The 72,089-nt window shown below is 40.3% G+C and overlaps 1 protein-coding gene across 1 annotated transcript; it reads right to left on the reverse strand.

Annotated features, from left to right (window-relative positions):
- Positions 1 to 23,322: 23,322 nt before the first annotated feature.
- On the reverse strand, positions 23,323 to 33,243 carry C2H3orf85 (chromosome 2 C3orf85 homolog). The gene is given in 5 exon segments (XM_034059931.1): positions 23,323 to 23,373; positions 23,375 to 23,409; positions 25,174 to 25,252; positions 25,458 to 25,606; positions 33,195 to 33,243. Coding segments are annotated over 5 exon segments (363 nt in total).
- Between the last annotated feature and the right edge of the window lie 38,846 nt (positions 33,244 to 72,089).

The following is a 72,089-nucleotide window of genomic DNA, read 5'->3' on the forward strand; positions in this document are numbered from 1 at the left end:
ACAGAATCCCAAGGGTTGGAAGGGACCTCGAAAGATCATCTAGTCCAACCCCCCTGCAAGAGCAGGGTAACCTAGAGTACATCACACAGGAACTTGTTCAGGCAGGCCTTGAATATCTCCAACGTAGGAGACTCCATAACCCCCCTGGGCAACCTGTTCCAGTTAACTTTACCATAAAATCGTGCCTTCTTCTGTAGTGTCTTCAGTTTTTAATGAAGATCAACTGTGACAAAACTACATGGAGTAATGTAAGTACCAGAGAGAAATCACTTCTTAAAAGCAAAAAGCTTTTAAAAATGTCACGAAAGGACTGGGGGAGCCATGAGTGTATTTCCTTCCCTAACATTTTGGCCCTGCTCTGTGAAACCTTCTACTATCAGCAGGCAATGAAACATTGCAATTGACATCTACATCTGGCATTTGTCTCTATTAATGGTTAATGCAGCAACTGTGTTCTCTTGGCTTAGTCTCCACCTGTCAGTTACTGTTTAGGAGAAAATAAAGTAGGGAGAACCCAAATAAGTTTATCCTTTATTTTGATGCAGGTTTCCAGTGAAATCTACAGGCAAGGGCCAAGTCTGCATCATTTAGAAAACAATTACATTGTGGCCCTGCTTGTCTCAACTCCGTAAGATCTTCTGTTCCATCTACCCATCTGTTATGGAAATTTTCTGTCCATCGTTTCATATCTGAAGCTAGAAATCCATTTTCAAACTTGCCCCATCCTTCAGTGATTATGGAAAGCCTGTGGCATAGGTGTGTTTTCAAATAGAGAATGTACTTCTATGTCTCTGAAAGGAAAATGCTGCTGAAAGCCAGAGCCTGAAGAGTGTTTGTATTTGCTATGGGAACAGCTCCATGGCAGAGATTTAGTGAAGCAGTAAATCTGAAAGGTGTTCCCTCTGTGTGTTCTTTTTCCACCCTCAGAGGAATGTCCTGCAGGCTGCAGGCAGTGGCCCTAGCGTGGACATAATTGGTCTCAGATTTCCCAACTCCTCCTAACTCAGAGACACTCTACTACATCCTCAGGGATAGCCTGCGGCATGGGCAAGTTCAAGAACTTTATCCTGAAAACTCATGTCTTTTTTCTTGCATTGAGCAGGAATGACTGCAATTTAAGAAGGCAAAGCAAAAGTATCACACTAGTTAGCTTTTAAACACGTTGATGTCAGAGGTTATCCAAATCTTCCTTTTAGTATGTTAGGTTTGCAGACTCCGTGTCTACTTATTGTAGCTCCCTCAGCTGCTAGATTTGGATGCAGTAACCCAGCTCCATAGATATTTGGGCAATCAGCCCCACCATACAGTGGAAACCTGGGCCTAGTTCTTCCAAGGGAGCTGGGACGTGCTCAGGTCCTCTTCCATGGCTGAGACTTGTGATGATCCAATGAAAGGTGATAGTTTGCTTTTCCACCATGGCAAGTTAAAATACCTCTGAAAGCACAGGATGCAATAAAAGAAATAACAAGACTAAAGTCTGGGACAACACTGTTGCTGAGTAGAAAGTCAAGAGAGTTGTTATAGCAACAGATAAAGGAGATCTTTTTTTAATCTGAACCTTAGAAAGCTAATGTAGCTGTAACTGTAAGAAAGTCTAAATGGTACCTTTCAGGCTTATGTGCATTTGCTGTGCCTGCACATTTCAAGCTGACCAAACGTGAGTGCCTTTATATTGCCGTCACAGGCCCAAGCGTTTAGGATCTATTGAGGACCTAAGCACATGCTGCCCATGGATCGCTTTAATCAGGACATGTGGCTCTTGGATTAGAGCCGTTTGCACAGTGTTCTGGAGCACACATGGACCACGCTTGTATGTGCCCATGAGGTGCTGTACGTGCCCTGATTGAATTTACTTTTGGTGAAATACATCCCTCTTGTTTTGCTGTAGTCATTGCAAGCAAATGAGTTTTTACTTAGTTATTACAAGAGTAGGAGTTTTCCAGCTCACACAAAACCAGGGGAAGGGATTAGAAACAGCCACAAACAAGGCCTAGATGAATACATGTACTGCTTGAAGCCAATCAGTTATTTGACTTCAGGTTCTTCTTTCTGTAAACATGTACCTTGGCAACGTATCTTTCAGTCTCTCAATATGATGCAATGCAAGCCCTTTCTCATTTATCTCAGTTGTCTTGTTGTGTTATGTTACAAATGATTACTGTTAATTCTGTGTTTAATTGCGCTTAACATAATTTATTTGCTATCCAGTGATTTTAACTGTTGGACATAACAAAATATGGTTGTTTTCTCCCCTGCTTCCTTCTGCTCCTCATTTGTGGATGCTGAAAGCAGCTGGACCTGTTCCATGTGAATGGAAATAATTATGGGCATGTACAACAAATTCATTAATGTCAAGAAAGCGTCTTGTGTGGAACTATTCCTGGAGTATTCTTCATGAATTGTCTTCCTCTTTCCTGCCCCTCTGAAATTGCTTCCTTTTAATCTTCTATCGCAGAGCTGTTTTCTGTGAACCTACCTCCTTCCTTTTCCTAATGGGAATTTGAAGCAAAATGTGTTTCCACTAAAATTGGTAATAATGATGTCTTTCTTCAAGCAAGGTGCCTATCCCAGATGTTCTGAAGGAAAGGAAAGCTCTAAGTCTTTCAAGTGCTGTTGGGACCACTGGGATCATTTTGCACAATAGGAGCCCAAAAGACAGCAATTTTGTTCTGTGTCATTGCTCCTTACTTTTTAAATATGCTTATCCTGGATTCCAAATGCAGAGCATTCAGGACCCGTGTATTTTATTTTGTGAAGTTTAATAGCCTGAAAATAATCCATTTTTTCTGCTATACTCACTTTTATTTTCTTCTTGGTTTTGCTTTTTAATCCCTGTGAGCAATTTGTCAGTCCTTTAAACAGACTATCAGTAAACCTTGTTCCCTTGGTGCCTAAAGGTACTGCTTGCTCTTAAAGTCAGTGTCTAGCAAGGGACAATCTGTTCAAACTTTATTCTCCAGAGCTCTCAAAGCACTTGAGCAGGGAGAGTCCCCTTGTACAGTCCATCATGCCCAGCCCAGGATGCTGTAGTCAGGCAACGACTACGAAGTGTGCAAAGATGGCTTTCAAAGAGGATTGCAACAACGCAGCCAGCATGGCAACAGACATATACATATTTCATGACATACACATTAATGAACATATTTCAAGAGGTTGGTTATCCATGCCCTTTCAAGTCTGAGCACAGGAACTTGTGTGCAGCACTCTATGGTATAGTTAATGAACTTCTCAAGATACACAGATGAAAATTGCTCCCCCCTCTCAAAATCAAAGCTGATAAGGCCTGCATCATTTCCTTTTAAATACAGCTGGGTTTGATCATATCAATCCATATTCAATCTGTGTTACTCATATTTCTTATTCACCACAAATACACTCATCTGTGTGAAAAATGAGGCCAGCATTTGATCAGCACTTAATGGAAGCCTGTGAGTATCTCTCAGGTATTGTTCACTGTTATCTGCCAGAAGAATAATGACAAAGTAGAAGACAGTGCATGCATTGTATCTAATGTAATTAGTCTTCTGTTTCTTGGATTGTAGGGAAGAACAAATTGAGCAGGTAAAATACACCTCTTTAAAATACATAAAGAGTGCGAGGTCAGTCTCAAATACAAAGCCCATACAAAATCAGTAGTTTCTTCAGTTGTAGATTGTGGTTTTAAGTATCTATAGTACTAGATTACCATGGGGAAGAATTGTTCTGAGAGTGCATGTGGATGGAGTGTCAAGAGAAGGGGAATGTAAGGAAGTTTGATTAGCATTGTTATCTTTACACCAATTAGATTTTGCAAAAGTACACTTCAGGCAGTAATCAGAATCATGAGAGGTGAATGACTGTAGAAATTCAAGAATGTATTTATCTTATGTTGCACTGTAGACCTATCTGCATCACCAGAAACAGTGCAGCCAATGAAAATTTATAGAAACTCAGTTGAGAGCTGAGTTATAAGCTCAGCATTGAGGTGAGATTTTGTGTTTTATCTGAATTCTGAGTTTTTATCCACTTTCCTATGAAGGGCTTGATGGTGGAACATAGAACCTTCTGTTCAGTTTTGTGAATGTGCTTCATATCTACACACTGAACTTCATCAGATTGTCAGAGCTTTCTTAAGCATGCCTGGGAGCTGGGATTCATGCTGCAGGAGGTCCAGGCCAGGTCCATATGAGTAAAAAATCTCCAAACCATAATCCACCCTCTGTATATGAAGATTGATCTTCACATCTTCTGTTTCCCAGAGGATACTTCTTGTATTTGCAAATTGTCACTATTACTAGGGCTTGTCAGAAACTTCTCAGCTTTTTATTATTGAAAATTGTTGGTATGAGTTGTTTTTAAAACCTTACTGGATTTCTTTTTTTTCCTGGAATACTCCAATATTGGTGCTATTGGTAAAGAATTATCAGTTCATAATGGATTTTTCACTTGAAAAAAGATGTATCCTGGTAAGTCGGGTAGAGAGGGACTTCACTCTCTGTTCTTTGTATTTCTAGGAACTGGCCCAGGTCTCGCATTCAGACTGTTCTGAGCTGTGGATGCACATAATGGTCATCCCTCTTAGTTCCTCTATCAAAATGAAGAGCTGTTCTAAGTCTTTGATTCATATGAACTAAAAACTCTCTGCAGTTTAGAAACATTTGAGGATGAAAAGAAATCTTGTTGGGAAGAATTCAACTGCTCTATCTTGACCTAAAATCCTGCCACTGCTTACAGCATGTCACTGTAGCCTTATTTTAAACTGAAAAACATGCTTATGGATTACACAGTGTCATGGTCCTGAGTATACCCCAGTTTTGGAACTGTGGCACTAACTTACTCCAGACCTGCAAAAATCCATGCACAAAGTCTGAGGGTTTTGTTCTCAATAGTTTTAACTTTTCTGGTGTCTCTTACAGGTAGAACTCACTGCAAGATTATAAAGAAGTTCTATTTCATAGAAACATCTGAGTTCTTCATTTAACATTCTGTGCTTTCTGTCTAATCCAAAGAACAGATCTGTGTTGGCCTTAATTACTAAATCAGACCTGAGAATGACAAAATGCATGCGTGTATAGGTTCACACCAGGCATTAAGGCAATAGCCTATCATGTAGATGGTAGCTGGCTAAATATTGCTTTCTTAAAAATGCGCTTTCACTCCTTAACTGTGATATCTCTGGTTAAGTTTGGTATTGCCAAGTGAGAAAAGTAAAAATCAGCTACTTGAGTTGAGACACACATTAATTTAATTGCTATTATTACATTTTTCCATATCAGTGAAGCACAATCTGCATTCTTTTTCCAGTGCTGTAACTTCTTCTAATATCCTTTCCAGTTCACTAGCGTTTTCCAAGGTGAAAATCTCAGCTGTTTTCTGTTATAGTCTCCCACCTAGGAAGAAGATTTAAGATCAGCCATATCAGCAGTTTGTTCTTGCTGACATTGAGGTTATATCCCACCCCCCCACCTCCCCATGTATCTTAATGCCTCTTTCTGTTCCCTGTCACAGCTCTGCTCATGGACCAACCAAGCAAAATTTAAGCTTTCATACCTTCTAGCAGCAGGAGTCTCCTAGAAACAAACCAGTCCTGTGTTACCAGCAAATACCTTCCTCTCTGATTAAGGAGATCTTTGCAGAAATTTGGTTATGGCTGGGGTTTGCACTAAATCTGATCCAGAATGAGAAAGCCATGTGAAAAACAGGGTAAGTAACTGGTTATGTGAATACAACAAACTTCATTCTCGTTCTTCAGTGACTTTAAACTTTATGACTGAAGAGTGTAGAACTTCATGCTGTCCTAATTAGGATGCCAGGGTGAAAGAAACTATTTAGATCTTTGTTTAGTATTCTATAGAAGTGGTAAGTCCTACAGGAGTGTCAGCTAGATCTGTGCACCTCTCTGGGGAAGGAGGAGAGCTAAGGAAGAATTATGGTTATTTAATGGGTACAAATGCTCGCCAAGAATAGTTATATCTAATGAAAATGCTGCTGTTGTGCTAGGCACTGTTTTAATTTGGCTTCAGTTCCAGATGGTATTTCCTGTATTTGGCCCCTTTGGGGGTGTCTTCTGTGGAGTTGTAAACGTATAATTAATGCAGCATAAAAATATATACTAGCCATATTATTAAAATTTAGTATGGCAAAAGCTTTCAAAAATGAGTTACAAGTTGAAGTTAAAGCTGTAAAAAGTGAGATTTCTGTGAGAAGCTCCATCATAAAAAGCATTGAAATTTATCTTAATATTATCTTATTCAACCTTTTTAATTACTGTGGCAGATAAATAGAGCTGGCCATTATCTTTGTGGAACATTTGTATTAATACTGTCACACAATTTGCAATGACTGCTATAGAATATGCTCTCCCTATTAAGAGCTTAGTTTAAACTGATCTGCAAAAGCTAGTCTTCTGCAAGGCAGAGGGTTCTCCCTTCTCTTCCACTGGGCTCTCAAGTCACAGCCATTTTTCACACCTGAACAACAATCTTCCCTTTAGCAATATGACCAAAGGAAACATATAAAATAACTCCCTGAGCACAGCAACAATAACAAGTTCTGCATGCATGCATGGTAGACAGAAAATTAGTCACCTTTTGTGTTTTAAAGCAATCCTGCTGTTTATAGAATGCAAGATGATCATTTTATAATACAGAACTATGTTTTCTATTACTTATAAGATACTTTTTGGGGGTGGTTGGGTTGATTTGTAGTTTGGTTGTTGGTTTGGGGGTGTATGGGATTTTTATTTATTTTGGTTATTTTTTGTTATTGTTTTAGCTTGGATACATAATGTGAAGCCCAGCTATTTATTTCAAAGTGCAGCTTTGATACTTTGCTTCTTTGTGGGATACTTGTAGCTATAATAAGGGATGAAAGAAAGAAGAAGGAGTTCACATACTATATATTCTGCTTAACTATCACCTTCAAATGTCCAGCACTAACACTGGATTTGAATTAGATGTAGCCACAGTCTTCTCATTATGCTACAGAACTCACTGAAGCCCTTTGTGCACTGTTCCTGGTTTGGAGTGATATCCAGATATAAGTATTTCAGGCAGGAGTTATTTTATTTTCTCTTTTTTAGTGAATGAACCAGCCCAATAATTATTTATGAATATCTTGTATCCTGCGTGGTTCTGCAGTTTAACTGTGGGAAATCCCATCTCTGTATTCAGAGCACAAATGATGAAACAGGAAGAAATTCATGGGCTGTGGGAGCACTACAAGAAATAATGCCCATTGCAGCTTGTAATGAGATTTTTAGAGAGCTGCTGAGAAAATTCCAAGTATCTGTATTGGCTGCAAACAAGGTTTTGTCCTTGAATTATCTTGACTTCATTCAATTCAGGATGGTTCAATGTTTGCATTATAACTTCCCAGCACTTGGAATCAGATGCAGGAAAGGGTCATTAAGATCCCCTTCTTTGCTGGTCAAGGCGTATTTTTCCTTAGATTATATTTATCCTGGCCTAGATAAAGATTTATTAGGCTGATGTTAAAACAGGAACAGCTACAGGAAGCAAACCACACAGCATGAAGATGGGAAGGCTTCTGATCTTGAAGCTGATAGATTTGGGTCCTGGTATTAATGCTAAAATATAGCAGGGGTGTCTTAAAGTACATGGGTACATGGGGGCGACTTCTACCAATATATGTATAACTGTTAGTAAGGATATCCACTTACATCCTTCAGGCATGAAAATGGAAGTATCTAATGAGACAATCAAGTTTGTGACCTTAGGAAGCTGCAGTTGTGAGCCGTGAAGAATGAGCAATCCTTTGGGATGATGATACAGAAATGAGGGAATACTAGATTGAACTCCTAGGTGTGTCAGTTCAGTATTTTTCCTTTGAACTCCAGGTCTTAGATCCTATTCAGATAGTTGAATTTTAATCCTAATTTTAAAATTAAAACAGATTTCCATAGTTTTTAGATGGAAACTGATGAGATTTACTTCATCTGCTGAATAAATGGGAGTTCTTTATTAGAAGGAAAAGTTTGGAATTCTACAGCCAGCAGCAGAATGCTGGAAAATCAGAATTATGCAACTGAAGGTGCCATTACTCGATAATTGTAGGGCAATTATTAACAAAATAATAAATATGAGGAGAATTTAGCATTTACCAGAATAACACTATAGGTGGTTTGCTCAAATACTTAAGAAAGCATCGCTGTCTGGTGACACTCTGGGGTTACAAAACTGATCTGCAGGCCAATGTGAAAATGCCACAGTTGAGGAGAAAAAGAGGTAACAACTGGAAATTGCAGATTTTGGTGCTGTCAAATGATTTACCCCAACACATGACTGAAACAGGTTGGATAGAAGTGTGTCTTTACCTAACATTCCCTTCTTTTTTGGTTTTATTATGTTAAATTGGAGTAGCTTGTTTTGAAATATTAGAATCTCTCCACACTGACCTCCAAAGTTCTAAAGCCAGAGCTCCTTCAGTGAAATATTAACTATTGGCACCTCCTTTCATGTGTACATGTTGGTTTACAGTTTTATTCTGTCTTTAAAGACTTTTTCTCCTTGATTTATGCATCCTTTGTCTTCCTCTCCCCTGTTAAATCAAGTGTCCCTGAAGATCTTCACAGACTTCTTTTAGTCCTTTGATAAGCACTAGAAAAGGGGAAAGACTTAAAATACTATCTAAAAACATCATTGATGGCATGTGAGGTAGTGGTCCTTGAAGCGAGCAGGGCTGCTCATGGTTGAGAGCTGTGCTCATTAAAACCTCAGGGAAAGCTCTCCATAGCTGAAATCCTTCTTTGCAATCAGAGCAGTTACTGACAGTAAACTTCAGCATAGTGGCTTATTATGCTTCAAGTTACTCTATGCCAGCTATGCTGATGTAAATGTCCTTGTGCTTACACACAGCATATGCAAGGTAGTGCCTCTTATTTTGAGCTTTTATCATCTGGAGAATGCTGGGTGCATGTCTGCTGAGTTCCTTTGTTTTTTCTCTCTTCCTGACAGGGAGATTGGCTTCCCAGAAGAGGATTCATACCAGTCTGTTAGCTCAGTGCACCACTCCATATGGCCACACGTTCCTCACTGTTTACATGAAGTTGCCACAAATGATGTGCTCATCCATTTCCTCTGAAATGCTGTGGAGAAGTCCTCACACAGGTAGGATGCGCACACATGATACATGGCTTCTGGGGAAGGGCATGGGGCTGGGGCAAAGGGTGAAACACAACCTCAAACAAACAAATATTGTCACAAATCCAAACCATGCCACTATATGCTGTGAGGAAAATTAACTCCATCCCAGCTAGACCCAGTACACACACCAGGGATGTTCAGCTTACAAAGGAAAGAAATAAATAGCTCATTCCCCTTGACCCTGAGGCTATCTGCAGTCAGCTTTACAAAGGTCCCTGTGAGATCCCCACAGCAACCTGTCAGTTTTCTCTAGCACGTACAGCTGGAAATGTTCTGCAGGCCAAATCCAGCTCTAACTGGTGATACCCGTACAAGCACACTTGGCAGTGAGGTTTGGGTGGGACTGGTTTCCTCCTGATGTTTACTTATGGCCATGGGTGGGCGAGCAGCAACAGCATCCTTCCCTCTGCAATGTGGCCTCAGTTAATTGGCAATCCAGAAAACATTAAAGGAGGAATTTGTAGTCATGGCAGTCTGCTACAATGATGGTTGACAGGGTGTGGGTCTGCACAGTAAAAATAATCTTCAAGCAGCTCTTCAAGAGATGCAACATACTTGGAATCTTCTTTTTTTCCCCTTTTTTTCTGTTTCCAAAGGATGCCTGATGTTGAAAAGCATAAAAATATGAAGCACAAGTAAAACTGTGCATTGGAAATCTCTGGTTGTAGTTAGACATTTAAGCCAAACCTGAAAAGAAACAGTTGAAAACGAAAGTCCTGTAGGGAAGACAAAACAAAGGTAGAGCAGCCACTGTCAGAGCATACAGTGTGCCTGTTACTAATATCCTTGAACACTTTAACTTTCCTGTGGGTTTCCTGGTTTTTGGTCAAGCCTGCCCTCCACATGTGCCTACTTTCCAACAGACTTCAGTGGAAGGGATCAGAAAGATGACCTAATATGAGTACAGCCGGCTGTGTGTGGAAGGATGATTTATATTCTTTCTTCCCCAGCATTTGAGAGGTAGCATGTACCGGTTAATATCATGGAGCTCTTCCTTCAATATTAATTACTACTCAGCTTAAAAAATTATGTCCCTGACTAGGAAAGAGAAAAAGGTCACAAAGCCCATGCTTGGGTTCAGTGTCTTACAAACTAGGTCTTCTTTCTGGTTTGGATTTTTTAAGCTACCTGTGCAGCACCAGCAGCTGCAGTACACCTCAATTTTAAGCTGATCTCAGTTCCACTGTATTCTTGTCCTGGGTTCAGCAGTAGCAGTCATTTTTCTCCTTCTTAGTAGCTAATGCAGTGCTGTGGTTTTGACTGTCAGCCTGGGAACAGCGTTGATAACACCGATGTTTTTAGTAGCTGCTCAGTAATGGTTATTCTGACCAAGGACTTTGTGAGTCTCATGCTCTGCCAGGGAAGAGGGGAAGCCAGGAGGAAGGAGAGACAGGACACCTGACCCAAACTAGCCAAAGAGGTATTCCATACCACAGCACATCTTGCCCACTGTATAAACTGGGGGCAGTTACCCAGAAGGGCTAGATCACTACTCAGTCAGGCTGGGTACCAGTTGGCAGGTTGTGAATGGTTGTATTCTCTTCCCTTGTTATTTCCCTTATCATCATTATTATTGGTGGCAGCAGTAGTGGTTTGTGTTATACCTTTGTTACTGGGTTGAGTGAGCGGCTGTGTGGCTTTTGTTGCCAGCTGGGCTTAAACCACAACAATTCTGTAACTTTAGAGGTGCTATTTGCATAGAACAGGATGAGGAATCCTACTCGTAGGATTGATTCTGTTTTCTTATGTTCCAGTGTGTCCATTGTAGAGGAATTAGGCAAGGCTGGAGAGACTGCAAACCAAGGACAGATGGTGATTCATCTCTGTTGCCTTTTTCCCTACTTTTGTCTCGTGTTCTATAGTTCTTCAGCTGCATCACATCATATCCTAACAACTTCAAAGCTAAGGGTAAGTCTTCATCAAGAACATCACTTTCTTCACCTGTAGCTTTATTACACAGGTGTGTCTAAACACACATTGCTGAAGCCATGCCCCTGATAAATGTTGTTCAGGGAAGTGCCTCTTTTTGCTTGCAGTGGATTTGGCTCTGTTCTGCAAAAATCCTCAGAGCTGGGGAGTAGATGTAATGGCTGGATGGGAGGTCAGGGGTGAAATGACTTTTCAGAAGAAACAGAACACCATGAATCAATCGGAGTTTGAAAAGGGAATGATTTGAGGTTAGTATTCTCTATCTTCCTTTGTTGTTGCTTGAGGCCATCTTTCTGTGAGATGTTGTGAAGAAGGCTTGCTGTCTTTCTGGGATGGAAATGTGGTTTGTTGAAGGAATTATGTATCAGAAGTTTCTATTGTGATAACAGAGGTGGGGGGGGGGGTGGGAATGAAGTTATTTGGGTTTGCTATGGGTGGTTTTGATCAGCTGACCCCTTTGAAACAGTGTGGGCTGATTTATTTGCCTGAACTGGTATTGGTATTTTATTTTTCTAGAGAAAAAATGCAGCTGAAGCTGCCACAGGTATAAGAAAACCTTTCCTATTTTAAGCTCTTGCCCATCAAATGTCTTACCATAAATTCATTTCAGGTAGAGAGATCACTGACACCTTTTCCTCACTATCAAATTAGATTTGGACAAAGGATGTTGACATAAGATCCATTGACTTGCCGTCACTCCTAAATCACAGACCTTTCTTATCTCTGAGCATGATTTAAGGAAACACAGCTGTGCCCTCAAATATAAAATGGCTTGTGCAGGGTTTTTTAAGAAATACCATAAGGCTTGGATATCAGCTGCTCTTTCTTCTGTCTGTGAGAAACCTGCTTATCAACAGGATGAAATAGTTAAAATGGCTCTTGCTGGATAGTGGTACTGATCTGCAATGTCTTTTATCTGTGTTTTTGATAGAAGCCTGGTAAGTCTAACTAGGGTATCAATGAGCAATTAGTGCAGTGCAGGCTTTTTCACCTTACATGTTTGTTTCTGACGAAGCACCGATGGGACTGTGTATATTTGGAATGCAGAAGAGATGTCATCATTTCCTAAATGAGGTCTGGGAAATGTAAATGGCAATCAAGGACAATAGCAAGTGTTAGCTAATTAAATTTTACCTGTGCACGGGGTATTCTACTCTTGCTCATGTTATAGGTAGAAGACTAGACATGGGTGAGTTGCTTATGATTAAATAGAATCAATATAGTACAGTTCTGTGCTTCAAACTCAATCAGAAGTAGTTCCCATCTTTTAAAAACTTTTGAAAGGCAGGGAATGGCAGGATTACACTTCTGCATGTTCTTACAAGTTCCCTTCTCTTGGCATGCAAGCAAGTTGCCAGTCATCAAAGAAAATGTTTTGGCAGTACCTTTCTGACATGTCTGTGTGGGAGGTGTAAGAAGAAATAGGGAGCTTGCTCCTTGCTGTAACCACTCTTCCAAGAAGTGATTTTTGAGGTGGAGCTGCTTTCTGAGAGATAAGGAATGGGGGTTGTCAGAAATTTCCAAAGGAAGGAATTGCTATAGTTATAAGCTATCCCTTAGAAAAAAACAAGAGTCATTATTTCTACTACCTAATGTGGAACCCAAGTCCAGAACCTCAGATGCCTTCAGGGGGCTTTCTCGACTTGTGCATGGCTCCTTGGAGACCTTTGGCTGGGAGACAGCAGGGAAGCCAGGAATAGGAAGGAGTCATGTCACCAGCACAGATATCTCCTCCATGATGACACCTAAAAACCTTGGTGAGCTAGTTTTCTTTAGAAACAAGACTCTGCACAAATCCCATGAGTTCAAACAATGGGTGAGACTTGTCTCTGCCTCCTCCAATCTTGTGGGTTCCCCCAGCCGAAGGCTAAGCTGCCTCTCCAGAGCTGTAGCTGGCTTCTCCCTTTCCTCTGCTGGCTGCTGGTGACACAAACCAGGAGATCACAAACACAGTGCCTCTTGTTTAAAAAACATCCCACCTCTAATTTGACCCTACCCAAGTCTCCTCTGCCCAAGTGTGTGTGAAGCAAAACCCTACAACCCTGCCCTAGTTTCATTGGCTTTAACACAGGGTGATGCCATTGCAGCCAGAGCACAGCCTGAGCCCTTTTCAGATAAAGGCTTGAGTCTCCTCTGTGACCTTTTTTCAGCTGGCTTACTTTCTTCCATTAATCCTGCTTAAGGTAGGAAGTGGCACAGCGATAACACTGTTAGCATTGTTCATGTAATGGTAAGCACTCTGCTGGGTGACTAAATTGCTCAACCTTCCCCATGTCAGCAAAAAGCCCCCTAAAATAAACCCAAAACAAACCAAAACAATAGTCTAATGCAAGTCACAAGAGGCAGGGGGACAGAAGGCTTATGGATGTGCAGCATGCAAACCAATGTACTGGTAAAAGTGTGCTCTGTGTGCAAGATCTTTAAACTGTGAAGGTTTTAAAGGGCATGGTCACAACCCTGCTGTTGAGGAGCTGTCGAACTGTGGCAGGCTGCAACAAGGCTGTATTCAGAGGAAACCTGGAGTCTTGTTTTGAACTGGTGTGAAATTAAAAGCCAAAGGTCAGAGCTGTTTCACTACCTTAAAAGTATTAAGGGGTAATTTGAATGCCTGGTATTTATGAAACAGTTGGGATGATGAAGAAGGGATTAGTCAAAAAATTAGCCATTTTGGGGGAAGTTTTTTCCCAGTCCTTTCTATTTGGTTATTTTTCCTAGTTAGTTTCTTCTGTTTGATCCTTGTCAAATTATAGTACAAGAACAGATCAGTAAGGCAGTTTTGGGGGGTGTTGGTTGGTTTGTTGTTGGGTCTGTTTGGGTGGGGAGGGGTTGATTTTAGGAGGCAATGTAACCCTCTAGGTCATTGTCCAGCTGGAGTGCATGGACTTCTGCCTTGGGATGGATGAGGAGCTGACTAAGAGCTTCTGTATCAGAATTAAAGGGAGGGCAGGCACAGGTGACATTACAGTGGGCATCTGCTATAGGCTACCTGATCAGGAAGACCAAGAGCGATAAGATCCTCTATAGACACATTCACAAGCCCTGGTCCTTACTGGGGGCTTCAACCACCCTGTGATATCTGTCAGTGGGACAACACAGCAGGACTCAAGCAATCCAGGAGGTTTCTGGAATACACTGACAATAACTTCCTTCTCCAAGTGACAGAGGAGCCAGCAAGGACAGGGGCTATGCTGGACTTTGTCCTCATCAAGAGGGAGGACAGGGGTTATGCAGGACCTTGTCCTCACCAAGAGAGAGGGGCTGATGGTGAAGGAATCTTGGGACTGTATGAGTTTCCAAATCCCAGAAAAATGGGATCAGAATCCATGTCTGTCCTGTGACTGTTCCCCTCTACCTACATGCTACATTGTATTTTTTCTCCTCCCTACCCTCCCACTTGCTGTTGTGCTCTTTTGCACAAGTTGCTTGCACACTCTCCTGCTCTCTAGCAACTACTTTCCGCACAAGCATTGTTCAATTGAACTAATGCTGAAGGAAGGGATTTGTTTGCAGCATCCAAAATGGAAAACACTGGCACAAACACTGACAGAAGCCAATTCTGAGGTAATGCAAGGAAATTGCTGCAAATCTGCTAAAACTAAATCTAAAAGGCCACCCCTCACTTTCCCATTTCCAACAGGCACTTTCTCTCCTCAGAGGTTTTGTCCTCATATGTGCCCTGGGCTCCAGGCTGCATCTGCTGGAGATGAGCTCTTGCCAGCCAAACCCACTCTCTCCCATGGCCGATCTGCTTTCCTGGAAGGAGACACAGGCTTATTTTTGGTTCAGTTTTTACCCTCCCAAACCATGTTTCCTTCTGATGTGTTAAGGAGGATGTGTTTCCACTAAATAAAAACTGGTTCTCCTTTCTAGAGGAGAAGCTCAGGGAATATTCCTGTAGCATGTTATGTCCCTGTCTGGTATTTAACTCCCTTATGTAACCATTTCTGGAGTTACCAAGGAGTAACACCTCCATTTCCTTCTGTTCTCTTTTCACATGTATCAGCATTAACCTTTCATTATGAAATGTCTCTATCTGTTGTATTTTCTACTGGAAACCAGTTCAAAAATCAATCATACTTGACCAAACCCCTAAATAGGAAAAAACCCTTCAGCTCAGTACTAGCTCTTGAGGTGAGACATGATGGTAATCAACTGATTTAGGCTGACTACTGACTGATACTTACTTTTGAGGGGTGATCCTAGTATTTACAGAGGTGTAAGGATTAAGGCTTGTGTTTTATCAGATGATGTGTAGAAGAATGACTTTTGTGAGTGACATTGTCTTGCAAGAAGAAACTCCTGCATCTTCCCCTACGGTTGGAAAACTTGAGTCTCTCTGGGGAAGGATTTTTCTCTCAGCTATGATAATGCTATGCAGAGCAACAAATATGTCAGTTACATGGTTGAATAAAACAAGTTGGAGCTTTATAGGGCAAAACAAAACTGTCCAGATGCTGCTATAGCCTGGAGAGCCACTGGTGGTGGTGGTGGCTCCCCTTTCTACAAGGCCATCTCATATTAAGTCATTTTCAACTTTAAATTAATTTTATAGCCTTTTGACTAGATGACCTTTAAAAACATTTAAAGAAAGTCTTTACTGTGTACATGGGCCAAGCACGGCCATGGCTGTGGGCTACTGCTGAAAACATGGGCTACTGCTAGAACATGAAAGGGAATTTGGGTAATTCAGGTGGGTATTTATGGCTAATTAAGTAAAAAATCCAGTAGCCTATCTTCATTCTCCACTTTAAGCTGCTGTTCAAGTGGAATGAGTGTCCATGCATGAGGATTTGTGGGCTGAGAATTCCAATTGTTTTTCTGCTGGTCAGTGAAATGAATACCCAGTAGGAGATGTGCTCATTCCACTTAGAAACCAAGACGTCACAACATGATCGGCAGGAAAAATTGCAGCTAGGTGCTCTGCAGTAAAATATGATTGTGTAAATTAATATAAAAAAAAAGCTTTAAAACAAAAAAAAAGTATATAAAAAGCCCAACAAAAAGCACAAACCCAACTGACTGAAATCATAGCTCTGATTTCCTTAAAATTAATGACTTTCTTTGCCAGGAAAGGTGAAATGAAAAACCTGAACTCTGTACACTAACAATACACTGCTAGCCTATTAATCTATCCATCTATTGTAATGATTCTTCTAGTGTACTTGTGCAGCCTTTGCATGGATTCATCACTCTGCAATGTTTCTACTGAGCAATTGCTATTGTTAGTTATTTCTGGAAGCACAGTCTGACACTGGCATATCAGATTAGCAGGACATCATGCTGAAAACCCCCCTCAGATCTCATTACCACCTCGTAATTCCATGACACTTTCCAGCCTTTTTCTGGAAGGACATGTTCTCACTGGGTACTGTTATGCCATCTCAACAGCCAGCTTTTCTGGGTTTAAAAAACATTGTGTGATTATATATTCACTTGTGTTAATACAAGCTTGGAGAACTATAAAGCCTACATTTTAGCAGTCATTGAGCAGTCCCTTCCATTGTGGCCATTTGCTTGCTATGCAGTTTAAGCAATGGGGGAAAAAGGAAATTCATCAGGCATATATACAGCCTGTCTTCAAGGAGTCTTTCTATAAAACTGTTGTGTAACACAAGTTAATAACACTCCTGTCACAAGATAATGAGACAGAAATATTTGTAATTCATTATTTTCATTAGACATAATAATTGGTAGTGCTGTTGCACATCATATGATCTTCAACTAGAAAGATAATGAATTAAAGGCTGCACCCTTCCTTGCTGTGAGCCATTTTCGGTATAAACATGTACACTTCAGGATGTCCGATTTTAGAGGGTGGTAAAATCAGCTCTTTAACTCGACTGCATCCTAGTGCTGCAGGACTTGTAAAAGAAGACATATTGCTGATATCAGGACTAAATGCAATGGGTGGAATCAGTGCTTTGTCAGTCAGCTTACTGGCATAGATGAGCTACTTTCAGTCTTTGCTCAGAACCAAAACTGGCTATTTCAAATAGTTTCTCTCAGAGCTCCCTTTCTGGACTAATAGTAGCAGGGGTCTTGAGCTACCTGATTTCAGGGCAGATTAGTTCGACTTCAAAGAGATTCAAAGGAAACTTGGCTGGCCCAGGCAACCCAGTGAGCTTCTGAGACAAATGCACTTACCTCTTCCTGGGTCTCCTGGGACTCATTTCTTCCAATCAAACTGCTACGATGCAGACAATGCAGCTTCTTTATACGTTCATTTCCACTTACCCATTAAGTATTCTATGTGCAGCAGATTGTTAGGAGGGTGTGCCTAATGTTTTCAGCATGTGTGCTGGCTGCCCCTTCATTTCCAGACATGCAATTGTTAAGTGTTAGTTTAGACCTGGAAAGAAAGGTTCTGCCCACCTCAAGTAATTTTCTGACCTTCATTGTCACTGCTCCCACTAATAACACAGCTTTGAAGCTTTTCCAGTGGGAAAGAGGGAGCTGTCAGACAAGCAGTTCTCTGAAAATCCTTCAGCTTCTGTTCCTGGTTTAAGACCTGCATGTCTTAATGACATGGTTTTTGCAAGGAAAGAGACCTTTCCTAAGTTTCTTATTTTGCAGTTGCTTCTGCCTGTGTCATTTCTGACACAGCTGACCTGATAGATGAAGGCAGGCTGCATGTTTTAGTGAGGCACATAGTAATCTGTGGTTGCTATAACCAGTACCTGTGGATGTACTTTGGCTAGATCTAATCCTTTGGCAATTATGGGGGGAATGAAAATAAGCCTTATCCTGGGGGAGAGAGGATGAGAAAGGAGTAGGGAGTTGTGTAACCCTGAGTATCAAAAAAGGACATTATTTTCTTATTCTTATAAGTATTTCTATACTCTACAAAGCATAGTGACCCTGGCTGAATTGTTTGTACCCTAATCTAAAGCATCCCAGATGACGTATCAGTAAAAGCATTGAGGGTCTTTTTGTCTGCAAACTGACTGTGGTACATGCTTATAAATTGACTCTTTATTTCTGTAAGTATTTCTAAATTGAGGAGGAGAAAAGAACAATACATGTAGCTTTGGTATAAGGTGATGGCAGATGTTTTCTGAGGTGCTGTAGCAAAAATCAAACTGCATCCTGCCCATGGTGTAACATAGGGAGGTATAGGTCCCATTCTACCAGCAAGCCTGTGGTAGATCTCTTGGTACTGAGCCTCCTACCTGAATTCCACAGCAATAGTAACACCATAAATACCTGAGTACAGACACTGAGAGGAAGCAGCATTTTATAGTTCCCTGTGCAGTGTTCATTCAAAGCATGTCTGGAATTGCAGACAAGATTCTTTGTAACTCACTCTTCTAAATAATTATCTAATCAGTTATTTTGCAGTGCTGAACATCCATGATTGTCTTTTTTTTTAGCCCCTTTCTTCCTATGGTTGTTTTCTCATCCTTAGGCAGTTCTGCCTGCATTTTGAAGATGCCAGACTAACTGCTTTCTCATGGCACCTTGCACAATCAGGCCTTGACTTTATGGTAATAATATTGACAGCAATTGTAAGGATGTTTTTAAGCCTTTCCTGAGCCAGCTTCCTGCTGTGTAGCAGCTTTCAATCACAACCAGGACAGAGCTGAATTATTCAGACAGGATATCAGTTGCCTATTCAGTCCTGTCAAGGAGGCCGTGACTGGTGTGAAATCACCTTAGCAGTGATTGTATGACTGGGAGTAAGTAGCTGAATAAGAAGTGTCTCTTCAAGCTGACTATCTTGTAACACCTTGTAGAGAAAGAAGCTTCCATGGGTTGATCCTGGAAGGCTGAAGTGCACCAGCCTGCTGCTTCTTCCTCCCCTACCCCTGCATGGACTGATACTGGCATAGGGAAAGCTTGCTCCCCTAGGGAGGTGATAGTTAAACTCACAATACGTGGTTCAGTGAATATCTGCTTAATCTCTAAGACAGCCAGACACAGCACTGAGCCTGCCTGGTGCTGGGGTAGGATGTGACTTCGGTCCAGGCTCAAAGGAAACAGACATAATCACATACAATGAATGCTTATTTCTTTTCCTGGGTAAACTTCTCAATTTTGGATTATTTTTTTACCTTTTCACTCTAACTTCTGATCTCACTGTTTCCTGTGGATGATGCAAAACACTAATAATTCATTTTTCACTTTACATGAAGTGGTTATGGCCATGCATCTGCCTCTGGTGGGTGGTTTGTGTACTTAATCAGCCAACATACAATTGCTTTGAACACAGCTCACTTTTGCTGGCATGGTAGGTTACAGCAGCAGGTATAGACTAGATGAATATTTTGTTTTGGCTCTTTTGGTTTAAATTAAGACAGCAGAAGATCAAGTGCAAAGCAAGTGCATAACAAATGTGATGCAAGCTCAAAAAGCATATGCATTAAAATCGTATTGCATAACGTGCATTAAAATCACCAGGTTCAACCATATGAATTACCACAGTAATGAAGTAGTGTGTAGAACTACCATTGAAAAACAAATGTCACTGTTCTACAAATAGCAGAAACCATTTCAGCTCACAAAAGAAATGGTTCTTTCTCATTACCTCTATATACTCACCTGTTCTGCTGAGCTTATAGATAACAGTGCATCTTAGTACCTATCCCGCATTCAGCATTTGTAATGTGTGTTATATATAGGCTATTCGGGTATTACAGCTTCCCCTATTTGCTCTGTTTGGAATGACTTGTTTTTCTCATTAAAAGAAAACCAATGAAGTATTAATCTTTTTCTTTAATTATTATTGGTGAGATGGGTTTTTTTACTTCTCCTGTCACATCAGACTACACTTGAATCTTTCACCTGGTTCTCTGATGAAGCAAGGATCTTATTGTATAATGTCTATATGGGTAGGCATGTGTTTATGCCCTATGTCTAGCTGCAGTAATTTTTAACTTGTGTGTTGTTTTCAATTCCACTTGACCAAGTAGCAGAGATCACAAAGGTAATTTGATTCCTCTAAGCTTTGCAAAATTAGGCATCCAAGAAGGTGAGGGGATAGGCAAGTTTTCTGCCTGAAGAAGGGGCTGCAGCATGATTGAGGTCTGACTCAGCACTGGAAAACCCCCATAGGAGGAAGACCCTGTTAGTGCCTTGCTTAGGGAAGTGCTTCTGCTGGACCTAGTAATCAGGAGATACTTGGGTATCTTTATTCTGTCATTCTGTTCATCTTAGACATCCTTCTCATAGCTCTCAGGAAAGAGCTGGAAACTCAAGAATGCCTGGCAGGCGTCCTCCTACATCCGTCCTGTTGATGTCTATGTGCAGACAAACCTGACCTAAGCTTTTCCTTTCTGCCTGTATCCCCTTTCTCCCAGGACTGCTGCTGGCTATGGCCTCAGGGAGTTTAGGTGTTTGTGTCATTTAGGGTTCGATTTGTTTTGGGTTTTTTTCACCTCAAAAACAGTCATAATATCAGAAACTACATAGAGGAACTGCTCTCCATTGTGCTAGAAGCAAAGATCCTGTGTCCTGAGGTCTCTTTTTCTACCCTCGGCCCTGTTCCTTGGATTTTTCATCACTAAGGCACTGCAGGTGTATCTGTGCTGTGTAGAAAAAGCAAGGACATAAACACTGTAGGTGGCAACATGAAGATGTGTGGGAAAAGGCAGTAAAGAAGGGTCACAGAATCCCAGAACTGTTAGGCCTGGACAGGGGACCTCGGTCCGAAGTTACTTGTGTTAAAGAGCTGAAATAGTTTGTGAAGATAAATAAGGGAAGCAAATTCACAGGGCAAACATTTTTCCTGGTTATTAATAAATGCAGAGGAAGGAGTTTCACAGTTAAATGCTTGTGAAAGCCATTTGTTCCTTGTCATAAGTGGCATGTATTTTGATAACGTGAAATAAGCACCTCATCTTCCACTGCTACTCATGCATGCACAATTCTTCCCATTTTATTTAGCAAGACTAATTATCTGAATTAGTGACATTAGCTTGAAGCTATAGCTTTGCAGATTGAGGCTCTGGCTTTCAGAACAGCTTCTTTAAAGGAATTAGCCATGTCTAAGTACAACAGAACTGTCAAATTGCATCCCCTGGCTTTGTCTGATATTTTGGTTATGAAGCCAGCCATACACAAGACTGTCATTGTGGCAATAGATTTAAGGTAGTGGTTATTCTAATGTTATGGCTCTGACAACCATAAAACAGTTCATAAAGGTTGGGCAGTTATGTCACCAGCTGATAGTAGATGAGGTAAGACACACTTCCACCTCATTAGTGGACTCTGTCATCCCCATTCCAGGGATACCACTTGTCTTTTTGAGAATTAACTCCTGAACTAACTCCCATTTTGGTTTAACTTACCATGCAGGCATGACAACTGTAGCTAATTCTCAAGCAGATCCAAAACCATCAGTTAGAGAGGAAGGGCTGAAAACAGCAGCACTTTAGGAACTGATGCCCAAGTGGCTTGAGCATAGCTGCCTGCAGAGTGGCAATATCTCTGGAACCATCAACGGGACAGGTGGAGGGAGCAGATCCCTTTATTTTTACTTTATATGCATTCCAATCCAGTCCTGCTTTCTGCTATAAATTGAAATGTTTCAGTAACTCTGTTATGCTTTCACTGTTACTGATACAAATAACATAAGGTTTAGGACCTAGAGCAATCACCTATCTAAGGCCAAGCAACACAGGGAAGGGGGACAGAAGGGACAGGCCATGACTGTTCAGCTTGTGAGGTCTTTCAGTCTATACATCATCTGTCACCCATTATCTTTAAATGAACTGTTCATAATTAAGTAGTGTGACTGAAGATGTGAAATTTTACATGGCAAATACTGAACTTACACCTCATTTATCTCTTTCAAGTCTTTAATGAATTTTCAGCTTAGCTAATGAATAATGGCAATTTCAGGCCCATTGTCTTATGCAGGCAAATTAATAATGGCCTAAGGATAGTTTCATACCTAGGAGTATGGCAGAGATTGACAAAATGCCAGAAGGTGCATTTCTTTTTAGAAAGTCCAACAGTGATAGGACAAGGGGGGAATAAGTTTAAACTTAAATAGAGGAAGTTTAGATTGGATATAAGGAAGAAGTTCTTTACTGTAAGGGTGGTGAGGCACTGGAATGGGTTGCCCAGAGAAGTGGTGAATGCTTCATCCCTGGCAGTGTCCAAAGCCAGGCTGGATGGAGCCTGGTAACATAGTCTAATGTGAGGCATCCCTGCCCTTGGCAGGGGGGTTGGAACTGGATGACCTTGAGGTCCTTTCCAACCTGAACTGTTCTTTGATTACCTTTGAATTTGTTCCAATCACTATATGGTTCATATTCACAAAGAACTCTGAACATACAGAACCTGCTCTTTGGGGATAGAAAGTGAACAAAAATTGCTTACCTTCACCTACCCTGTCCTTAAGGTTACTGTACATTTTGGTTTCCCCAACAGGTCCTCTTTGTTCATGCAGAAATTTTGACCAGGGTTAAAAGCTTTTAGTTGCTAGCAGTGTATTAATAACACATAAAAGAAATGTGGGTGCCCAATTATCTATTCAAAGGTGTCCTGAAATAAGGCAAACTAATGGAGAGGAAAGGGAAAATTTACAGACTCAAGAACTTGGCATAAAGAACATTTTAACATAATCACTTTTATTAGAAAAGGAGCAGTGAATAAGTGTGTCCACCAGCTCCTACTTTTCACAAAGAGAAAAACAACTCAGAATGGTAGATGTGGCTTCAGTTGGTTTTGGCATTCAAGACCAAGTACAGAAGTTTAAATGCAGAAAACAGAGTATAGATGTGATACAGATGTATGCTGTAATACCTGCCAGTTTGCCCCCAGTACTTGAAAGAAATGGAAATGCCCTTAAGTACAGAAGTATGCTCTTCTTACTAGCCAAACCTGAAGCAAATGTGCTCTACTTCATTTACTCGCCTTGAAGTGACTGATTTCCATTACCTAATTGCCTCTCAAAAATGTAGCTGAAATACTGAGAAATAAAAAGGAGAGTTTCATTCACAGAAGCAGGAATGGACATTAAAAACCAACTGTTTAGACAAAAAATGTTTTACCTGAAAACACAGGGGTTTTTAAACATAATCTGCTGCAGGTTAATGGTTGCCTTGTCTTTCGCTTCTTATTCACTTTACCATGACTGACATCTCACTTATGAATATGAAATAGGCAGTATTGAGAGGATTAGCATGTTCATTTTGGTTTTAGACAGTGGGATGAGAGAAGGTCATCTTACCAAATGCATAATAGCAATAACAGCAAATACATAACACGCCGTTCCTAACATGGTCACATACAAGACATGCAGGATTTAATAGCTCATCCTTGTCTGTTGCTGGCAGTGAGTCCCAGACTCCTGGTGGCATATCCGTGTAAGATCTAATGTTGTCACTGGAAAAGATGGAATAACTTACTTTTAGAAAACCTTTGCAAATGTAAGAATCCTGTCAGCAGCTCTAACCTTCAGATTTGCATGCTTTTATAGGTGTTTTCTTCTGCAAGTACAGATTCCTGTACCTGCTCTGTAGGTTTGCTTTTCTTGGCCACCTCAGAAATATCATCAATCATGAACTATTAGGTTGAAAATGATTGTTTTACTTTATCTGTAATGCTTTTTTGTAACTTCAAGCTAGATGTCTTTTCTACTATGCACCTTCATAAAGGTGTAACTCTAGACCTAATTTCTGTTGCACTAGCACTGGGAAATTTATTTCAGCCTGATAGTTAACAGCCTTGCTCTGAAATCATAAACATGCTTCAGTGGGTGTGCCTATAATTGTGTTCCTGTAAACTGGCTTTAGTCCTGTCATATACCAATTATAGGCATTATCATTCTGGAGGGAGTCATCATCTTGCAGTATGCCTAACAGTGGTCAGGATCACAGCCTTCAGACATATGTATTGGAACAACTAATAATTAGAAGCAGTTAGGCATTTTTCTATCTGAGTAGTTTTTCTGATGGAAAAGATAGGGTGGGATTTGTCTGGAAAACTGGATAAAGAGTCTTCAGATAACTTCACATTTGTTGTAAGCCAGAAGTAACTGCTGCTAGTCAAGAAAGCTGCTGCCCATATCAGTATTAGAAATGGTGCTTCCTTCCAGTCACACAAAGACACCAGCTGAAGGCTTGGCAAGAGGGCAGGGAAATCATGACTTTTAGCTATTGTCTTCCTCTTTGCTTCTGCTCAGTGAATGAAACTGGCATCACCATTCAGGTGGAACAGTCCTAGAAAGCTCAGTGTGAGACTCTCCAAATCAAATTCTTACCTCATAAAAAAGTGCTTTTCAAAAGCCACATTTCAAAATGAAGCTCATTTTCAAAAGGAAAGTTAATTTTAAGTCAATAAAATTCAAAGCATATTATAAGAAAAAGCCTACTTGTTTTCTTATTGATCGTTACAATTAGGCTGATCAGATTGCTGTGTCTTAGTTACTATTTTAAATACTGAAACTTAAAGTTGTACGAGTTTAGTTCTACCCATTCCTGTCCATTTCAAAGGACTGTGATATCTTGGTATGAGAAGTGTTTTGCAGGAATTATGTGTGTATTCTGTGCTTGTCAAACTGAATCAGTTAGTAGTTGTTTCCTAAATTTGACAACAATATGTCCCAGAAATGTGTACATTTTTGCTCAGTCTTCAATTTTCATAAGACAAATTGAGACTTCATTGCATGTACTTGTGTGCTTATCTATAAATACGGGTTTCTCCAACTGCTGTGGCTCATTCTGTTTTGTTCTGAGGTCTTATTCTACACTGAATACAGTTTTGTTACTGAAAGAGATGAGGGGTTGCTCCTCAGGTATTGCTTTGTGTCTGCTTTTAAACTCAACTATGTAGGATATATACCTGTAGTTTAGCTTCTGTAGAGTTTTTAAAAATATATATACTCTTTAAGCTTTTAATAGATCTTTCCACAGCAAACTTAAAAAAAGAACTTACCACATTATAAATAACTATAAAACTTGGACAGGAAAAAACAAATCTTCTTTATTTTTTCAAGACATCTCTTATAATGGGGTTTGTTCATGTGCTAAGTTATGCCACTAGGACCCTATCGTCCCAATGCACTGTTATATCAGTCAGTTTTACTTACTTGGGTAAAGGAAAACTTTCTGAGTTTATGAAATGCTCTGTTGTGAAATCCCATCATATTTAGCAGTTGAAGGATCAAAGGCAAAAGGAATCAAGCCCATGTAGTGTTGTGCTGTGTCTCTTAAAGCTCTCCATGATTTACTGACCTGAAGTAGATCAAAAGAGAAAAGAATATTATGAGCTTTAGTACTGAAAAATACAGTTGGTGACAGCAGTCTTACTTGCTTTGATAAATCAGATTCCCTCCCTTTACCCAAAGGGTTATTGTTCAGTGTTAATCCTAGACCTGTAATTGTGTGGTCTGCGGGGGGGGTGTTACCCCAATAGGTGCTGCAAGATGCAAGCAAGTACCTGATCAGCTACGATATATCCCCATGCGTTCTGACTGCTGCTTGGGTCCCAGTAGTTCTGAGAAAATAGTATCTGTCGTTTCAGTCGTATAAATTGATTTGCTGATTCTTCTGTCAGAAAAGGTGCTCCGAGAACACCTGAAAAGGAAGCTGAGAAATGTTGGTAACATCAGGAAAACATCTGAGAATGTCCACTTCAAAAAACACACCCACAGAGCAGGACCTGTGGTTTATTTATTTATAACCAAGATGTTTCTACATTAGATCTTCAGCATACTTTTTTGCTTAAGCCTGAAGTTAAGCAGGCTGCTATAAATCACTATTTTGCTGTTGAATCTGAAGTAAAGTTACAAGCAAATTAAGGAACTAATTTATTTTTAATACAAGATGTTGTGACTGAAAGGATACTTAGACTGGATTTCACTAGTCTCAAGTGTGCTGAGAAATCTAAAGATTGGGGTTTTTTAAACCTTAAACCTACCCATAAATTTAACTATGCTTTCTAAAGCCACTAGTTAAGATGTAGTAATTATTCTTATTAGTAGCAGAAGAGAAACTGCATGTGTAGGAATTACTCTGAGTAAAAGACACTGCGCTGCTAATCTTGCTATTGCACTGCTTCAGGCAGCTTTTGAGTTCACCTCATATGCAGAAGTACTTCTTGTAGATGATCTTGAAATGATCATTCTGCTCAAGAAAAATGGCTGAATTCCTCATTAGCTTCATGTGAAAGGTTCTGCTACAGGAAAAGTCTTTTCTTTTAATGAGCCACTGATTAAGTTGAAGCTTGGATACATAAGCCAAGCTGAGACCAGTGTCTGTAAACAGCTGTGCTCCAATTTAATGAAGTGGGTTTAAATGGGCACCTAAGCGTGACCTGCACATACTTGGTACAGATGGGCCAAGAACTCGAACCTTTATCTATTGTACCTTATAATAGCAGCTCAGCAGAGCAAGCTATTGCCTCACTGCCAGCTTTCCAATGCCCTTATTCCTGAATCTCATGGGGGGGAAACTCTAACTCAGAATGTCAAATGTTTGCTTTCATGTACAATACTCTGTTGAATCCAGTTCACTCACTGTTATTGCTGGCTTTCCTGATCATCCACAATATAGTTGCTCTTTAGCTTTTAAATAGACTAAAATGTACACCGAATGCATGTAGGCAGCAGATATGTGAGTTAGAGTATTTGCTGCTCCTTTTCACTTTGTTTCTTTTCAAAGCCAAAAAAATGCTTGAAAAGAGAGTGAGAAAATGCTTGATTCTAGAGTACTGGACAAAATAAATCAGTGAATGTGGTTGTCATCGTCAGTCTTAAAAAAAAGCCATGAAAATGTGAATTAGAAACTTTCCTTAGCAAGCAGGGACACTCCTAGCAGTTCCTTCCTACTTCAGTTTCTTCATGTTCCAAATTACTATTACCAGAAACCGGAGGCAAAACTTTAGGGGTAGGGAGTTTACAAGGAACACCATCCTTAAAAACACTAACAGCTCCATGGTAAGAACTAAGCTCAGACATTTGGTGTGAAGACTCTTGTGGTGTGAGCTGCTCTCTCCCTTAGGGAACTGAGAAACAGCTATTTCTGTACTTCAGAAAATAAGTAAGATTTTGGCCCGGGGAAGGAAAAAACCTGTATATCTTGCATTTGTCTATTAAGCTGCTACCCTTCTGTTTGAGAGCTGTGTGGGATAAAACTAACCTCATGCTGAAGATCATTATTTCTCTGGCAATTTATTATTATTCAATAGAAAAATCTATGAGCTGCTAACTTCTTAGTGAATGTGGAGAGGGCTTTTGGGGTATTAAGTATTTTCTAAGCTCATGATTACATTTCTGGACTGAGATATCTGAACTGGGACCAGAAATTGGCCCAGTAATATGCTTTACTTTTGTTTAAATGTATATAGAGTTACTAAGCGCCATTAAACATTAAATTTTATCACCAGTATGTGCTCTCTCTTTCCAGCTTCATGGTGAGCTAGAAAATAACAACATTAAACAGCTCTGCTTTTTGTGTTTCCTCTTCCTGCTGCCAGCATCTTCAGAAACTGAGCTTGTTCTGCTGGTGGGACAGTGAGGTGTTGTCTTGGCTACTGAGGTGCCTGGTGTTGTGTCTTGAATGTGTTAACTTTCCATTTTTAGCATCCAATCTGCTCTGACTGCACTTGTGCAAATGGCATTCAATGGCAAATGGCATCCTTAACCATACATATTCACTTTGACTAAACAGGACTTGTATGTTCCAAGGGAGGTGGGGGGGTCAGGTCTGCTCTTTGCTGCTTCTGTCATTGTTCACACCCAGTTTTTGTTCTTTCCTGGCTGCTATCACAAATGCTTCATCCTCTCACCTTTAGCATCAAGGAGCCATCTCTGCAGGGCTTGTCCCTAGCTGCTGGGGTGATCTAAAGATGCATAAGTATCATTAAAAAATCAGGTAAGAGCCTTTATATTCAAGCTAGTCCTTCAGGCTTAGCTCATTCTCTCTTCATCTTACTATAATGATCATTATACGTCTCTGAATAGGGCCAACTTCATTTATCTCCAGAAGAACTCTGGTGAGACCAATTCTAGTGAAACCAAAAATAGTCCCTTTGGTCTTCCACTGAGACTAAACAGGCAAGCAGAGTTGCAAACTTGCTTGTGCTCTGGCAGAGGTCAGAGAAACAGATCTTAAAGCTCTAATGTATGGAATCATAGAATGTTTTGGATTGAAAGGGAACTTAAACATCCAGTTCCAATCCCCCTGCTATGGGAAGGGACATTTTCCACAAGAACAGGTTGCTCAAAGCCCCATCCAACCTGGTCCTGAACACTTCCAGTGATGGGGCAGCCACAACTTCCCTCAACAACCTTTTTCAGTGTCTCACCACCCTCATAGTGAAACATTTTTGCCTAATAATTAATTTAAATCTACCCTTTTTCAGCTTAAACCTATTATTCCTTCTCCTTTCACTACATACCTTTGTAAAAAGTTCCTCTCCAGGTTTCTTGTAGGTCCTATTTAGTTACTGGAAGGCTTCTATAAGGCCTCTCCTGAGCCTTCTCTTCTCCAGGCTGAAGAAGCCCAACTCTCTCAGCCTGTCTTCATAGAAGAGGTGCTCCAGCCCCTGATCATCTTCATGGCCCTCCTTTGGACTCACCAGACTTGGGGAGCATCAGAGCTGATCTCTCTATCTGAATAGCCCCTGAGTAGCCCTTCTGAGTGCATAGCCTTCAGCAGCAACCTACGTCTTGCTTCAATTCAAGTTTATCAGACCTGGTGTAATTTTTTCCCTGCCTTTTGAACAGCTTGGGAAAAGACTGTGGAAGAGTTTGTTGTTCAGGTAGGTGGGTCAGACTATGCCTGAAGGACTGCAGCTCTCCATCTTGCAGAAGAGCAGCACAAAAACCAGGAGAAAGGGGTTTCAGGCACCTGGGTGTGAAACTAGAGCCAGTTAGTAGCAGGTGGGTAATGGTAATGAAATGGCTCACAGTGAATAAAGAGCTGAAAATAGAGCTGAAGCAAAGCTAACTCACTGAGAAGAGCAGTCAGACATATCGTACAATAATGTTTATACTCAATACTGTTTTCTCTCTTTTATCTTAGATAAATATGCTACTTGAAAAACACATTTAGGGATTAATGGCCCAAAGGAAAAATAGGACAAATGCGTGCAGGGGTGGAACTATTGCAGGGGCTGTATCAGCTGTTACCAATTTGTGTTTCTTCTCATAGTCTCCTGAAGATTCACTCAGTGTTCTTGTACGAAAAACAAATTATAGAAATAATTGGCTGTTTATAGCAAACAGATGCTTAGTTTGTGTAATCATTGCCTTCAGCAGGTTGTTTTGTCTATCCTGTACACCTAAATAGATTTTCCATGGGGAAGACTATTAGTAATCATTACTGTGATGGTGTCTTCTGAGTATCTCAGATTAGTGTGAACTGGTATAAGACTAAGCTTGAGACAGTCTCAAGAGGGGGTATGGTGACAGAACCTTGTCATCTTTGTCAGAATAGCAAATGTGTACTTAATCTCATCAATGACTACTAAAAAAGAACCCGCAACCTCATTATGAAAAAGGCATATCAAATAGCTTGGAATGTCAAGGTAATAATTGTAGCCTGCGTAGATCTTGAACTATTTGCATTAAAATCTCTTCATACACACTCAAATGGAAGCTTAACCCTATCACAAGGTGATAGGTTTCTAGAACACAAGATGGTTGCTGGGTGCAACCATAAAATCTTCCCAGGAAGTCATCTTTTTCTATCACCTGGATGATCCACTTCATAACACAGTCAGAAAGGTAAGAATGGGATGAAATTCTGGCACCTTTTCTTGCTTAGGCACCCATTTAATTGATATGCTTTTTCTTCTCTAAAAGCCAAGCAATATAAGCTATTTTGTGCTTAGCAGTCTTTGGGGAGAGTAGGCAAACCACCATTTGCATGTCTAATAGTAGAGTTAAATGGTAAGAAGACAAGACTTCAAACTTGCTATGGTACAGGATATGCTTCCCCCCACCCCTTCCCCAGGGAGCTTGTTTCATCTAGATCAGGAGTATTATATAAGTGGTAAGGAGCAATCTCAAGGCCTCGAACCATAGTTTATCCCTGGTGTGCGTCTGTCACAGGGAAAAGTGGTTTAGCTCTGATTTGCTGTGATATTTACAAATAAATTGACAATTACTTAGCAGCACTTCAGTCATACTGTGCACATTGCCATCTAAACTGGACCTATTTCTCTCCCTAGTTTCTGAAGACAATTGCAAGTTTCTGACAAACTGAAAACCTATTGTTAAAGTTATTCATTTCAATGGAATTTAAATGTCAAAAGTTGGCAATTGCTCTGACTCCTTTCCTTTTAGTCTAATAACTTATTATTATCAGCTTTGCTGATTGACTGGTCAAAATGTCAGCTCACAGGGATAAGGATGCCAGTCTTATCAGCACTTTAGGACACAGCTTGGAGAGAGGCTAAACTTGGACAGAGCTAAACTTCAACCTTGGACACTTTAACCTTGCTGAGGTGGCTGGTGCTGACGTGTTGGGAACTTTGAAAAAGTAAATCAAACACTGCAGCTCAGATGTGTTTCTTCAGGTTAGAAATGAGCCATAATGGACACCCCCACACATCCATACTCCACAATACTTCATCTGTCCAACATTCCAAGTCCAGAAAAGATTCACAAAGTTAGACCCTAGGACTCAGTCTAAGGGTTCAGAATAGCACAGTGCAACAGTGCAGGCACTGAAACAATAGTGGGGAAGCATCTGGTTTTCACCAGGATATTTCTCTATGTTGTGTGGCACTCCATGGGAATCAGGATGTGGTTATCTGTCTGTGGTTTGCATACATAGGTGGATTGGAGCAGGTATAAGCTTTTGGCTTCTGCAGGCCACCGCTGGGCCATGTCACCTTTTCTCAGTTGAAAGTATGATTACATTGAAGTCAAACACCTCTATATTGTTTTTTCAGATGCTGAAAAGAACTGTGCCTATGCACATTGGCTGTGTATGCTAAAGTGTTTGGATGGTAACAGGCCTTAAATCAGTTAGATTTCCTAATATCTGTTGACAGCAAAATTCTACATCACTGGTTGTTAAGTTCTTCAACATTGCTCATATCACCCAGCCTCTGAAGTTTTGGTCTCATCTGTTTAAATCCTGAAGTACAGTAGTCTCCATTCTTTGACAGTTCCTATTTTACAGCACAGGACATAAGAGCTCTCTGGTTCAAGAGATGAGAGCTCAGTCATTAGCAATTGTTAGAGCTACAGCATCAGCCTTGTTCCCCCATCAACAAAAGCAGACAGTTTACAGACATTAAGTTCAGAATTAGTTATTGAATGCATTGCTGATGTATGCCAGGGGTCAGGAAAGTTGTCAGCTATGGGTAAACGGCAAGGTGATTGCCAAAAATCCTGGATAATCCTAGAGAAGAAGCTACTTTCCCTGCAACAAGATACTGGAAAAAGCATTGATCCATTGGGTCCTGGCAAAATTTCCTTTCTAAATCCAAATGTGGCCACAAGTTTAACCTTGAGTGAATTGGCAAGACACCCATATTGGTCATCTGAGAGACTTCAGTAATGGTTCCAGTGTCAGGACACCATGCTCTTATACCTCATCCCTTGCTGCTGCGCTCTGCAGAGGCTAAAGGAAAGATCTAGCAAGCAGCCCAGAAAGCCCATTCCCAGAAAAGTTGTTTATTATAGGGAGTGATTTGTCAAGCAACTGAGTTGAGGTTATGATGAAGAATCAGGCTGTCACTAATGAATCATATGGCCTCTATTTTAATTCACCACCACCTTGATCATTGCTGAAAGGATTCACAACTAATGAAAAATTGAGCTGTTTGTGATCAGTGGAACTTTTAAGAGTCATTAAAAATCAGTAATAAATAGTTCTTCCTGGGCTTTGAAAACAGGAACCTGGGAAAGAGAGCAAATAAGGCTATTAGGAAAGACAGAGAAATAAGGGAGATAAAAATCGAAGTTTAAGTCTTCCAAAAAGAGGGGCAGCAGGCTGTTGTGATCCCATCTTGGTATCAGGTGACGTGGCTTGTGTCATGATGGTCTACAATAGGAAGGAGGTGAGCTTCAGGAAGACAGAAAAGTGCTTAGGAATAGTCCAAGCTCAGGTGCACAGCAGATTAGGAAGTGCAGATAAGGGGAAAGGAAGGTTTCTAGGTGAGCTTTAACTTGAAGAAGAAAGGCCCTTTCCATCACCTTCCCTCCCTGCAAAGCCTCACTGCAGCCAAAACTAAGGATCATACAACAGGGAAGAGAATTTAGTCCCTTAGAGAGTACGTCTGACTGTGGTCCCAAATCACAAAACAACTTACTTGTGATTCAGCATTGGTTAATTCTGTCTATCTCATTTTGCCTTAGCTCTTCTCATGGTGTATTTACTGCATGTGTGCTAGGCTGCTCAGATGTAAGAAATGCTTTTAATGCACACGGGTGACTGGAGCATCCTTTCATGATGCAGGCAGCCACTGAGTGAGAAGTCAGCAGTAGTTTTCTGCCTACCTGGTTTGTTATAATTTAGTGAGGAACAAATTTATCTCACGATGTGTGCATCACTGATCGCTGATTGTATCAGTTTGTGCTGCTTCAGGAAGAGCATCCTTTCAGCCTTGCTGATACTGCAGCCCCATCCCATTCATTTACACTCTGGTCCAGTTTTTAGAGGGTGAATATAGACTTTAGGTGCCCTGGTTACAGGGTGTTGTGAAGGTTCAGTGATCAGACAGACTGCGAGCTTTAAAGGAATCTGTCTCCTTAAGCAATTCAAATCAGATGTCCTGAAAATCACTTATGAAATAGATCATTTAGATCCTTATAAATGCATGTGAAATTGTTTCTTGCTACAATAAACATGGAGATCAGAATAATGTGCAGAGAAGATTCCAGTAAAGCAGCATTAAAATCTTTCTGCAATTTCAACAGTTTAGCAAGTTATTCTGTAAGAATCCCTTTCAGACAGAAATGCATCCTCACTCCTCATACCTGAGAGTTTGAGCAGTGACAGTTCAGAAGCAGTCAGAAGGAGCAGAACCAAGACTGTATTTCACAGAACTTGCTATGCAGTCTTGTGCTCGCCCACTCTCCCGTATGTCCCTGCTGCAGTGATTTCCAGTTAATTCTCTTCCATCAGTGCTGTTCTGGTGGTTACAGAGGCTTTTTTGCCAGCTGGCTATTTAACAAGGCAGAAGGGAATGACATGTGACAGGGTGCTGGGCACTTACCTGTAAACAGCAGAGCAGACACCAAAATCTGAGACATTTTCAGAGACATGGCAAATTACTCAGAAAGTCTCTCCTTTGTAAAACAGAGGCAGTCATAGGGTTTTATACTTTGTTATCTTTAGGTCTATAAATCATTTACCAGGTACTTGTAAAGCGTTGGTGCAGGCAGAGGGCAGGGTACAGTGCTTAGTTCAGATTTGTCCTATATGCCTCTGTTTGTACACTTTGGACTCTGCAAGCTGAGCCTCAGATGAGCCATAATGCCTTATTATTGTGTGGATGGGTTAGCTTCTCCATAAACTTTATAGCACAGAATGGGCTTGTTCTGTGCACGCTGAACAGGCAAAATACCTGTGAGTCAGTCTCCTGCATTTCTGGGGATTGTTTTCCCGTTGTTGTGGTAATGGGCATGAGTGGTTTATGGTCTGATCTGAATATGAATGTTGGGAAATGGTGTCTGAATCATCTGTTCAGAGAGCTGTGCCTAAGTATCTGGCATATTTTAGCTGTATAATGCTTGGATTGACAAAACTAAACCTATGACAAAACTAGGCAAGTAAGTACTAGAGCACAGAGGTCAGGGGGTGTTGGGCTCCTGCCCTGAAGTAGGCACTGGTCACAGGGTCTCTCATTGGTGTCTGGACATTGTAGCGTGGGACATCACAAGTTTATGCTGTCTTACCATTGCCATCTCTCCAGTTAGATGCTGTCTTTTCATACACAGCTCACTGTCAGTAATGGTTGTCTTGCTGCAGACCAGTTTATCTGCATAAGTTCACCCACACCAATGAAAATGGGTTTTGGATAAGCTAAGCACTATTGGTGAGTTCATTGAGGTGAGCTGATCTGCAGTTCACCAGCACAGGCCCACGTGCACTCAGCCAGTCCTTACGTCATGAAATTAGACCTTGCTGACGTTACAGGTCAGGGACCAGACTCCATGCTGACAGGCAGTAGTACTTCATTCTTGCCATTCACAGTGAGAACCATCCGTAGTGGCTGGAGCAAAGGTCTGTTGGGAGGTAAAAGAGTAGTCATGTAGTTAAAGAGCCTCACAGCTTTTGTCATTGCACACTGGTGGGCAGGAAGGGAGAATACTGAACAGCAGGTCTGAGAGTGGGATCCTTAACCTTGCAGTAGGTTGTTTAACAACTTTAGTATTATTTTAATCTTGTTCTAAAATAAGTAATCAAGGCCACCTAGCAAATTATGGACAGAGGCAGGTGCTCTGCTCTCTGGTGCCACATTAACAAAGAATATTAGTTATCCGAACTTATGATCAGCTTTCCCCATCTCTGCGCTACTAAACTAACTGTTAGATGTCAGCATTTTTGTGCATTAGCGTTAAAGGTGCAAGGTCTGGGATGTTTGCCAATGCCTGACATAGGTGGCTGTGGTAGAGAAACCCTCAAGAACTACAGATGCCCAGAAATAAGTTCCAGGAAAGCATACAAGTTATCCTTCCATCTCTCACAATTTTCTGGACTATCCTCTCCAGCCTCTTCTATGCTTCTCTCTGACATGGACCTGCCTTTCTATCGCAGTTTCCATAGTAGAGGTTTTTCCTCCCAGTTCCTAGTATAATGCACGGCAAAACATGGTAGGTGTCATTTTATGTTTGTTGCAGTTATCTCTTCTTCAGTGTGCAGTCTGCTTGTAGAGAAAAGTGCTGGTGATTTGGCCTAGGCCAAAAGAGATTCTAGCAGGCAGTAAGAATTCACTGCTACCTGGAAGGAGATCACAGGGGGAGTCATGCTGGACTGGCAGCAGAAACCCAAGACCTAGGCTCTGAGTTCAGAAGGATGCAAGGGTTGCTCTGCTGTAGAGTGGGATAGTGATCAGACAGATTAGGCAATGATAGAAGACCTGGAAAACAACTAAAGTGCAGACAGCATGTCTTTTGGATGTAGAGATCCATATCTGAAGACTTGTACTGCTTTTCTTTGTTTCATCTCCTTTCTTGCCATCCTCCCTTCTCTGTCTGATTTTGGTCTTGCTCCTGGCCACTGCTCTTCCTTGTCTCTCCTGCCCTATTCTACTCTCTTCTCATGAGACTTGTCTTCCTTCTTATTGCATGCTCTGCTATTTAACATGAAATAGTGCCATGCCCATAAAACCCAGCTTCTTTAGACTGGGCAATTTATAAGTCTCTTATAAGGAGAGTGGCTTCTCAGTGTGCTTTTCCTTTCCTCTTCTCATGTGTCCTGCTTCTCATACCCACATGGGTGTACAGCTGTCACCTTGCCTCCTACCCCAGTCCTGCTATTGCCCAGTCTCACCTCTGCTCAGAATAGCCCGTGTTCTTCCTGAAGCCCTGTAATGTATATTTAGTCTGGGGCTTGCAAATGTCCAATTGGCTCACATACAAAATCTTTTAGGAGACAGATGTGTTCTTAGCTGTTCTTTGAGGGCATTATATAGGCAATCTGGATATCACTAAAAACTCATGAAAAGCATGAATGTGATCGCTGAATGTAGAATTTTAGCTGTTAATCACTAACAGTTATGCAGGCTGCAATTTTTGGATGATTTATAACTTGGCCCAATGGCTCAAATTTTCATATGGAGGAATGAATCATCGTATCATTTTCATATGATGCCCTCCCTCTCTTGTCAAATTTCTATTCCCTACTTTAAAGCACAGAAAATTTGTTCAAAAGAGTTGTCATCAGAATACTCAGTGCAAGTTAAACTACCCACCCCCCCTGCACATCCTTGTCTCATTTGCAGAAATAGCTGAGATATTGGCTGAAATGCTTCCAAAAATTTCAGCCTGAGGCAGACACCTGATATATTTATTATTTTTTTAATACTTAAAAAAAAATCAGACCAAAATATAAAAGTTTGGCTGGGTTACAAACAAGTGAGTGTACAATCATATGAAGGGACGTTTCAAACTATTGTCAGTGGTACCAGTCTTATCCCTAAGGTGTAAGGTAGGCTTCAAGCAGCTAAGTCTATGTTTAGGGAAAAATCAGAACATTCTCTCTTTTACATTTCATAATCTTAGACACTAAATCACCATTTTGGGAAAAAATCAATGTTCTTCCCCTACTAACATCATTTTTATTTTCTTTCAGGAAAAAAGAGTAAAACCCCCAAACTGTAGCTGATTATAGCTACAAGTTTTAGGAAGAAGAGGAAAAAGAAGAGGCTTAAAAACATTATAGGGAAGATGATGACAACTGCTGCGCAATGAGGGCTTTGTCTACTTGCATATTTTTTCAAGGTATTTTTCACTAGTGAAGTAATAAAATAACTAATTTGTAATACATATAAGAGGAGAGATGAATATCCTTAAGATTCATTTTTGCTTCAAGTTCATTGAAGTCAGCTAACATAAAGTTATTGGGAGGGAGCAAACAAGTAGGAAATCATATACATAGTCTCGGTTAGGGAACAAAAAGTAAGGTAAAGTTGAACAATTTGAGCTGGAAGATCCACTTTTTTGTCTTCCTTGGGACCTGCTTCACACTTACACGTGCATCTCCCAGCAGGGCTCTTTATTCATTCAATCCAATTTTGCCATCTAAGTATAATGTTAATCTTTCAGGCTTTGTAAACTGCTATGTAACTGTTGAAAAAATGTCACCTTTTTGGTGTATTTAATATCCAATTCCTCATTTGTTTCAGCTTGTCTAACATTTACCAGTTCTGTTTGTTCATCTCTAAGACATCTTTGCCTTAAGTGGATGTGCCTACACCAGTGTTGAACTTTATTCTTTAAGTATCTGAAAATGCCTGTTTTGCTGTAGTATCTTTCTGGAGTAGAGATGAGACAAGTGTAAGGTAATATTTAAAGGAACATAAAACATGTGCGGGTTATAAAAAACCTCTCTCAAAACAAAGAAAGCATGCATAAAATGTTGTATCTGCAGAATAATCTAAGGACTCAAACCAGGATGTGTATAAGCAGCATAAAGAGCCCACAGGTTTCTTTTCCCTTGGCTTGTTTGGCATTCTCTGCTTGATTTAGTCTAGTTAGACTGAGCAAGGAGATAGTGCAAAGGCAGACTTGAGACACCGAAGCGAAGCAGACCTCTTCCTGCAGCTATACCTTAGGAGTACAGCATTAAGACCTGTCTTACTGGGTTAAACTGGAAGCCTGGCATCACCAGTCTGGCTGTGGCCAGCAGCAGAGGTATGTCAGCATACCTTCTGTACAACAGTCATGTTGTGGCTAAGGACTTGAAGTCAGAGGCAGCAGCTTAGTGTTTAATGTTTCTTGATAGATTCTCAGCACCTTAGGTTTGTAACCAGTTTTAAGCCATACCTGAACCAGGTGCTGTGCTGAACCCTGCGCCTGACAATTGTTTTGGCAAAATTCCTTCCATTGCTTTTGTCTTACAGGGAGAACCTGTGTACGTAACTCTGCGTGCTGTTTCTTGCCAGGTAAGAAGGCTAAACTTGGGACTGTTTGCAGTGTGGTTCTTGCTGCAGTTCAATAGAAAAGACAATCCTTGGCAGGAGTTAGGGGAAAGTACTGGGGTTTTGTTTCAGTGGTTTTGGTCAGTCACTGATTCCAGCTACTGTATTGTACATTCTGCTTCCACATAGTGCAAGTCTTGGAAGACACCTGCCATGAGCCTGGCACTGAGGGCATGTATCCATGCATGTCCTAAGGGAGCTCTAGTTCCAGCCACCACAAGCAATGCAGGGGACGATTCCTCTCTGAAGTCACCAAGGCCCTAAGAAAGGTAAGTGAATTGTGTAGACTAACCTGCCTTTACGAGCTTTTCCTCCTTATAGGAATTCAATATTCATTATTCCTTACTTTTCCAAGGTAAAGGCAATTTGTATAAACCTGTGTGCAGTGGAAAGGAGCTAAGACCTACAGAGAGGTTTAATGTGAGCAAGTTAGCTGGTCCTTTATTGGTGTTTTGAAGTAAGCCAGTTGGCAAACAACAAGGTATTTAGCATAGTAGGATTGTGCATTTTACACCTTCTGCCTTGGAGATGTGCTTTAGTTCACTTCTTTATTACAGCCAGCTACAGCTCTTGGTAAGCCCATATTTGCCTGTGCCAGACAGCAACCACCAGTGTCATCCTGTTTCTCTTAGGCTTGAGCACTTTATTCCCGTCACCTTTATGACAACCAAGGGCATGAGTAGGTCTGCCATGGGGGACAGAAGGTACGACTGCTTTAACTTGCCTTCTTATTCCAGAATTGCTCTGTGTAAAACTCTCACCTTTCAATGATGTACTCCTTAGCTTGCCAGTTGCAGGAGCAGGTGCTGGAAGTGGCCCTCAGCTCACCCCTGAATACCCCCAGGCTGCTGTCTGCAGCAGGGGCTGCTTCAGGGAAGCTCCCACACATCAAGAGGAGCAGCTGGGATCAAGGACAGGAGCCATCTGTTTAAGCCTCTCAGTTTGTGAGTGACTTAGAGCCAGGGTCAGAGAGTATCCACCTCCCTTTGGTGGTCAGAGCGCCTAGCCATATACAGTGAGAGTTCAGTTGCTCTTTGGGTGCAGTGGGAGGATCTGGGCTGGGATGATGCCAGAGTGAGCATCTGTGCCCTGGTATTTGGGCAGCATGGCCCTCTCTCAGAGACACCACATTGATTTGTTCTTCCTCTGGATTTCTGGCATGTAGATGGTACTCAGCAGGCTTGTTCCTTCCATGCCCCCAACCTTTGTCATCAAGTCCCCTATGACCAATAATTCACAGGCTCAAAACTCATAGTCCTTTCCTTAACACATGGCAAGTGACCAGCACAACCAGTGACTGTGGTTTCCTCTATTTTTATTGGTGCAAAGTTTAGGAAAGGATGTCAACATTCCAGTAACTGGCCTAGAAAGTTAGATAATCATTGCTTTGAATGGTCATCTTCTTTGCAGAGTCACGACCTTCATACATGACGGTAAATGTGCAAGAAATACATCTCTTGTTGCTGAGATTGAAATAATCAAACTTTTAATCTCCTTTGCAGAGCATTTACTGTGGCACATATAATGTTTTTCCACATTTGTAGCAATTTCATTATGTTTCATGTTATGTCTGATTTTGTACATATTAAGTGATCTATTTTAATGAGAAAATGGGTGTATTCAACGCACAGAGAAACTGGAGGAGCTACAAGCGTATGGATTGTCTAGAACTGTTTCCCTTTTAACCCTTGAACTCAAGCACAGGTCCAAGGTGTAATTGAACTGCCAGCTCAGTCAGCACCACTGATAAGTCTGACACTTGCCTTGTTCTTAGTCCATGTGAATACATCTTGTCCCAGTGTAATGAGAAAATAAGGTGGCATCAGGCACAAGAAGCTGGAGCAGTGTGAAGAATCTCCAAAAGAAAGACTGTCAGTACTTTATGTATTGAATGCTTGCTTCCTATTCTGTGAAAGATTATGCAGTCTCAATGCCTTTTTTGGGTGTTTTTAAACTTCAGGTTTCTCCTTTAAAATCCCCTTTGGTGGTATGACCTCCTATTCTCACAGTGGCAGTCAGAAAGTGTCATGGCATTCCAAACAGGTTGCTGCTGTTAGATCTTGCTGCAGTGTAGATATTAGCTGACAGCTCTTGGAGCTGCTCTAATCCATCACCCCTGATTCACAACAGGGCAACCATGGCTTGCAGAGAGAACAATACACACCATGTTCTTAATGTAATATAAGGCCACATCCACAATATTCTGTATGTATTTCTTGTCTTTTTGCCAGCAGTGATTTAGAAACTGTGGTAGATGCAACTTGAAGCACTTTTAAATGCAGAATTCTTTAAGTCCCTTCACTTCTGGAAATTGATATATATTGCTGCCTCTGCACAGGTTTGGGACAGTGTTTATGAAGCCAGACTGATCTAGCCAGGCCAGGACCTGATGATTGTGCTCCCACTAACACACAAACTTAGAGGGAGAGCATCTGGATGCCATTTCTCAGCTAAGATAATAAAGCTGTTGGGAGTGTCCTGTGCTGTCACCCTTTTTTTACTTACATAGTGCAGCAGTTTCTAACATCTATAAACAAATACATGTTTTAGCTTGTTCTAAAGTCAATTTTTATTACTTCTTCTCAATAGCTGAATAACATAACCAAAAGAATTTACTTTGGTGTTTAGAATTGAGAGTCAAACCATAGCCTACATTCTTGTAGTCCTGTCATAAAACTGGGAAATTAGTGTCTCTGAGAAATGTGAGGAATTCTGTAACTAAAGCAATCTGAGGAGCATTTTCAGTGCTGTCACAAACCATAGTGGGGAATTAGCTGCTATTGGTGTGACTTATACCACAGGTGTATTTAACACAGTCAAGTTAAATCCTTGTTCTGTGAAGTCCATCTGTTAATCTGGCTTCCATCCTCCTGTCACCTGCTGTTGTTGCATGTGGGATGAACTGATCCTTCTGTGCACTTGGAAGATAAGGCCTGGTTTTAAATCTCATTATAGTGGTAAAACAGGGATAGATCCACCAGGAATGGAGCTACCCAGGTAAAAAACCTGGTTTGATCTCTAATTACAAAAATACATGTCTGCATTCCATCACATTACCTAAAAAGTGGGTTGTTGGGGTTTTGTGGTATTAGATTAAAAATACATAGTATGACTTGGTAGCGAACACCACTGGGAGTGGTTTGCATCACTACTGAAAGTGTTGAAAATGAATGTACAGAATACAATATAGAAAAGATATTAAATCATAGTTTGAGGAAAAGGTTAGGTGGCTTGGTCAGCACGTTGCTGTTTAGAAATCTTTAAGAGAACCCTTTGCAATTATGTGTTTGAAGCACCAGAAGAAGCTGTTTTCATCCGACTCTATACGTCTGAAACTGATACTGCTCCTGATAATTAGCACTAAATCAAGTAAGCAATCTAAACCTGTGCTGGTATGATGGAAACAGGTTAAAGTCTCTGAGCCTCATGTCTTGATTTCCATGTTCCTGTTTATTGTGGGTGTAGGAAATTAAGTTTTCTCTCACATTAACTAATATACTGTATATCATGTTATCTAGTCCAGATTTAACACTTTTGAAAGCGAAACCTTGGGTTGAAACTGGCACACTTCTTTGGGGGGAAAAGTGACATTTTATCTTTTATTTGTTGTAATTAAGTAGTTTCACTCAAAATTTCCCATAGCCATTTCAACTAGTGTAGAGAAGATCCAGTATTGAGCTTCTAGTTGATGTTGTCTTAATTTGGCCTTTAGGCACAGTTTCTCAAAGAAGCAGTTGTGGCTGGCTTTGTATTAACATCTCCAATGACCAAATAGAACACACCTCTGAAACTCCTTTATTGTGCATGCATTGCCTTCAATTTCATTGATTAATGGGATGAATACTTTAACTACCAAGAATAAAAGAGAAATCACATATTGGGCAAGCTGCTGGCCAAAGTTACTTCATAATGTGAAAAATCCAATAGCTCAGTAGTACTATGTGGGGAAATATTTCTTTTTAAATTTAATAATTTTTAATGGAAATAAAAAAAAACAAACAACAAAAAAACCCAACAAAATGTAGTTAAATATTTAATTCTAGAGATTTTCTTTTTAGTCAAAAAACAAGTTATTTTTTTCCAAGAACTGGAGCAATTTTTGGTAAAGTCATAAGGACTAGAAAGTTACTCTTTATAATTCAAACATTTTTGAAGTGAAAAGTGCCTGGATGCAGGACTGAAATAGCACACCAAGACAAAAGGAAATGGCAAGCAGTTTTTCAGCTTTCACAGTAGAATATCTGTACTTCAACAGGAGGTGGGAGAGAAATTTCTTATGACTATTTCCGGAAAGTCATTAAGTAAAACGTGCCACAAAAACATGGCAAAACAGAGCCAGTACATTGCTAAGGTGTTAATTCATTAATGTGCTCCATGAGCTCAGAGATATAAAATACATTGAGTTTCTTAATGACTTCCTGGTAGGATGGAGACAGGGCAGCGAAGGAAGGGTCATTTTAGATGTACTTTGTGAGTTGAAGGGTCCCTCTCTACTCTGCAAGAAATTAATGTTCTTTGAGTTGCCCATTGATAGGCTGTGTCTTGAAGTTTATAGGTGAGATTATTGTAGCATAGAATGAAGCAGTTACAGAGATATTCCTGCTGTGCCTTTCCTCTTGTCATTGACAAGGCTACAGGAAACCTAGGCTTACCTCTGCCTGGTTCCTTTGCTGCCAAATATTCTAATGCCTTGTAAAATTCTGCTTTTTCGCATATTTTGCTTTTTCCCCCAGACCACATGGCCTTGATGGTGATGAAATATAATGGAGAATATCTGTTTAACCGTATAATTACATATAAACGTATGTAATTTGTTTATATAATTATATATGTATATATAATATAATCAGGTAGGAAGAAGTAACTGTGACAAGGAAATCTCTCAGCAGTTTGGATCTTGCCAAACCTTTGGCAGCTGGGCATGTGGAACCTAATCCAGATCAGTAGGATTCAGATGTTAATAAGAATGAGCAATGAAACAACAAAGTATCAACCTTCAGAGGCACTCTTAAATGTCAGATCGTTCCTGTGATGCTGTAGATGCATCCCAGGCAATTCCCTTGGCAAGTGCTATATGTCACTGACGCACGTTCAGCAAAGTACTCGCCTTGGTACAAATATCAGATTGAAATATTGGGGCCCTAAAAGTTGCATATCAACATCTGGAATGCCTGATGGCTATTTTGTGATTTCTTAACTGTCCCCGAGGTGTTTGAGCTTTCTGACCTTCCCCTTGCATCAGTAGCACTCTCAGCTTCATTTCTTGTGAAATATTCAGTAGCTTGCCTTCTGAAGCTTTCCACCTCTTAATCCTCTTATTGTCTTTCTTGATATCAACCCTAACTGCTGACATGACAGCTTTTTCCAATATGCATGTGAACTAAATGGTTTGGATAAAAGCCAAGGAACATCTTTGCCTCCTGGAGAATTGTAGTAAACAGATATTGCATTAAGACCTTGCAACCCAGAGTCTAAAAAAAACAGGAAAGCCTTGAAAACTATTGCCTGAAAGACAACTTAATTCTATCAAGCTTCTGAAGGACACAAAGGGCTCGCTGCTCTTGGTCAGTCTCATTTGCTGTGGGGTGGTCAGCATCACTGAGCTTGCCGCAGATGAGCACAAATGGCTTTGAAGCCTAAATTACATCTCTTCCACAGAGTGGCTTTATTCTGCTCCTGCAGATGACTTGCTAAAGCAGAAACTAAAGCATTTTGCCTTTTTGTTTTGTTCTGCGGTTGTTGGGATTGGGTTTTTTTTGTTTGTTTGTTTAGGTTTGGGGTTTTTGGGGTTGTATTTTTCTTATTTTTACTCTGCTTTTAACCAAGAGCTTATTCAGGACTCCCTTCCCTACAGTGCAAGTCAGACAGAGAGCAGTGTGGTCCAAGACAGTGGCTGGCAGCACCATGCCACGATGCCTGTGCCACCTCCCTGGGTGGTTTGATGTGCCAGGGAGCTGTGTACATGGGTGAGGCTCAGCTTGCTTCCTCCTGCCATTGCCTCCATCAGTTTACTGAGGGCAGGTCCAGGATGGTGTTTGTGGAAGGAAGCCCATTCTGTCCCTGATATTGCTTTCCTCAAAGGGAAGTGACCCAGTCGTCAGGATTGGGCTTTAAAGGAAGAAATAGCTTTCTTCTTTTCCCATTCTTTGCATCTCAGGAGGAGGGAGGGAAAGGGAGGAGAAATTTGTTGTGATTGCTCCTGTGTGGGAGAGGCCTTCAACTCTGACTCCCCTTGCTAACACGTTTTTAAGCGTTGCCATCCCCACAGCTCTGCAGAGGCAATGTTTCTCAGAAGTCATGAAGGGGTTTCTAAATAAAAGTAATCTTAAACAGTTCTGCACATTGCTGAGAATTTGAAGACCTTTGAGGCCGTATGTGAGTGTGTTTATGCCACGCAGCACTACCCAACGCCTCCTCCAATCTGCCTGACATGGTCCTTGGATGCTCTGGAGGCTGCAGTGAGGAAAGGGCATGTTCCCAGCATCCTGCTGCTTTGGAGCATCTTTGCATTGAGTTGGTGTTTCCACAGTCCTCAGGGGGCAGCTGGTTGTGGCATGGTGCCTGTGTGCCTTTACAGGAAGGGGAAAGCTTCTGCCCCTGAGGCATGAATCCAGCAGTGCAACAGGAAACAGGGGAGAGGAAAACTTGATTAAGGCAGCTCAAAAGCTGGCTTGAGACAGGTTTTTGGTTGAGCATGTTCTGCTTCTCTGGGGATGTCACAGGGGAGCACAGAGTCCTTGCTTTCCTAGGACTGTTCAATTAAACTTTCTTTTTTTAGGTTGTATGAGTTAGAAGGATTCATTTTTCAACCTAAAGGTCCTGTCAGTGACTTTGTAGTGTTTATTTTCAGAGACTCATGAGTGACCAGACTTGACATATCCACTGCTAAGCACAGTGAGCCCCTTGATAGGGGAAGTGATGCTAATTGCCCCAGGGAAGCATATGGAGAGTGTACCGGTCTGTGACCAGCTCTTCTATTTAACACTTCTGCCTGCACAGTCTCAGGAGTTGAAAGCTCAGCTTTGGAAATGTCAGGTGATGACATTTTCATCTCCCTTTGAAAAGCATCCCACAGTCAAATGGATCCTGCCTTTTAGGAAGCTTTTTCTTTCTTTCTTTTCTTTTTTGTTTTTTTCCCCCTAAACTGTCTTTACATTTCAAATGGAAGGCACGCAGGATTTGCTTTCGGGTGTAAAAGCCTATTTCTTGGCATTACTAGCCTCAGTATGCATGTTAATGCACGTTAATGCACTGTCAGTTCAGTTTCCTTGCAGCAAATGGTTGTTGTGTTTTCAGGTGAGCTGTTTTCAAGTGACCTTTCTGTTCTTGGTCACTGATAGAAGAGGAATAACTGCTGCACAGAGCTGAGCCTTCTCAGGTTTTTCCTGGCAGCTGGAACTGGACCTAAGAACTGCTCTAATTCCTTCAACAGCACCACTTTCTGATAATAAGGCTCCAACTATAATTATTACTGTTATTATTATTAAATAGGAGACTGCTAAAAGAAATCTTTTCATAATGCTGTGATATCTCAGAAGCTGGCTTTCACTTGTGCTCCTCCCTTCTTCTTCCATGTATATTGTTTGCTTCGCTTGCTGCCAGGAGCATCAGATGCAGCCTTGAACGAAGGCCAGCATTTGCATAGCTCTCATCAGGTTTGAAAGGGATGCCATGACAAGTTTGCTTTCTGCACAGCTTGGAACAGAATGAAATATGTCCATATGTAGAACACAACTGCAGTAAATGGGGGGGGGAAAAAGATGGGGTTAGAATAGCACATCAGAATATTTTACCAGCTCTCTTCCGTGGGGTGAAGGAAAACTTCCAACCAAAAGACTTCATTTCCTGACTGACACATTCTGTTTTCCAGCTGGTAGAGGTGAGCTAAAGGGAAAACATCTACTATGTTATCTGGACAATTGGTGTGGTGTTGACCCCAAGTAAAGTAGCTATATAAAGGATGAACTGCATGGTTAAAGGAACTTTCCTTTAAACTAATGAAATAAATACATATAGGGTCATTTATTTGTTATAAAAGGAAAAAAACATCTAGATCAATAAAGGACATGTGTACGTTATTTTATGGGAATAAAAAATTAATAAGAGGATTAGGGGTTGCTTTTTACTATTTCTAAGATGACTGTGCATTTTTCTAAATGAGTGAAATATGAAATTGCTCTTTAGAGAAGCCTATCTGACTTGCTTTAAGCAGTAGCACCACCACATGTCAGGAAGCAGCCAGAGGTCCAAACTGCAGTGTTAACTCTTCAACCCGTGATTAGAACCAGAAACCTCATTAGAACCTGCTTCAAGGAAAGCATCCAGTAGTTTTCATTAATTCTCTAAAAGTAGGATATTAGTCACAGTTCGCAAGTCAGATTCATTTTCTAGCTAAATATCCTTTCTGTAACTGCTCATCCATCTTTGCTCGGTTTTAGGGCATTTCTCATACCATGTCTTAATTGTGCAGGCTTGCAGAGAGCCCTCCCTGACTGCTGCATTGCCCTCTGTCCAGAATTCACATTTCATTACTTGTTTGCTGCAGCTCTTACTGTGTTGTCCTTTAGGTTTATCAGTGTGTGCTGGGATCCTCTGGCAGAAGTAAGGTGAAAATCTAGCAGAAAATAATCACTATCTTGCTGATGTCCTGAAAACTGCTTTTCCCTTTAAATACCTAGTATGTAAGAATTAAGTTTGGGACTCTCATGCTGTCTTAGACTTCTTAGATAGTCATATTGAGAAATCAAAAGTGCACTTGAGAGCTCTTTTTGCTCTGAATTCTCCAGTTTCCTTGTCCTGTGTAGTTAGTTCCATGGCAAGCTGACTTAACAGCAGCACAGTTAAAGGATCAAAACCAATAGTGGCACAGATGAGTGTGTATGATCTTTTGCTTTGAAGTTAATGAAGGAGGAACCTACAAGGGATACTCACTCATTTCCTTAAAATCTGTGGAACTTTCATTGGAACATTGTTCAAGCATTATTTAAAGTGCACTAATTGTTACCAAGGTGCGGCTGGCACTTGAATATCCAGTCCCTCTATTGTGTTTCTGTCAGGTAAAGAATAACCATTGATGGTCAGTTATCTGGAAAAGGCCATTTATCCTTTAAATCAAGTATTTTGAAGAAAACTCACATCAATGCCATGTGCTTGGGAGAAAAGAGTCAACATAGGCTCACACTGCTGCATATTCTGTGGTTCCTACATGGTCCCACACAGGCAGTTTTCCAGAAGTACTTTCTTACAAATGACTGTCATGGTGGTAACTTTGGTTTGGAGACTCCATAGTAAAAATTCACAGAGTTTTGCCATTGACTTTCAAGTTGGCATATGGATAGCATTAAATCATTCTGGTATGACAATGCTCTCCTTCATAGTGAGTTCCTCTCCAGGCTGTTGTAGTAGGGAGTCCTTAACTGTCTAAAGAGTGTTTTCTGGCTTTCTCTTGGTGTGTTTATAATGTATTTCTTTTTAAGACAGCATTTGCCCTTTTTCAAGTAACCAAATAACCTTGTGATCAAACAGATTTGTCATTTGATGTATTTGTTGTTTCATGACACTGCCAAGTAGATAACGTAAAGTCTGTCCTGGTACCTTTTAGTTTGACACAGACTGAAAATAAGCGGTTGCTAAATTGGGGTTGCTAGGTATCCTTGCAAGCCTGCTCTTCATATTTAAGCTTTTGAAAGATGGGAGCACGTGGATTTTCCTGAGAAACAGAGCTCTTTATCTTCAGTGGGTATTATTAGTACCTATAGTATTTGCTGACTCTGCGTGTTAGCACGCATTTCGTGATGGGGCAGTGAATCAGTCTGGTGTGTGATGTGGCCAGCCAGCTGACTAATCCCAGTTGTGAGATGCCACTTGCTATAAATGGTGTTACTTCTTATATTAGAAATGGGAAAACTGCCTTTACCACTTCTGAATACTGAAGGTCAATATAGTCACGCTTCTGAAGTATCCAGAGCATTGTATTAAATGTAATGCAAATATTCAGCTAAGTTTTAAATAAATCTTAATATTTATAGTTTGATGTGAGCAGAGAGTGGATCAGACCATTGCAGTTTTGTCTCTTGTCACTGAAATCTCTCTCTGGCTTCTGCCAGTGACTCGAGCTGAATTTCAAGACAGAAAAAAGTGTGCATGTGTTGGCTGTATCAAGTTTGCTGAGCAGAGGGAAAATGTATTAGATGCCTACCAAGCTGAATAGATAATAACATATACTTGAGTTCCGATAATTGCTTTGTTCTGAAGTATCATGAATTATAACAGCCCAGAGAAAAATACTGTATGATTTTGAAAATATGTATTGCACAATTTAGGGTATTATCTAATGAATGCCTCCTAGGCACAATTCAGTAAATGAAAAGTCTGTTCGTGTTTCAGAGAAAGCAAATGATTTCATTTGTTCTGGAAGTCTTTCTAAATGGACTAAAGACTCTGAGATTATTAGATACAACAGATTAAGTCTAAGGATTTGCTTTAAATCATTGGCTTATAACTAGTTGTATCTGATTTTAAATAGTTGTTCATTTAATGACAAGTTCCAAAAAGAGGTGGGGTAAAGTTATATGACTGTGAGTAGGGAAAAGCTAATGAGTTATCTAATCACTGTTTAGGTTGTTACTGATAATGCAGATGAAGCTCTAGAATATTTTCTGGTTATCTCTAATATTTCAGAAATGTTTAGGGGTTTTTAATCATCCTGCCTCCTATTGTCTCAAAGGTAGCATTTCAGAAGAACGCTATCAGTTGCTACTTGTATACTTGCCTTATATTGATGTAGTTTCTAACTAATCTAGCTAGGAAAAACAGACCACTTCCTTGGGGCCTAAATTCCACAGGACAACCCTGAGAATAAAAAGATGGATTCCTTCTCCACAAACTTTGTTTATCCTGAAGTTATCATGAACACAACAGCACTAGTACTGGAAATTTAACCCAAACATGCTATAATAGAGGCATCACACACATTTCCATCATTTTTAAATAGATGGGCATCTATTTAAACGTCTTGACAAAAAGCTTTTGAGGGTAATCAGCTCTTTCCTTATTATATGCGAATGGGAGAAGTTTTCATATAATTCACTGAGAAAAAAAGCAATAACATAAGCACTGCTCTTAAACATTTTCTTGGAAAGGAGGTCTCAATGAGATTGTTTTTCTTTAGTTGTCACAAAAGCAGTTCAGATAAAGCTTAGAATTAACTCTTCAGTCTGATCAAATTTAAGTCTTGTGGGTATTTAAGTGAGCGATGGTTCTGAATCAACTGTTTGTATTGTTTTGAATAGCGTATGTATAAAACCATACTTGGCAAAAGTGAAAATTGTCTTCTTTTCTTTAGAAAGGAAGCCTAAGATCTTGCTTCAGAAATCACCACCTGTGTTTCCTAAGTGCACTTCATGATAGAAAAGGGAGTTTATTATGGGGAGGGACTTTGAAACAGCTAAAGATACCTGACTGTCAGTCAGACTTTGTGCTGTTTAATGTCTCATGGTGAGCTGCAGGTCCTACCTCATCCTTCCATTTCTGCCATTCCTCCTTCCCCTCTGACCACACTGGATATGTGCAGTCCTCCTTTACAGAGTGAAGAAAAAGCTTCACAGAGCTGGGACCAAATAACCAGTTTCTTGTGTGACTCAATGCAACTGTGCATTTTATCAATGCATATAAATATCTTAAAGGTGGTGTCAAGAGGATGGAGTCAGACTCTTTTCAGTGATGCCCACTGACAGTGGGCACCAACTGAAACACAGGAAGTGCCATCTGAATATAAGGAAAACCTTCTTACATTGCAGGTGGCAGAGCGCTGGAATGGGCTGTCCAGAGAGGTTGTGGAGTCTCCTTCTCTGGAGATACTCAAAACCTACCTGGACATGATCCTTTGCAACATGCTCTAGTTGAACCTGCTTGAGCAGGGGGGTTGGACTGGTTGGTGTCCACAGGTCTCTTCCAACCCCCAACCATGCTGTGATTTCATGAGTTGCAATACACCAAAGCACAGATCTAAAATGTGCTTTTTATGTGTTGTGTCTAGTAACTTTCCTCCACCAAATATATAACTCTATAATAAGGTTATTGACATAATAAACTCTTACAGTAGAGGACTGTGGGCAGCAGCAAGTCTGATCTGTGGTGTGCTGTGAAATTTTGTTTTATTAAGAATTGTAATAACAGCTCATGGTGACACCACAGACTGCAAAATATAGATAAGGAACATTGTACAAGCTCTGTTTGTGATTGAGCTTTTCCTTATGGAAAACACACTGGAAGCAGACTGCAGTTTTCTTCCACTGCTCATAAGAGAAAAGGGTTGCTTCTGTGGGAAAAGTAAATGGTCTTTGTCAGCTGTTTAGTCATTTCTCCTTGAGGTTATGAGGCAGTGCAACGGTTCCAAGCAATCCAGATCTCCTTATGTTGGTTAATGACTTACTTATTCTGAGAGTTTGGCAGTGAAGACCAAATAGCGCTTGAGCATGTCATAAATTTTAGTAGAACCTTCCAAGACTGCATCCCCATGATAGGTACAGGGCTGTCAGCTGATCTTTAGTCACACACTTTATTGCTTTCTAACACTCTTCTGAATGTGTGGTACAGAATGGATCTAGGCCCAGTTGTTTAGGCTGTATAATTGTGTCAACAAAATAGTTTGGCATTCCATTACAGGTTTATAGCTGATTTCCATAGGCTGCTGGATGATCAACCACTTTTGCAGTCTTTTTGAGATGTAGTCCTTGAAAAGTTCTCTGCAGAAATAGTAGTCGCAGCATACACAGTATTCATCCCAGGTCTTGGAAATAAAATGAGAACTAACTGTTAGGAGATTCTTCTGTGGTTTTAATTTCACCAAGACAAACTTATTACAACTGGCACTGTTTTTGTCCTTTGTTTTGTGAGGCTAACTATATTGAGAGCAATTCTTTCACTTATGATTTCTCAAAGAGCTCGGTAGTCCAAGAGCAAGAACATTTCTTTCCTGTTGTTGATAAAATAGTGCAAGGATTGTACTTTGTATTATTTTAGATAGTTGTCTTAATGCTTTTGAGGTGACAGAGAACCAGAGAAAATATGGCAGGTTAAGATGCTTCTATGTGGTATGGAGGTGCCACTTGCTTCAAAACACTCTTAAATACTGTGGCTGAAACGATCCAATGGCTTGCCATTAGTGGAAACAATAAGTATGCAGAGTTACCACTTAATGGTGATAGTTTTATGATGACCTTAAACTACCATTTCTGTGCAGCCATGCTTATGTGCAGTACCAGTGAAATATCATTTCAGACACTGTGTAGTCATTGCTTTTTAGAGTCCAGTTGCTTAAGTTTCTCTTTGGCCAGGTTTATTGTTGTTAAAATACTTCAAGTAAAAACCATGCCAAGTGACTTGGGCTGTTACAATAGAAATCAGCAAGAGCCACTATATTTTGAGAAGAATGCATGTAAATTCTATGTAGACATTTTTTGTCCTTGGGGGTTGGCTTTTCTTAGTGTCTTTACTGTCTAACTTATAATGAAAGAACCTTTGTTTTTAGCTTGTGCCTCACACATGACAGAGATGCTTGGTTTGTTTTCCTTCACCCTTTACAGTTCTGATTTTACAGACACTTTGAAGCTCTCCATCATTTCCCTCAGTTTTTCTACTCATTGACTTGGCCTGAATCAGCATAGGGCATTATCCTTATCATGGTGGTCCAGGCAGCTAAATGGCAAGATTTGGAAAGAGAGATCAGAGCACATCCTTCCTCCTGCAACTGATTCCTGTAGCAGGTCCAGTGAGCATGTATTCTCACCATCAGTGGTATTTCCTGGTAGGGCTGGGATGTAAAACTACTAGCTTTACTTTCATAGTTTTGTGTGAAATTAAGTGAACCTCAGAAAATAAAAGGCTTCTTTGTGTGTGTTTGGAAAATGAATATTTTCCTCTAGGAACTTTTATTTATTATTTATTATTTTTATTTATTATTTACAATATAAGTGCAGCAGAGGGCCCAGCTATGCACAGAAACATTCTGAACGCTGGGCTGCAGGACAGGTGACATGACTCCATTGGGGTACTGGGTTAATTTCTTTAGCAGACACAGCAGGAGAAGGATCTGTTTTTATGGCAAGCTAATAACAGCTTCAGAGGTGAAAACCAGCATGGAAATGATTGTACTGGTTTTTAACAAAAGGAATATAGAAAGGCAGTGACAAGGTTTGTTTGCTGAAATGGGACAGGATTATGGCAATGCTCAGTCATTTTTCCATGACTGAAATGAGTGAAAAATACAGGAAAAGCTTAAAAAAACAATAAAAAAGAAACCTGGCTGTGTTATCTAGGAATTTTTGACAGGAACAACCCAGGGGGGGTTTGCTACAGTTCTTTTCATGCAGCACAGTTGTTCCTGGACCATGATTTGATAACTGCAGGACAGCTGTGCCTTGAGCCCACCCTTGTGTGTCATCAAATTCCACTGACTGGTAAATTTTCATCCTGCATGGCCGTAGTTTTCCATTATAAATCTTGTTTCTAGCTAATATAGTGAGTGCTGAGTTCTTGTAGATTCAAGCCTAGTGAAAATGCTCAAATTGATGGTTCTTTAAAAGGATCTGACAAAGAAACTACAAAGATAATTCACAAAATCCTCTCATTTTCCATAAAACATACAGAAATCATCCAGGAAACTTTAATAAAACTGAGATGGTTATATGTTCTTTGCTTATTAGGTACCTAATATTCTGTACATAATAGAGTTTTCACTTTGTGATCTGCAAACAAACTCATCTACATGTTAAATACTTCAGCCTTCCAGTTTGACAATCAGTGCAATACTATATAGCTATTCCTCTGTTTTGACCCACAGATGAGACTATTTCTCCAAGCTGAGAAGGTAGAGGCAAATCATGTGCTCTTTTTTCTTTCCTAGACTCAGATTTGAATGAGCAGATTTGCGCTATTGTTACATTCTTAGATGTTTAATTTCTAAGCCAACGCACTTGAAAGCCTAAATAACCTTTTTGCCATGGTGGGAAATTGCCTTAGATGGTGGGCTGGCTTATAATTTAAGCAAAGTTCAAGTTGCATTGGCAGGCAAGTCTGCTTAAGTGTAACCATCTGTGACAAAAATACTTGGCAGGCACTGCAACCTAAGGCAGCAAACATGGCACAAAATATAATCACCTTTAGAGGTGATTTTTATCTCTCAAGTGTCTCCAAAGTGTATAAAAGTTGCAATATTGGATTATAAGTCATTTATGCAGCTCTTTTATAAGGGACCCTTAATCTTTTAACAAGTCATTTACATAGAACTGCTCCTGAAGGAAGTCTTTCCATGCTTAATTACTGGACAGATTCCCACTCCTGTTGGGACCTGATCCAGCTTTCTCAGGTATCAGAGACTCTTACTAAGTGTACAAGTTGAAGCAATCCATTATTTAGTGGCCAAGTTGTTAACACAGGCTCTTTATGGAAAGAGTGATCACTGGCCCTATCAATCTGTAGTACAGATGATGGATAATACATGAGATGCTGCTGAGTACAGGGGCTCTGTTAAAGCATACTTCCAGTATGTGAAATGTAGTTCATCTGAATAAAGACACTGGAATTCCAAAACCAGGATGACTAGCAGATGAGAGATGTCTGGCAGAGAGTGGTCCTGGGTTTTCTGGGATGTTCAGAGTATGACCAATGGATTCAGGTCTGGCACACAAAAGAAGTTAACTGGGTTCACATTGCTTTACAGCCTGTGGCTGTATCAGCTAGATGCTGGTGCCACAGCTTCTGTAAAAGCTTTAAGCAAGTCCTTAGGAAGACTTCCTTGCAGTCTTCTTAAGCTGTTGGCACTGATGAATTACAGGTTTTGGAATGCTGCTCCCTGGTTGATGCTTCTTGTATGAGAAGGTTTGATTTGTGTTTTGCACAGGTCTGTCATTTTTATCAGGTTTAAGCTTACTGCTGTTTAGGTGCAGTACATTTTATTGTTTGCTTTGTAGTTGAGGAGTCCAAAAGGAGTATTTCAGAAGTGCTTAACCTTGACCTTGTTTCTGTCTTACTAAGTTAATAGTGTTTGGCGAGCGGCATGCTCTTTCCCTGCCCATTGCTTGTAATCTGCTTGTTTGCTGCAGGGTGAGGTGCGGACTGTACCTGTCACACACACAGCTGGATGTCATAAATGATTCACACCTATTTTCAAACAAGTGTCATTTATAAAAGTCCTTGCACTTGGTGTTTTATAGACTCAGCAAGTCAATGAGACCAACAATGTAAATAGGAAAAGACCAGGAGTCTGCTGTACATCTTGGATTATAACTTCACCTATCCTTAAAACCAGATTTTCATCCCAGAATCAGCTGCTTCAGCTCAAGCTTCTGAAACTGGTTTACAGACTTGTGGCTTTCATCTTTTTTGTCTCAGGCTTGCCTAGTGGTTGTCTTTTCTTGTCACTGTATTTTTATATCCTGCTTGTCACGAGTAATTCCTGCTCTGTGCCTGTATTTTTATACTCTGCTCAGCCTAAGAGCCCTTTTAAGGAATTTTCCTGCTTTAATTACCAATATTAAAATGTTTGGGCTCGTGATAATAATTTTCTTTCCAGGACCTTTAGCATTCCCCCTACTTCTTTCTCTAATTGTGATAACTGCTCATTTGTGACAACTGCTCAACAATAACATAGCAACTGCTCCTATTAGGCACTGTTTTCCAACCTGAGCTAGAAAAAATCTGTTTGGTTGCAACAGTTTTTTTGTGCAAATTCATTACTGATCCAACTGTTTGTGTGAATTTTATAAAGAGTTAAGCTGAAATAGAAATACAAAGTTAACTGCTGAGCCCCGTAGCAAGCAGCATGCACGAAGCTTGAAAGGTACGCAAGGCATCAAAGTGTGGGTGACATCTTGTAAAATGCTGAGCACCAAGTTAAGAGGGATAAAGAGATACACTAAAGAGTGCTGGATTGAAGTAATGGAATGTTGAAGGCTTGTGGTAGTCACATAGTGAAATCTTTACCTCCTGCCCTGTGGAGCTCCTTTTCATTGCTTCAGGTCTCAAGGTGGTTGCCTGTTAAGTAGTGTCAAGAAAGGAGTCACTGCATGTTTCCTGTTTTGAATTGGAAAGCACTCTGAACCTGGACCAGAAAGGATCAGAACCTGAGCCTTTTGGTTTCTCCAGCCAAAACCAAGTTAATTGGTATCTTTCAAAGGACCTCTGAAAGTCACATGTAATTTTTCAGTGTTCAGGCTGGAGGGCCTGTGGGTCACAGTGCTGCTGCAATGCACCCCTTTGTGATTAGTCTCCTTGAACAATAGTCATCCAGTGCCACCCTCACTGCAGGTGTTAGGTAAATACTAAAATCATGCTTGAAAGGACCAAAAGATATCATCCCTTCAAAAAACAGACTATTCTTGTCATGTGGAAAGCATGTGATTTAGTAACAATATTCACTTGTTCCATCATTTTTGGAGTCTTATCCTTTCTAGTGTTATATTAATTTCATTTGCGTGTCCCTTCTTTGTTCAATCACTTTTAAATATTAAGCCCATTATCTTGGTTCTCAGTCTTATTTAAAGGACTTTTATGTGTTTTGTTCTATTTTCAGTGCTGATTGCCAATTCTCTTTGTTAACGTATTGTATTTGCTCTTCCTCATTTTTCCTATGAAATAAGAATCTCTTCAGATCTTATAATGTGCTGCCACATTCTTACCTTTGTTACAAATTGTGAAAGTGATATTATAATGAAATGAAGTCTATTCAACTTCACATATTACCTCTCTCACTTGAGAGATCAGAGCTTGGTTCAGCTGCTGTTTACCTCCTCCCTTTTGTTCCTTCCACCTCAACAACAAAATATTGAGGGAGGCAGCTGTAAGGCAAAGGAATGTTGATTAGATTGATTCTTGTTACTCTTCCTTTTAATTCATTTGGTTTTGTAACATTTTCAGGAGTGGAAATGTCACAGAGGGTCATGTTTGTTGTTCAGATCAGCTGAAACCTGCCTGCTATCCATGTCCTTCAGCTAGCTCCTCCATGAAGGGTGTCAGTTCAGAAGAGTCCATGACAAATGTAGTTGTTATGACTGCTAAACACACTAATACTTGCCTTTATATCTATTTTCTCCATTCACCGAGTCCATAAGAATCAAAGATGAAAAGGGGTTGTTTATGCTATAAATTGCCAGTTTATGTCTGGTTACTCCGTGTTGGTGGAAACCACCTTCTTTATTCACTCTTGGCTATTTCAGGATTGGCTCCTTATCGACTACCTTCTTTAACAACTTCCTTTCCTTGCTGGCTTGGGGTCCAAGTCTGCGCTTCCGACTCTGTTTGTCAAGAAAAATCCTTTACACAGGCAAGTGGCAAGCGAAACACACTCTATGCAGGACCAGGATACACACACAGTTGAGTCTATATTTCAGGGAGCCTGACTTCACATTTAACCCACTGTTAAATGGTTTCTTTTTGGTTATCATCTTGCAAGCACTTAGGTTGTTTAATTATAGCATGCAAACATTAGAAATACATTAAAGTCTCAGTTAGTATCAGTATCATTTCTTGTTTTGTTTATGCTCCATACAAGTTCTTTTTTTGCTAATCATATTTTTGTTTGACATTCTGGATTCAACATGTTTCATGTTACGCTGTTGCCTGTGCTCTACTGGTGTTTGGACTCTGTTAATCCTCCAGACTAAATGCCTCATCATTTGCCTATTATATCTGTCATGTTGTTGATCACTCCATTGCTTCAGGTGCAGTATTTAGATGTGCTGGCTTTCAGACTCAGAGAGCACTGTTTCAGCTCATTGTAAGACTCTTTCGGATGGCATTACAGATTTATGCTATCCATATTCTCACTATTATTCTTTGCTGCCACATTCCTTTGTGCTTTTCTCAGTAAGTGTAAAACACTAGTTTTTAATTAAGAAGTTTCACTTCAGCATCTCTCAGTTATTTCTGCCCTGTCACCGTGGTCCCAGTGTGTAGGAAATACTTGGCTGATGTGCAAAGTCTTAAGGGCTTCTGCAGTGATCAGAATTTCTGGCTGTGAGCCACTCTTTGAACCAACAAGGTGTATATATATGAGACCTGCATTCGTTGAAATAGCATACTTGACTCACACTTGCTGTCATTAGATTAAAGAGTAGAGTCTGTTTGGTAAAACTGCAGCTATATGATCATATTTCTTTAAAGATTGATATTTTTTTAACCTCCCAAATATTCCTCCAGTCTAAAGTGACCTTCACATTGACCAGCCTTCTCTTTATTTTTTTGTTATACACCAACAAATGGAACTAAAGGGCTGCAAAATACTTTTTCATTTCATGGTCTTTGAATAGACAGAGCATCTGTTGCTTCATCAAAACCCCCAGAGTGGCAGCATCCTTCTGAAGTGAAAGCTGTGGATACAGAACTTGATTTTCATGCTAGTCAATGACTGTAAGTAAATGCAGAAATGAACCCAATAGAATTCATGCAAGTTTCAAAAACAGGTTGTTGCTTAACAGGGCAAGCTGACTGCCTCCCACTTCTTTCGTATGGCTTACTCTATCTGACACTACCTGATCTTGAGTAGGAGTGCAAGTGCTGATCAGATGGCTGTGTCAAAAACAAACCCAAGGAACTATGTTTTGAGGTCTGCATACATCCTCAGTTGCTCCAGTTCATTATAGAGACTGATTATGCCCTTTCCAATCTTTTCTGCTTGCTTCAGTAGGTGGAGCTGTAACATCTGTTTCGATTCTACCTCGACCATGAATGTACCCTTGCGGGTGCACTGACAAGTGTAACTTTGGGTTCCCACCACTGCACGTATTTATCATTGTATGCAAGCTGGCATTTTGCATCATTTTGGAATTGTACATAAAAAGGAACCTCAAGTTCTGTGCTCAATCTGCTAGGTGGGAAAAGTAATCAGTCTCTGTTACTAACATGCAGTCTTCGGCTCTAGGATGGTTGTTTTCCACTATTCAAAATAACACAAAATATGTTTAGGCTCAGCTTTAAAATTCTGGGCTTTGGGAAAGAGTAATCTTGAACTTAGCACATTTTGCTTATTTTGCTGGTTTCTGGTTTGAAACAGACTCATCGGAGCAATCAAGAATTCATTAAATCATCTCATCAATCTTTTCTAATTTAGAATCATATCAAAGCCACCGGCAACTGTTAGTTTTCACGTTCATGAGTAGAGTCTGTAGTGTCAATGACAGCTTTTTAAAGAACAGGACACTATTTCTGATGATTTTCTGCAAAACTGCTCTTAAAAATTCAGTGCCAGTGAAGACAAAAATAAAGTAAGAGCCTGATAATGAGGCTAATTCACTCTTCAAATGTTACAGCCCCATTTGCGCATTGTCTCATCATCTCAAATCATTTTTAATTCCAAACCCCTTTCCCGTTTCAATTTTCCCTGGAAAGCTTTCTGTAAAAGCAAGGAGAGTTTCAAAATTAATTTTAAATATCACAAAATTACTGTTTCTTTTTAGAGAAAGAGCTGTCTTGTACTTATCTTCCGTATGCAAAATTACATTAATGATATCTTCTTTCATCTTAGTATTCTCCCTTGAGCAGCTTGAGTGCTTTCTGGTTCTCTTTGGTTGCAGCTAAATATTTCAAGCAGGAATTGGAAACACTGCAGATTTTGGCTTGTCTCCTCTTAGTTCCAAGAGCTTCTTTGATGGGGGCTGCTGACATCCTTTCACAATGCATGATAGAAACCAGCAGTTCCCAACCTTTCTCTTTACATTTTACTTTTTGTTGGAGTTTCTAATGAGCATAACAGTCTCCATTTCTGCCACTTTGATACCACTGCCTGTGCACTCTCTCATCCCCAGATGCAGAGCAAAGCTGCTGCAGTGTCTCCAGCCTTGGCCCTTCATCTTTGCCCCATCCCTTGGGCACAATGTGCTTCGCAGGGCAGGAGGGATTTAAGGGGGCAGGTCAGAGGGATGGAGAAAGAAGGCTCCACTTGCAGCATTAGTGCCTCTTTTGGTTAGCCTGTGCTGCCATCTTCACAGTTCAGATGTCCAGCAGAGCTCAGCAGCTTGTGTCCTGCTCAGCAGTTTATCTTATACTCTGAATTGTCTCTTAGCTAAGGTGTGTATCAGCTAGAAATCACAAATATAAAAAAGAAGAGGAGAAGAGAGAGTTTTTTATTAAATACCTGCTTTTCCTCACTGGCTGCTGTACAAGCTTTTCAATGATCTCTAACCATCTGCAATTGTACATCTACTTGCAGCTTGGAATACAGCTGTCCCATATGTAGAATGTTATTATCAACACTGGTGTTATCCCAGCGACTTTATTTGTCTAATCAGTTGAGTTGTCAGGTTGAGTTAGCAAATTCATTTGTATGAATCAGATCAGCATCTTTGGTTCCCAGCCTGTGGTTGTGGTGTATTTCTTTATGATATCTGCTAGGTATGCATGCTGGGTAGTTTGAATACAGACATTACAATTCTTTTGCTATAGTCCCATGTAATTCAAAGCCAAGTAAGTCATCCATTTGAAAACAGTACTGCAAAGATGAGAAAACACTTTAGATTCTACATTGGCTTTGAATAGCAGATCATTTTTTGAGAAACTTCTTTAATGTTATAGCTAGTGGGTGCTGCACATTGTAGAGCGATGTGTTAGTGCTTTGTTAGAAGGCAAATTAATCAAAACTGTAGTAATCCATTGCACAGCCCTTAATGTATGAAGAAACATTATATGTGCTTGTAACTGTCTAAAGGGGTGTGTAAAATTCACCCTTCAAAGAGAAGGTTATAACGATTTGCTGTATTCTCTTTCACAGCCTGTATTCATCCCAATCATGATTGAAAAGAGCTCCAGTGAATGAAGTTAAAAAGCAAAAAACCAGCTGAATATAGGTATGCTGTACCAACCTGTTGGCACTAATTTTCTGTGTTGTGTGCATGGTCTTATTGCTGTTTAGTAAGTGCTTGTGGTTTACAAAGGCTAGCTAAGCTTATTTGCCAATAAAAATCAGTATTTTATTGTGTAACTTCAGACTTCCTTCATAAACGTTCTCTATACTTGCAGACTCTTAAGACTGTTTAAAAACAGCATCAACAGTGATGAGTGATCCCTATTTAGAGATACCTTATTTTAAAGCAAAGACTTGCTTAGCAAGGGAGACTGCAGTGATTGCTTTTGGGACTGGTAAGTGTGAGAGGAGTAGAGAGAGAGTGGTTCAGGGTAAAATACAAACACCAGAATGAAAATTTACTAAATATATTAGGTTTCTAATATGGTTTTTCTGAATGTCTTCAGTTTAAGAATATGTACATTTTCTAATTTGATCAACTGATTTCTCTATGGCGATGGACCTGAATTTTAATAGCAGCAGTGAAAATCTGCTTTGAAAGAAGGAAATTCTCCTTTTTGTGAAAGAGTGTTCGTTTCCTTCTTTCTTTCCCTATCACATTTCCCTTTAAAAAAAACAGACCAAAAAACCCAAACAAACAAAAAAACCCAACCTCTCCTCCAAATTCAAGCATCCTAATTGCGAACTTGTTGTCACTGGAAAATTGTTCCAAAAGAGTTGAATCCCAATTTTCCTAGAAGAGAGAATTGTAAAGCAATTAGTCTGAAGTGAATGAGATTATGTTTTAGTTATTCCCTGGCCATCTGGAAATCTATGAAATCCTTTCTCTAGGAGGCAGATGACTTTTCATCTGTACACCTTCAAGCCTGCCATCCTCTTCCCCTGCTTTCCCATGTTGCTTTTCTCAAGAAGACTCAGCAGTCAGCATGCTCCTAAGCAGTATTTTGGGTTTGTTGAGCAAGTATTTTCTGATTATTGCAGGTTGCATTATTCACTGCTCTCCCTGCATCTGTAGGTCTGCGACTGAACCACATTTCCTCACTCCAAATGGAGTTACTGTGATCTGTCTCGTAATGTGTGTGTGTGGAATATACCACTAGGTCCAATAAACCTCTGAGTAATTTCTGTTCTAGTTGTGCATATAACTGAGAGTCTGAGGGTGAGCTTTCCGAGGTGATGATGCCCCTGCTTCCCACAGCCTCTGTGCTATCCACAGTGGCTGCAGCCAGGTTTAACCTCAAGCAGCTCACATAGACAAAGGTCTCTCCAGTGGTTTAGCAAACACCCCTTGTTGCTGTGAATGCCCAGAAGGGGAAAAGCACTCAGCATCTCACAGATACAAAACTAATGATTTTTAAATCTAACATGGCCAAGTTGTCATGGCAATTATCAAATGGATGTTCTTATTTCCTGTAAAGATGTGTTTTATAATACTCCAAGCTATGCTTTAAGTGACTACTTCGTGGAGGCTGTCTAGGCGAACAAGCTGTAGAAGAAGCTAAGTGCCAATTAAAGCATCAGAAAGAAGCTCTCTTGCATGAACTCAGCGAGGCACTGTAGCATGCATATCTCTTAAACAGACTCTGAAATGTTGCCTTTCATTTCCAATATGCTACAGCAACACCTGCTTTATAGGGCCCAGGGTATTCCTGTGGAAAATCAACAATGGCATGCTTTTGGAATAGTACCCAGTTTATTTTTCATGTAAATGTTCCAAACCCTGTTAAGAACAAGCTGAATGAAAGCTTTTTGAAATGTATCCCACTGGCAGCATTAAAGCAATATAAAAGATCAACAGAACAGTTTGCTGTTAATTACATATTTATTGTTACCAAGGAGGAAGCGTTTAGTAGCTATTCTATCACTCCCCCAAGACAGGTTTTTAAGCAATTGGGCTGATTACACTTCCCTACATTTACATGTACCACATTCTTTATATTTTCTTATGTTTAACTTGGCTGTACTGTGGGAAACAGCAAATAAATGTTTTTTTCCCATTTACTTCTTTCCACAGTCTTCTATCTCATTGCATGTACGCAGCCTGGAATTCTCTCTGTAGTTTCTCCAGGGGGTGATAACAACAAGGCTTCTTCCCTCTGGAAACATACAATTTTGCCAAATTAATAAAAACATTGAAGAGGAGAAGCAACAGCAGATGCAGGTAGGAAAATCATTGCTAACCACTGAACTTAAATTACTTTCTAAACTGTTATTTGACAGCGTTCACACTTTGTTGTATTTGGAAGAAGCTTGCCATTTCTATGTTCTACTCTTTATTTTACTTCTGCTTGTCAAAGCCAATGGGTGTTTTTCTTCATTTTCCTTATCTTACTGACCTGTTTTTGCTTTTTATTTTGCCTCTGTGGAAAGTAAGCTCCTTCAAGAGGCCAGCATCAGGGTATCCTGCTGTTGCTTTCAGCTCCATCTCCTCTACTGATCAGTGGGAGCAAAGGTTTACCAGCCTTTTAAATTTACTCAGATTCAGTTTCCAGTGTGCAAACATTAAGTAGAAGCACCAAGTCAGCTTTCAGAATAAGGGATAGCTTTGCAAGCAGCATGAGATCTATACAATTTTCTCTTTTACAGGAGGATGTAACTCACTCCGTTTTACCCGATGCAAAATCAAGTTGATTTTCTTCTTCCTTCGCCTGACCAAATCACCTGCTCAAGCTGTATGACTGTATAACCAGGAAAATGCAGAAAGAACCTGTCAGGAGCTTGAAGAGAGAGAAAGGTGAGATGCAAATTATGAAAAGACTGGTTCATCCATTTAAGAAACAGGGAAAAAAACCCAAAACATGAGATAGTTGCAGTGCATAAATGAAATCAACACCTAAAATGCTGATTCCTTTTTTTAAAAAACATTGGAGAAAAAATCCCTTTGTTCCTGGAAGGTTAAATCAAACCTATGTCAAAGTAGGTTTTCTGGAGCTCCTGAGTGTAGCTGAGCCAGTCAGGAGAGCAATTGTGCAACACAAAGGGCTGCTGATAGTCTTTAAAATGTTTCTTTCCAAGAGGAATATTTCCTGTTAGATTCCAGCTAGTACTTACCCACACTGGTTTCTGGGTGCAGCCTGTACTTGCTTCTTCACTATTTCCTATTACAACAGTTTGGCTCATAATCCCTGCTCTTGGAATAGTTTTATCACTTGGCGTATTCTGTTGGAAAGTGAAAAGAAAATAGAGAACCTGGATTGGAGAAGAGAAGGCTGCATGGAGACCTCAGAGCAGTCTTCCAGTATTTGAAGGGGCCTATAAGGATGCTGGGGAGGGACTCCTCATTAGGGACTATAGTGATAGGGCAAGAGGTGACGAGTTAAAACTGAAACAAGGGAAGTTTAGATGGGATATAAGGAAGAAATTCTTTACTGTGAGGGTGCTGAGGTACTGGAATGGGTTGCCCAGGGAGGTTGTGAATGCTCCATCCCTGGTGGTGTTCAAGATCAGGTTGCACAGAACCTTGGGTTGCATGGTTTAGTGTGAGGTGTCCCTGCCCATGGCAGGAGGGTTGGAACTGAATGATCTTAAGGTCCTTTCCAACCCTGACTATTCTGTGATTCTATGATTTTCTTCCATGTCCAGATCACCTTCAAAATTAGATCTAGGATAAACTTGTGAATGCCTTTTGAAGGTAGCAGTATTCTGTAGGTATGCTGAACCCTTTTGTCTCCTCCTCAGCACACCTGTGGCTTTGTGCTCTCTGGAAGAACACCTGAACACCTAAAACCAGATACCTCAGTTATCTTTTTAAAACTCTACTTATCTTCTTTCTAAACAAAGTGCTTGGACATTTCCTCTTCATGATTGCAGCTAGAAGTCCTTTTGTGGTTCATATTCACTATATTACTTGCCAGTACCCAGAAGTCCCTGACTTACTTTGTTATTAGAGAGGACAGGTTTGCAATTGTTTTCTTGTGTTTGCTCTTATTTTCTCTTCCATATTTACGCCCTTCAATGTCAATGATCAAATTCTTTCCAAACACAGCTTGGTGATGGCCATTAAACTGGCAACATGTCAAGTATTTAAAAACTATAAAACGAAGAGCCTGTTCATTTTTCACTATGTAGGAAATTAAGAAAGTCAAAGCAGTACTATCAAATATTTGGAATAAATGCAGAGAACAGAAGATAGGGTGGATATTTCATTTATAACAATAGCTGTGTGACCAGAATGCATGAAAAATTACAACCCAAAAAGGAGCCACAATAAGACCTGGCTTATATGTGCTTTAAAGGAAGCAGCAATTGTTGGTTGGTAAAATGACATTCACCAGCATTTGGGATATCTAAAATTCCATGCTAGGGTACTGTCTATTGTGGGAGACCTAAAAAAGAACCAATTTGTTCTTGCTTTTTTTTTCTGAGTCATCCTGCCGGAAAAATTGCTATTTTTAGTTAAATTTGCTTTTTCAAGTTGGATTTTTTGCCTGGGCAAGCTAAAAGCAGAGGTATCATCTCTGTTACTCTTCCAGATTCCAAAGGCTTTTCCTTTCTTTCATCTGCAATACATCTTTAGGTTCTTGCTTTAGTCACTGCTCAAAGTGCTTTGGGTTCCAGTTGGTTTTCCTTGGGTTTGAAGCTGGTGCAGTAGGTATGGTAGGTGTGCCTTTTGAAGTAACAAGAGAAACTCATGATAAGCAGTCTTTTACTGGGAATTAAACTCCTTGGTGCAATCCATGTGGTATAATCTAGTTGAATGTTGGAAGGAGACAGCAATGTGTCTTAACCACATAGGCCAGACAAGCATGGTTTCTTTGGTTCTTGTTTTACACTGCCTTTTTTCTTACTGAATGTCATTGTTAATCCATTAAATATGTTTGGTAAAATAGAAGGGGAGCACAGGGAGAGGACACAGGTCAAAAACAGTACCAATGGCAATTTCTGGAGTCTTTTTGCATGCTGAGCATAAATGGTAACCGGATAACTGATGTACTTGCTGTGCAGCTGTCACTTTGCCTAGGAATATATGTGTGAACAAAGATCAGTAAATGCCATGACACCTCTTAAGAGGCATATTTTGTGTAGATGGATATTAGCAATTCAAAAGCTAAACTGGGATCTAAGCAAGGTCAGGCAGTTTATTTTTGACCTGAGCAGTGTTAAATTTAAGCAGAAGGGCTGCGATAAGCAAGTAAAAGCCTAAATGGGCAGTTGGCTGCTGAGTGATGCTGAAGCCAATTCATCCTAAAGGGCAGCCCATTTGTACCTCCAGGTAAGAGAAGAGAAAGGTGAAGACCAGAGAGAAAGGGACCCCCCTTTTCCCACAATGCTTTCCCAGCCATTTCTGTTCCAGTATCAAGAAACAAGAAGTTGTAAATTTTAAGTAAAATGTGCTTATATATGCATGCAAATTAGGTGGGACCCTTGGAGTGTCCAATTTAAAGCAATGCTTTAAAAGCTGTAATCTTTTTGGTAGAATTTCTTAATTCCACTGTGTATTACAGACACATGTGGTGTGAATCAAACCTGAGCCTTCTCATAACAATTCAAGAGTGAAACCAACAATCTTAGTATGGTGTTCTTATAAATAAAACATGCTACTCTGTTTTGTTTAGGGTCTTTAAGTCCTCAGTTCTGTGCTGGTGGCTGCAATAATTAGGCTGTTTTTGAAGGTAGTGATTTTTCTCAAAATGAACATGAATTTCTCACTTTGAAATATGAACTTCTGGTTTGGGGGGGGGGGCTTCCTAGTCTGAGAAGTGTGATGCAAGTCTCCTCATCCTGCACGACCACCAGAAGTGTGCTTTCGAGGAGGGCATTTTGGCTGCCTCAGAAGGGTTGCTGTCTTTTGTACGTCAGCTTAGGTTTGCCTGATGCTCCCTTTTGTACCCTGGGCGCTGAGGTGCTGTTGCAGTATTTAAAAGCAGTATCAAATAGAGCAGGTGTGACAGAATTCTCCTGACTGTCTGTAAAAGCTTTTTGCCCAATTCCCTCCTGAAGTATTGTTTGACAGATCTGTGTAGCTATAAAAGCTCTCAGCTGCTATTATTACACAGGTCTCTGGGAATATATTGATAGGCTTAAGTCTTCATATTTCTCATTCTACCTGCTAAGTGCAGCTCAGGTCTATATCTCTGGATAACTGCCTTCTCCTCTTGGCCAGATTCATCTGTTAGTTTGACTTTTTGTAAAGAAAAAGACAGTTGTTGTTGCCTTGGCCTCAATGCTATCTGGGGAGAAAGGATGGGAGGAAGAGTTGCAGTGCTCCACTGTATGAATCATAAGAACTAAAGCCGAGCACCTGTTTACTTTGTTATTCACTTTTGAGAACAGAAAGTCATCTGAGCATGAACTGAAGCAGGCAGTTAATCTCCTGTATAAAGGGAGCTGTAGGTTTGATTTCAGGTAGTATTTTATGCAGTTTTCCTTTTTCTCATTCCATTGGCCTTTCTTCTTGTTATGGCATTTAATTTACCAGTGGTTAGACATAAATGAACCACTTGTTCCCAGTTGGTGAGCCCCGTCTCACAGGTGGGACCACTGTGAAGCTCATGTTCACATACGTTGTGCGAGAGCCATCCTCTGGTGACTCCTCCACAGCTCTGAACTGTGACTGATAGGGCAGATGCCTCAACTGAACACAAGTGCTGATATCAGGGATAAGAGGTCTTTGCCTTGCTTGTTCAAAATGTGCTTCTTGTTTGTGGTTACTCTGTGGATTCTTAGGGAGTTCTGGTTTCTTTTGTTCTGATTTTATATATCCATATACTTCCATGGGAGTGCTGCTCAGAGCTTGGACAAAGGAACGATGTCAGCTTCCCCAGTTTCCTGTGGTCTTGAGATTCTCAACAATTTAGTTTTCAACCCTAAATGCCAGTTATAACATTATAAATCTTTGGAGGTAGAATCTGTAGAATTGACGCCCTAAAATTAAATCTACAAAGCATCTACATAATTTAAGGACTCCATTATTATTTGCTTTGATATAGGCGTGCCTATTAAGTTGATGAGCACTCCTTAAAATTGTTTTTTTGAATGCTTCAGTAAAGGGGTTTGGAGCTTAAATGCATCTGCATTCAGAAACCTCGCCTGGTCTGTCACTGGTTTTCATAGTAGGAGACTGAAATATATTCAGCTTCAGGAAAAATGATTTAGTTAAAGTGCAGTTTGAAAGCTCCCATGACATTGGAGTCGTTTTAGGGAGCATATTTTACAAATAGATGTTCAAGGCTCTTGTTTTGCTACAGCTGTGTTTTGGGGGGTTTTGGCAGGTGGGAATGGCTTTCGGTTTGAGAAGTATTTGTGATCAGCTGCTTCTGTTGAACAGATGAGATGTCAAAAGGCTGTTGATAGGTAAATAACAATGCATTTCTGCAGAGTGCTCTCCTTATCATACATCTCTATTTCCACGCTAGGCACTTAAAGCATGTCTCCAAATTATAGGTATGCAGGAGTTCACAACTTACTTAAAGGAGTTTAACGAGGAAGGGGTGTTTCCTATGCATTTAAGACTTCTCAGAGGATTTAGAAATGAGGTAATCAATGTCACTGCATCACATGGGTAGTTACTTGAAAAGAGACAGCCCTGATGCTTTTGTGGTCACTGGAAGAAAGCCCTTTTCAAGGCAGCCTAACATCACTCAGGGCTGTGTCCTGGCAGCTACCTGCTCCAGTTACCTTCCTATCCACATGTGCTTCTTGATACAGCCATTTTTTCTTCTCTGATGTACATTCTTCAGCCCTAAACTCCGCAAACGAATCAAACGTGTTGCTCTGGCACAGGATAAATGCCTGAATTTGTATTTTTTTTCTAAGTCCAATGCAGGTAGCTTCATTCTGAAACATGTTTAGTTTGTAGGTAACAAATGGTCTGTGAAACCCTCAGAGACAGCTCGTTATAAATGAGGCCAGGCAGCAGAAGTCCCTGTTGTTGCTCAGTGTGGTGAGCCAATATAATTGGAACTATATAAAATGAAACAGGATTTAGCAAGGTAATACCCAAAAAAGTAATAAAAATGAAACACTTCAGCTCTTTCCAACACCTTAAAGAATATACTACCGCATTCCCACTTGCTTCTTTCTACGTATGCTGATTTATTTAACTCTCTACACTCTTTTAACAATTACTGTCATGCAGAAGTGTGCTTCTATTAAATTTGGCTCACTCTTCCTTACCCGCATATCAAGAGCATGCAAGGTTGGACCCTTTATGCTTTACAGCTAGGAAAGACCAAGTCTGAAGTTAATAGGCTTATGTGGTCAGGTTTAGCTTTGTTGTATGCTTCATGTCAGCAGTGCACTGTGAAGAGAGGTCTTGCCAGTTTAACTCAGGTTTCATTTTAAGTATTTGTATTCACAACTTCCAGCCATCCCATGCTAATGTTTGTTTTACAGATGGCCAGCTTGATCTTCTGACTTTCTAATGGGAAAGTAATCCCATGTCTCAGTTTATCATAACACAGATAAACAAGTACAGTACAAGGCATTCTGAAGAATTGAGGAGACAGATGTTCCAAGTCAAGAGTTTAATAGGAGGTGTCTTGATGGAAAAGCTCCTGTAATAGGTTTGGGGCTTTTTTCCCCCTCAATTTCTCTGAAATACGGTATCTTCTTGATTAAGTTGTCTGTTTTCATGAAGGAGACTACTGTTAATAGCAGTGAGAGTGAAGAACATGACATTTAAATTGCCTTTAGAATTAAAAAGGAAAAAGACACAGATGGTGTATGAAATTCTAAATTTCTCTCTCTCGTATGTGTTCCTCTGCTTTGGTGTAGAGTCACAAATAATTTTCTTTAACTATTAGATATGTCTCTTCATACAGTGAAGATTGCAAAATCATTACAACAGAACTGAGTATTTCACTTGCATGAGTAACAGCAGGTAATGCTCAGCTTGGGTTAGAGCCAAACAGGTCTCCACCATGATGCAGAGAAACTATTGATAAACACTGAATGAAGAGGGCTCACTAGAGTTTGCCTTAGATCATCAGAACCTCACACTGCTCAGCTTCAGTGCAGCATCCAAGGTGCTCCCTTTCAGCTTTGGAAAGGCATGATGCCTTGAAAACATAAATAAAAAGCCCTAAAATTTACTATCTGTCTGTCTTCCCCAGGGCACTTCAATTCAAATGTAATAGATCACCTTCTGGAGCAAAACCAGACAGGCAGAACGGCAGCCAGATCTGAAACTGTCTAGAGCTGCTTCTTCCACAAAAATAACACCATTATTTGTATATTTCTGCAACTGCTTACTGAAAGCACTGGAAATGTGGGCTAGAAACAAAAGCCAGCAATGTGAATTTAATATATGGTGTTAGTTATTTGCCCTGTCCACAGCATGACATTTTGGCAGCAGTTTTACTGGTTAGTAATTCCTTAAGTACCTTTAAGAAACTACTTTAAGATGCTGGACTGATAATTAGAAAAACATTGACTTCTGCCACATCAGAAGGAACACTTAGAAAATGCTTTGCCTACTTTGTTGTTGCTTAAGTCATACAAAAGGCTCTAAACAAGAACAAATGAACTCAGTTTTGACCAAGTGGGAACTAAAAGAATGTAGATGTGGGAACTACTTCTCAATGACCAGGGAACTTACAGAAACTGTACTGGGAAAGAAAACACACATGGGTGATTACATTCTTCCAGTTCTTCTCCCCACCCCACTGAGAGTGGGAGGCAAGAAGGGAGGGAATGAGTAGCTGTGTGGTTCTCAGTTACTGACCGAGCTTAAACCAAGACAGTGGGGTTTGTTCTGCTTTTACATTTGGATGGGTGAAGGAAAGGAAGGATCATTGTTGCGAAGAACACACGTTAATTATGTAAAATGCTGGCATGAAATGGCCTCTGTAAGCAGAACTGTATCTTTGTATCATTACCTTCAGATTTTTATTAAAGGCAAATAAAGAAACAAAACACATCATATGCAAAGCCAAGAATTTAAGCCCAGTTGAAATCTTTATATTCTAATTAAATATTACTTATTACCCCAGATTAAGTCATTACAGGACAAAAAATGTTTACAGAGAAAGTATAACATGGGGTTGTCATACGCATACTTCCTAGTCTCTGAGACTGTTCTTGTTACTATGCTCAGACTTTCAATGCCCCTTGGGGTTCTAGCATCAAAGGTTTCAGAAAGAAGAGGGGTTCATGCAGCTCACATCCTTTAACTGTGAAGAAAACAGTAGTGTTGATTTCTTCCCCTCATCTTAGGAACTTCTTGAAGTAATCTTTATGTGTTTTCTAACATGCGTCTTGCTTGCTCTTTATTGATGAGTTCATGGTAATGCCAAATTTCCCATATGTGGTGGATTTCATGCAAGTTAGATGATTGTTCTTTGTTCTCTTTGTACCAAAAAATGCAGTTTTGCTCAGCTCTGAGTCATTTCTTCAGCTAACTGATTAGTTGTTTGTTGTGGTATGGCCTGCAATGTCAACCTATGCCCTGCCTTCTACAAACCACCCCATGCCTGCGCTTCTCTAGACCATGCCCTGTGTCCCCCACTTTTCAAGCCCTCTCCTATCATACCATATCTTCTACATAGAATATCGATGTAAGGCTGGGGTTATACCATTCAGATGTAAGAAAAACAATGCAAATCAGACATAACCACTTGGTCATTAGGAACATTCTATTATAGCTAAATTGGGAAGTTGCAGGCATTCAAGAGAAGTTGAGACAAAGTAAGCTTATTTGACAAGCTGCTGTCCTGAGGCCTTGCAAACTTGGTACTGCTGCTAGCACTGGCAGTACAGCATTTATTGGGCTGCAGGACTATACTACACCAGCTGTGAAATGAAGTATGTTGTCTTCCTTAGTAATCTGATTCCAGTTAGGGACATCACTCTTGGAAACATTTTGGAACTACTTCAGCTAGTTTTTTAATGTCATGTCATTTCTACAGTACCATATTTTCTCTCCTTGCAGGATTTATGGTCCCAGTTCCTGACTTTTTAATGAGAAGGCTGACAGCAGGTTTCAGTCATTCCTGCTATGGCCAGGCTATCATCTCTCACACTTGAAGTCATGGCACTTCATCTACCCTATTACTCATTCTGGGATCTGAGGTAGTGAAGGTAATATGAAAAGCAGTCTGATCTGTGATGGGCTACTTTGAAGGTTTGCTTTTGGTTTTAGTGGCAGGTATTTGCTTAGATTTCTCTTAATATGTTAAACTAATACAAGCTCCAAGAAATGATGAGGCATGAAGAATGCAGTTAAACACAGTATCCAGAAGAAATGGAAAATGTGGCACAGGGTTAGACATAAGGTCTCAGATTTACCACAGTTTAGTAATTGCTGTGATTTGCTCTCTCTGGGTTGCCCCCAGATATACACCTTACATGGAGAGTTCAAATACATTCCCCTAGCATGGAAAGGACCCCTAGGACCTGGTAGGAAAGTAAGCTTTCAGTTCATCAGCTCAGTCTTTTAAATGTAGCTGTTCCTCCATTAGCTGCCTTCAGTGTTGCTACAGTAATAAATCACAGCCAGTAAAAGTACATCTCGAAAGCAAATGTTGAATGACTTTTTGTGATTTACTCTGTTCTGTAAATGTATTGTTATATAGGTATATGTGTAGCTATAGAGAGTAAATCATCTAACAGTTCTTTCCAAGCCACAGCTGACAGCTAGTTCCCTAGGATAAGTTCGCTCTTATAATCTAATAATAGTGAATGGTTTTGCTCCATCTCTGCAGACACACTGACCATTTTATGATATGCTCCTATTGGACCTAGCCTAATAGTGAATTAGGCTTTTGAATCACTCCACTCTTTCTATTATGGTCATGGTTTCAGTTCCCAACTCATCCTGGTGAGAGCAAACAGATACGTGACTGAGAAGCAATGAAATCTTAACTGAAAACTGTTCTGTACTGCAGCAGTGAGGACATTCATCCTAATTTCACTTCCATTGAGAGAGCTGGGGACCCTTTTCTTTGGGCATAAGATACAAAACTGTGTTGGGGACCTGCACCCTGGGGCAGCTCTACTCTGAAAATTAACTTTGTAAAAGAAATTTCAAATCAAAAGTTACTTCTGGTTGCTCTACTAAAAGAAAAGAAGTGGCAAGGAAAAGCTGTTGTCCCTGTGATGCTCAGCCAGACCCTTCATATTAGTGCTGTGTTCTGGCTGCATGATTCTAGCATAGTCTTTACATGTGGCTTTTATCTTCCTTCAGTGCAGTTAACAGCTAAGATTGTCTGTAGCTCTAGTAAGCAATGTTAGTGTGCTTCTCTCTGAGCAGTGTGTGCTTCCTAGATTTAACAGGTAAAATTAAAAAAGCCTCTTTTGTTATTTGATGTTAACAGGAATTATACAGAGTGCATTCAGAGAAGGATCTATTGTATAAAACAAAGCCCTTCTTATAGTCACTCCGGAGAACAGCCCTATATGAGAACAGTGCTATACTTTAAGTCACGAAAGATGACTTCTTGCCAAAGCAATGCAAGATAATGATAGCACATAATACTCCTCTTGCTGTTTCTTTCTCATGTGTTCACTGTTTCTATTCTGTAGGTGTGATAGACCAGGGTGTTTACCCTCTATTACTTGAGGCATTTTGAAGAAACAACTACATATGTCATAGAATCATAGAATAGTTCAGGTTGGAAAGGACCTTAAGATCATTCAGTTCCAACCCCCTGCCATGGGCAGAGAAATCTCAGACTAAACCATGGCACCCAAAGCTCTGTCCAACCTGGTCAAATGACAGAATCACCTTAGAG

This window comes from Melopsittacus undulatus, chromosome 2, assembly GCF_012275295.1.
Source record: "Melopsittacus undulatus isolate bMelUnd1 chromosome 2, bMelUnd1.mat.Z, whole genome shotgun sequence".
Classification (NCBI taxonomy): domain Eukaryota; kingdom Metazoa; phylum Chordata; class Aves; order Psittaciformes; family Psittaculidae; genus Melopsittacus; species Melopsittacus undulatus.